A 56603-nucleotide genomic window follows, 5' to 3' on the forward strand; every position below is an offset into this window, starting at 1 on the left:
GCTCAGGATGGGAGATTGGACTGAAGACAAGTTTCAGTGCAATCTGTTGGTTTCCTTAGCTAGGAAACTGTTTTTGAATTGGCCCTATATGAATGAATTGGATTATTTTGAAAATAATTATGATTACAATGAACTGAATTCCAATTGGCTTGAATTGGACTTTATGATCTAAGTGCCTTGAGATGACATTTGGTGTATTTGGCGCCATATAAATAAAAATGAATTGAATTAAGGTGAGAATACTCACATAACCTCACATGAAAGGTGCCACCTCCGGTAGGGGTCCTTAGGCGAGACCCCCTTACGCTACCTGCCCACCTGGGATATGAGCGTAAGTTGCTTTGAATAAAAGTTTCTGATAAACACATAAACATAAATCAACAAAGGCAATATTTTTAAAAATAATTTTATTCCCTTTTTTTGAAAACATTGTCATCAAACACAAAAAAAAGACAAAAATACTATTACAAAATATTCCATCCAGGACATACAGTACACAGTGAACTACGGTAACCTGCAGTAACCTCTCAGGTGGTGTTAGTCGAGTATAAAAGATGTGTGATGCAGATGGTAAATGGAGATTAGAGGAAATGAAAGCTAACGTGAGAAGCATGACGACAAGGCTGAAGCTTCAGTTCCCAGAGTAACAAACCTCTCAGAGAATGCTTTAAAATGGAAGAGGAGCACTGATAATGAAGAGTTTCAGGTGTGGCCTAACACACACACGCACACGCGCACACACACACACACACACGCACACGCGCACGCGCACACACACACACGCACACACACACTCATGATTGGTTGAAAAGTAATGAGAGCCAGCTCAGGATTGGTTGACTGCTTAAGGTGTTGCGTTGATTGGTTGCTCAGTCAGCTGAGAGGTCAAGGGTCGACCTCCTCCGGGACGATGGTGAGGATGACGTCTTCGTTGCTTCGCCTCACCACCATCCGCAGCTTCTCGTCCCGCTTTATGGCGGCGCTGACGTCGCTGGCCGAGGTGATCCGCTCGCCGTTGATGCTGATGATGACATCACTCTCCTTCAGGCCGGCCCTGTTAGAAAGGATTCAGATGCTGTTGACTGGGAAAGTATATGGACCTGTGCTAAATTAATCTCAGTTTGTAACCGTGTCAAATCAATAGAGATTAAGATTTTGCATTGGATGCATAAATCCCCTAATCGCAGACATAAATTCAACCCTAGTTTGCCTCCAATGTGTCTTAAATGTAAAACAGAAATTGGCAATCCAACTCACTGTCTTTGGTCCTGCCCTAAACTGCAGAAATATTGGTCTGATGTCATAACCCATTGACGCCGGATGTTGCGAAGCGCAACATTGTTCATTTATCATTATTTTCAAGGCGCATGTAATGCACAATGATTGGTATTTGTTTGGAGAGGACGAGGACGAGGACGAGGAATTTTTTGGCTTTCAAGTAGACTGGCAGTCCGCTGGATTTCGCACCCGACGTCAACAAAAGTTTACTCGTACACCGGGGCTGAAGGTGCCAATATCTGAAGATGCGAGTCCTTTAGATGTGTTCTCGCATATTTTCACTGATGAAGTTTGGGATATGCCAACTCGAAGTGGAGCCCCGTGTCAAAGCAGGAGATGAAATCTTTCATCGGTCTCTGGCTAACTTTTGGAATAATCAAACTACCAACTCGCCGGGATTACTGGAGGCAGAGCAAGTGGCTGTATCAGACAAATGTCGCCCGAGTGATGGCACGAGATCGTTTCGACATGATCTGGAGGTAATTATTTATTCTTGCGCTTCATTCTGACAACTTCTCATTCTTATTTGAGTGGCGTTGGCCTTATGTAAAAAAAAAGAGAGCCCGGTGCGAATTACTGCAGTATAACTATGATGTTTTAGAAGTCGTGTCACTGAAGTTTACAGTATAACTGCACAATGCAAGATATATTGCAGTTTTTTTTTATCATTCATTATTATTGCTGATATTATTATTTTGCAATGACGTCTCTATCATGGCCAGCAATGTAGCTGAAGTGGTGCCTACTACTACTACTACTACTACTACTAATAATAATAATAATGATGATAATAATAGTAATGATGATTAGTTATAGTATAGTAATAGTAGTATAATAAATAGCAGCATTGGGTATTATCCTGAATCATGTGTGTGTCTGTGTGTGTGTTTGTGTGTGTATTGACTCATCTTTTTCATTTTTTTTTAATGAAAATGTGTTGGTGTTAATGCTGAATGAACATGACGGAATAAAAGCAGAGAATTTAACCTTTAAAATGCAACTTATTTCTTGTCTTTATGTGTTTCAGAGGCTGAGACTATTGAATTGTTCTTAGGTGTTTTCAATTAATTGTTTTTAGTTAAAAAAAACCTCAGGCATTGGGGACCTTTTCTAAAAACTGGCTTAGGCATTGAGCAGCCTTTTTTGCAGGTGCTTTAGGCGCCAATGGGTTACCAGAAATTGAAAAGATGCTGGGATTAAAGCTGGGGATGATGAACCCATTGTCTCTTATATCAGGCCTTCCTGCTGAAGGTGTGAGGTTAATAAATCAAAGACTGTTTTGTATTCTTACATTTGCAGCGAGGAAGAATATTTTATTGCAGTGGATTAGCAAAAAGGAACCAAATGTTAAGGGACGGCATAAAGTGCTGTTTGAGTTGCTGCCTCTGGAATACATTCAAACTCCAACCAATTTTGGAAACCTTATTTGAATTACTTGGACCCAAATGTATCTTCTGTTCTTTTACAGGGATTCTGTGGAAGGTCATAATAACGGGACACATTCTTATTTTCTTTTATTTACCCATTTATGTTCTTCTTTTTTACTGTCTTTATCGATATGGATACTGATTGTGTGTAACTGAGTGTTGTGTTGGAGTTTTGTGTTTGTTTATGTTGAAAAAGGAAAATTAATAAACACATTTAAATAAAAAAAAGAAAGGATTCAGACGAGCGTCGGTAACACAAACCCAAAAGGTATCTGTAAAAAGCTGCTGACGCCATTTCTGAGGGTGAGACGATGTTAATCAGAGATTAAATTCCTTCTTTCAACGTCTTTATCCTCCAACGATAGCGTCATGGAAAACTTTCAGGAACTGTGGGACAGAATTATCTCCTTGGCTGTGTTCGAAACCGCATACTTCTCCTACTACTCCTACTAACTTTAACTTTTTTAAGTTCCTGGATGCATACTAGATTCTCCTAAATGTTGGGTATGCATCATCAGGTTACTACTCATACTCAAACTACCCAAGATGCAATGTAACGTGACGTCGCCGATCGTCATTTCCTGTCAAAACGGCAGTTTCAAGCTAGATAAGTATGCCGTTTGCAAGTATGTAGTAGGCGGTTTCGAACACAGCCATACTCATCGATCAGACAGTATGCAGAGCGTTTACCCACAATGCATTTCTCTCCTGCCCGAGCCGAAATCAGCCGGCCTGAAGCTGATTTCTCTTAAGCTCTAAACTCTGTAAACTTTAGCAACATTTGAAACATTTTCAGGAGAGAAAGTAGTCGTTTAGATCCCCAACGTGTTAAAAACCTGACAAAATACCGGCTGTTTACCATTTTGTTCCCACGAATTCGGCGCTACTAAAGCTAGCCGCAGTGAGCAACGCACTTCCTGTTATTTTCACCAAAATAAAATACCCGTTGCCTTTTATCATAGGGAAAGCCATTACCATACAATTGGTGCTTTTGTTTTGAAAACAGGAAGTGAACCTACCCTCGTTGTAGCTAGCTTGAAACTGCCATTTTGACAGGAAATGACGATCGTCGACGTCACGTTACGTTGCATCTTGGGTAGTTTGAGTATGAGTAGTAACCTCATGATGCATACCCAACATTTCGGAGAATCTAGTATGCATCCGCGAAATTCTCGCTTACTCAAACTCGCATACTAACTCAAAAAGTTAGTAGGAGAAGTATGCGGTTTCGAACACAGCCATTTTCTTTTATAAAGGATAATCCGGTGCATTTTATTCTGAAGGAGATCTTAAAGGAAGCATCTGAACTCGACTTTTCTTAACTCTCGGCCCCCCTTTTCCCACTAAGCCCATCTCATCCATCTGCTGATCCACCCTAACTCCTCCACCCGTCCTGTTTTTAAGTCTACAACTCCAGCTGCACAGAAAGGTGTGGAATCTGTCAGTGTTTTGCTTTAAAACGAGCCGCCTGAAACACGACAGACTTGTGTCCTTAATGTCCTCACAGAGTTCACACTGAAGAATCAGTGGCTTTGGAAATTCATCGAATGGTTGGACTTCTAGCGGATATGTGCTCTCTGGGTGGTTCCCAGCTGTTCAGGGCTGCAGAGGCGACCCAAAGAAGTCTCTTTAAACTCTGAAATGAAGCCAAAGAGAAATCCAAATGTGCTCCTCTGTGGCTGAAACAGTTTTTCCTCCCTAAGGGGAGAAACATTTACCTTTCGAGACCTTTTCAAGAGCAAAACAGCAACTTTAAAGCCAGAGGTGAAACATTCTGATATGTTAGAATAAATGTCTTCATAAACCGACCAGGCAACAAGAAGACAAACTGTTTTCTCAGCTGGAACTGAGGCTTTCTTTCATCACGAACAGCAAATATCTGGAGTGAGCTCAGCCACTCGCTGACCAGGCGAATGGGCAGCATGTGGGCGGCCAACTCCCTGCAGATAATTAATGCAGAATAAATAATCTGACAGATTTTTGCCCTGCTGTGAAAACACAACCAGCAGACACACAGGGCACACGGAGGGATGAAAGGGACACTCACGCCTCAGCTGGAGTTCGGGTGATAACCTCGATAACGTACGCCCCTGAAGTGACATCCGGGAAGTCTGACTGCCTCTCCTTCAGCTCCTTCGCCAGCCTGAGGAGAGAAAAGAGGAGGAAAAAGCTCAAAAACATGAGCTGAGAACACAGCAGGCTGCTTTAAATGATGCGACGGATTCATTCTCAGAGCAGACATGTAAAAGCTTTGTTCCGATTGGCTGCGACACTCTGGTGAAATCTGTAAAGATCCAGCTTTAACCGGCTGATTCTGTTTAAACATCTTTCAGTCACTGAAATATTTCCTGAAGTATGCATCACTCCACGTTTAACAGACACTCAGTGGGGTCCCATGGCACTGAAAGGATCGGATTATTGTCTAAATTACAATAAGAATGAGCTGAGCAAGGGTAATTACTAGGGCTGGGCAACGATTAAAATGTTTAATCTGATTAATCTCATGATTTCCCTGATTAATCACGATTAATCGCATTTGTACGCAAAATCCAAAAATGAAAAGTAGCGTATAGCTTTTAGCATTTAGCTTTATTTTAAATGTGCTGCCATATGAATGAAAGTGCCATAACATTTGTTGTGCAAACACACTTTTAACATCAGCATCTTTCTGTAGTTTTTATGTAGAAGCCTCGCTCCACTGTCTGTTTCCTTGAATGACTTGCTGCTATCAGTTGTGTGTTTTGCCTTTAAGTGATATTTTAGACTGGAACTACTACGCTGAGAAGACAATTCAACTTGGCTGTAAATGCAGGAGTTTTTAAAAAAAAAAAGTATTTTGAAATACGTGCTTTTATGTTGAAACAAGTAAAACAGGAAGTAGCGCCGGTTAGCTCCGCGAGCTTCACACAGAGACCGAGGAGCACCTGTAGCGGTGATGTTACAGACAGCAACAGACTTTTAAAATGATAAAATAAATAATAAAACCTGCGTTAATGAGCAATAAAATATTTAAATAATTAAATAATTTACAAGTTAACGCGATAATAACAAGTTAACTCGCCCAGCACTAATAATTCTCCTTGGATATATGGCGGTGAATGAATGGGATCAGAGACACAAAGCGTGTCATACCCCGGTGTGATAGGTGGCGCTGTACCCATTCCAGCTGTTCCAGTTCTTAGTCAGATTAAGGTGTCTACATGCACTTAATTACTCATTCTGATTGTAATTTAGCCAATAATCCGATCCTCCGTAATTATGAGTAAAATGTCTGCTTTCAGAGCAGTTATCTGGGATTTTCCCTTCACCTCCACTGTGTGATATAAGGTGCTCAGTTTTATGCATATAAAAAGGTATAAAAGTTATAAAATCTGCTACAAGAAACAGCCTGAAAAAACACTTGGTTTCTGCTAACATAACGCTAATCAAACATAGATAGATAGATAGCAAGACATAATAAAGCAATAAAAATGTTTATACAATTATAAACACTTTAAAAACAATCTAAGAATTTAAAAAACAATTAAAAAATATAAAGTGACCGGTGAAGTAAGACGAAAGTGAAGTAATGTCGTAATTTATGAATTCCCCTCAAAAATCTGAGTGTCGGGGCGGTCTGTGGCGTAGTGGTTCAAGTCCCGCATCGGACGGCCCTGTGCTGCGTGTTGTTCCCCCTCTCTCTGCCCCCTGCTTCCTGTCTCTCTGAACTTTCCATTAAAGGCACAAAAGCCCAAAAAAATACTTTAAATAAAAGGCTAAAGTCCTCGCTGCAACTGGTTCGAGTTCTGCATCGGACGGCCCTTTGCTGCATGTTGTTCCCTCTCTCTCTGCTTCCTGTCTCTCTACACAATCCTATCTAATAAAGGCATAAAAAGCCCCCCCAAAAAAAATAAAAATCTGGGTGTCAGAAAGATAAAGAACATATCTCCCTTTTCTCAAGTTCTCGACAGTCTTTAAATTGTGAATGTTTTCAGAGTCCAGCCTGAAATCTCACGACCATGTGATCAAAAGTGATAAAAAAAAGAAAAGTGTAGAGCAGTAAACCAATTATGGCCAGTTTTAAAGAGAAATGTGACACCCAGGCAGTTAAATCTCAACACATTCCCTGGTACGTGTAAATTTAACGAGCTGTAATAAAGTCGGGCTTGTTCTGGTGTTTTTCTTGGCCCGGTGGCGGCGGCGTGGGGGGGGGGGGGGGGCGGGGCCTCTCAGGCGTTACTCTGATCCACGGGCTGCGGTCGTGTCCTGGGTTGACTCACATTCCAGCTCAGCCTGGTCACTTGGCAGCAGGTATTTACAGCTGAGGTCACACTTTGAATCTCACCACCACCCTTACGAGAGTCGAGGCTGAGAAACAGAAGCAGAGCTCGGTAGTCCTCGGGAACATTACTGAGGTCCAGAGAGGCGATAGAGGCTTCAGAGGAGGCATCAGAGGGCACGGCAGCATGGAGACAGGTGAGATTACAGTCAGGAGACCAGGGTTCCTCCTCCAGTTCATCTGAGGACTGTGGTTCTTTAACCAGTCATAACCAGGGGCGGTTTTAGGATCTGGTCTTTAGGGGGGCCCAGCCCCCCCCCCGGTGCTCACAGAGGCACATTATTTCTCACTAATTGAGGCGAACTAGTACATTTATAAATTTTGGAGCCGTATTAGTTTTGCTTTGAGTAGTGTTTTCCCCTACAACATTCAATTTTGACCTCTTCATTTCAAAAGACTGTGGCTTGACAGGGATAACAGAGAGCCTGAGACAAATATTGAAGATAACTCAACATTTATTTTGGGAAATGTAAATGTGTGGAACAGCTAGCTTACGACCAGAACAAAATGTCAAGCTGTAGACAACTCTAGCGGCAAGCAGTCGTGTGAATGTATCAACCAATCAGAAGAGATGTAGTTGATAAGTGGACTGGTCACAAGCCTCGTTTTGAAGCAGGGTTGCCAGACACACAAGGTTGCCAGATTGGCCAGTCGCACCAAAGTATTGCGCAGGGGCAGAGCAAGTTTTTTGCATAATATAATATTTTAAAAATGTGCTGAGCCTTGGCACCACTAAAAAAACACCCTAGCCTCGCCCCTGGTCATGACCAAGTACTGTTGTTGGTTGGGAAGAGGCAAAAACAAAAAGGGAAATCTCCCCACGATGGTTACCGGAAACAATCTGTCGTAAAGGGCGGGTCTGGTGAGTGATGTGAGGTAATGATTTTCCATCCAGGGCGGTGGCGCGGGGGGATCTCTCGAGGGGAAGAACCTTGAGATGACATTGACCCACCAGGGACTGAGCGATCAGGGATTTTTTACAACCAGAATCTACTAAAACACTGAGTTGAACAGAATCATTGGTGGCAGGAAGGAGTAAACGGGGATGGTTGGTACTAATGGGTTGGCCCGCCAGTCTCCCCGAACCTACGGGCGGGGAGCTCTTTCTTTATCCTCAGGACACTGATAAGACCGCATCCTTCTCTGTCTTTCCTCTGGGGTAAGACGGGTTCGACCCACCTGCATGGGTTCAGGTTCGCAACCTGTAGAAGGGGCAGTGGATAGGGATGGGAATCGAAAACCGGTTCCCTGTGTTACAATTCCTTGGAATCGTTTGGCCATTTTGCAAACGATTCCCTTATCGATTCCAGTGGGCGCGAATGACGTCACCACGCAGCGTTGCGTGGCGAGTCCGGCGCAGCCAGCAGCCAACAGTAAACATGGCGCCCAAGCGGTACAAATGCTCGAAAGTTTGGTTACACATCCCTAAAAAAGACGACAACAGGGCAACTTGCAAAGTGAATATTTCACCAAAGGGAGGAAATACTACCAACATGCAATAACTATGAATGAATGATTAACGTCGGTGAATCTGACCCCAGCAACGTTAGCAACGTTAGCATGTCCTCGGCTAACACTGCAGGTAACTAACTAACTAACAAACACTGCCTATCATGTTAGCAGCATTTGCCTCATTGTAAAAGCTGCTGTTAGTAACGGTTAAGGTTAAATGAATGCCTTCTCAGGCATTACATTTAGATGAAATCATGAGAGACAGAGCCTGACTGGCTCAGAGCCAGAGGCTGGTGGTACTACCCCCAGTTCACCTCTACCTCCAGCTTCTCCTTTCACCAGAGCAGGAAGAGTTCAATTACCCAGGCCAGGATAGACCAATGTGGACCTCACCGTTGTTGGGTTTGTGAGGTCATGACTCGTGTTACTTCTAAACTAAACAAAGTTGATGCTAATCGACCGGTTTGTTGTCCTTTTTCTCCAAATGAGAATCGATAAGGGAACCGACAAAGAACCGAATCGTTAAGCAGAATCGAAAATGGAATTGGAATCGTAAAAATCTGATCAATTCCCATCCCTAGGAGTGGATGACTGATTAGTCAGTAAGGGGTGAATTGAGGTGGGACGCCGGGAAAGTCTCTCTCTAGTCCTCTCCCTTAGGCGACTATCTGTTCGGATGAGTTCATCCAAAGTATTAGGTTCCTCAAGCAAAATTAGCTCATCCTTAACTGGGTTGCTTAGCGTATGAAAAAATGCACTCTTTAAAGCACCCGAGTCCCAGCCCAATGCGGCCACAGAATGTAGCCCCTGCCTAAGGTTCCATAGGCCACGAGAAAGAGAAACCGAATCCGAGTCTTGGCCAAAAATCATCTTAAATTCCCTGATAAAGTGTTGAAAAGTGAGTCCAAAATTTGGGTGATTTTGAAAGCGGGCCTCTGCCTATCTTAAGGCTCTTCCAGAAAGTAGCCCTATGACGTAGGCCAGTGGTTCTCAAATGGGGGTACGCGTACCCCTTGGGGTACTTGGAGGCACTCCAGGGGGTACTTGAGGTTTTGAAAAATATATTAGAAAATAGCATCAATTCAAAAGTCATTAGAAATATCAATTAATATAAGTTCATGTATGTTCAGGTATGTTTACAAACACAGCTGGCAGCGGGGCAGGTACCCAAATGGCGGCGTTCTACTGGCTACTAGAGCGCGCAACGTAACAGTGACGCGACTGATAACCCTGAATCGCGGCATTTGCCTTTTACATGATAGACGAAATAAATCACTGTCGCCTTGACAACACAAACAATGGAGTCCTGGTTAAAGCGCGGCAGCGGTGCTGCTGAGAACACAGAGGGACAGGTGACAAAGAGGGTAAAAACACAGGCTCCCCCAAAATTCCGACAGTATTCGGAAGAATACGCCCTAATGGGATTCACATCCACCAGCTCCAATCCTCCCATGGCATCTTTATTTATAACTAAGTTATTATTATTATTATTATTAAAGATCTTAAGCTATTTTTTATATATTTTCATTTGCAACAGTTGAGAAGAATGCAGTTTATTTGCAGTTGCAAAGTTGAATAAAACAGACAGTGTTGACACAGTTTTCGACGTTTTTTTTTTCAACAAAAAATGCTTTGCGCTGGTTAGGGGGTACTTGGCTGAAAAAATATTTTACAATTGGTACATCACTGAAAAAAGGTTGAGAATCCCTGACGTAGGCTATTCGGGCATTATCATGGGGAAAGGACTGGGGAGAACTATTAAAAATTAGTTTCAGAGGTTCTGGGAGCTCAGATCGCTGCCTCGGTCGTTATGTTATCGTTACGTTAACGGGAAACAGAACCATGGAAGCCAAAAGGAAGCCACACAGATACCTTCATCCATCGCCTCCTGCAGCATTTAAACAGAACATCTGGATGTGGAAACGTGTGAAGTCACCAAAAACAGGAACTTACGTGGAAGTGAGGCTCATCATTCTGACGCCGATGTATTTCTTCTTTGGGATCGTTGTACCTGAACAACATGAAGACAACACGCGCTGTTACACACATGTGCACGAACGATGGAAGGTTTTTGGTGATTTAACCTGGATTTAAGGGAACTGTGAACTTCTTTGTCTGTGATGTCATCAAACATGTGAGAAGTAGAACTGCTTCTGTTCACCAGCTGGTGGAACAACTCAAACGGCTGATGATATCCCTCTTTTTTTCAGTGACATTCCTCTAAAGATGCCAGAAATTTTTCCATTTGATGGATTCCTTCTTGGAGAACAATGCTAAGAATGAGCCCAATCTTTGTTCTGAGCTTCACATCAGCTTCATACTTCAAACCACCTGCCATGAAAAAGCTGCTGTAATCTATTTAAATCCCGCAGGAATCTTCCTTTAAGTAAAAGTAGAAACCAGTGCTAGCTGCAGCACATGGCTGGATGACGGTTCCACATCCTCGTCAGATGATCGGAGATTCAGATTAAGTTTTATTTGTGTCCCCGTAGGGCAATTAGTGCTGCAGCAAGTAAATTTCATTTCCTGTTTTATTTTGAAAAACTAACTCTCCTCTCATGTCCCAGTCTGATTGTCGCATGAATGATTCCACCTGTTCCCTGTTAACCCTGTGTGTATAAGAGTCTGCGGCTGTGTTCCAAACCGCATACTTCTCCTACTACTCCTACTACTCCTACTAACTTTATGAGTTAGTATGCGAGTTTGAGTAAGCGAGAAGTTCCCGGATGCATACTAGATTCTCCGAAATGTTGGGTATGCATCATGAGGTTACTACTCATACTCAAACTACCCAAGATGCAACGTAACGTGACGTCGCCGATCGTCATTTCCTGTCAAAACGGCAGTTTCAAGCTAGCTACAACGAGGGTAGGTTCACTTCCTGTTTTCAAAACAAAAGCACCAATTGTATGGTAATGGCTTTCCCTATGATAAAAGGCAACGGGTATTTTATTTTGTGAAAATAACCGGAAGTGCGTTGCTCACTGCGGCTAGCTTTAGTAGCGCCGAATTCGTGGGAACAAAATTGTAAACAGCCGGTATTTTGTCAGGTTTTCAACACGTTGGGGATCTAAACGACTACTTTCTCACCTGAAAATGTTTCAAATGTTGCTAAAGTTTACAGAGTTTAGAGCTTAAGAGAAATCAGCTTCAGGCCGGCTGATTTCGGCTCGGGCAGGAGCGAAATGCATTGTGGGTAAACGCTCTGCATACTGTCTGATCTATTAGTATGTAGTATGTAGTATGTAGTATGGAAGTATGTAGTATGTAGTATGCAGTATGTAGTATGTAGTATGTAGTATGTAGTATGTAGTATGGAAGTATGTAGTATGTAGTATGTAGTATGGAAGTATGTAGTATGTAGTATGTAGTATGCAGTATGTAGTATGCAGTATGTAGTATGCAGTATGCAGTATGTAGTATGTAGTATGCAGTATGTAGTATGTAGTATGCAGTATGTAGTATGTAGTATGTAGTATGCAGTATGCAGTATGCAGTATGTAGTATGCAGTATGCAGTATGTAGTATGTAGTATGCAGTATGCAGTATGTAGTATGTAGTATGCAGTATGTAGTATGTAGTATGTAGTATGTAGTATGCAGTATGTAGTATGTAGTATGCAGTATGCAGTATGTAGTATGCAGTATGTAGTATGCAGTATGCAGTATGTAGTATGTAGTATGCAGTATGTAGTATGTAGTATGCAGTATGTAGTATGTAGTATGTAGTATGCAGTATGTAGTATGCAGTATGTAGTATGTAGTATGTAGTATGTAGTATGCAGTATGTAGTATGTAGTATGCAGTATGTAGTATGTAGTATGTAGTATGCAGTATGTAGTATGCAGTATGCAGTATGTAGTATGTAGTATGCAGTATGCAGTATGTAGTATGCAGTATGTAGTATGCAGTATGCAGTATGTAGTATGCAGTATGCAGTATGTAGTATGCAGTATGTAGTATGTAGTATGTAGTATGTAGTATGCAGTATGTAGTATGCAGTATGCAGTATGTAGTATGTAGTATGCAGTATGTAGTATGTAGTATGCAGTATGTAGTATGTAGTATGTAGTATGCAGTATGTAGTATGCAGTATGCAGTATGTAGTATGTAGTATGCAGTATGCAGTATGTAGTATGCAGTATGTAGTATGCAGTATGCAGTATGTAGTATGCAGTATGCAGTATGTAGTATGCAGTATGTAGTATGTAGTATGTAGTATGTAGTATGCAGTATGTAGTATGCAGTATGCAGTATGTAGTATGTAGTATGCAGTATGTAGTATGTAGTATGTAGTATGCAGTATGCAGTATGAAGTATGCAGTATGCGGTTTCAAACACAGCCATAGTCTCCCCTTGTCTTGTGCCAGTGTGTCGTATCTGTTGGTCCTAACGTGCTTCATTCTCGCCTTTAGTCCAGGTACCAGGTCATCGTTTTGATCGAGTCCTCGCTAAGAGAGTTTTTTGTTCTTGATAACTTTAATAATATAGCCTAGTTTAAGTTTTATAGCGTTCTGGCTTTTTCCTCCAAGTGACGTGACCTTTTGTTTGGATAATATTTCATGCTGTAGTTCCTCCTATTTTTCAGGTGAGTGACTTTAAATTAAAACTAAAGTTTGATAATCCTTTTGTTTTCCCCCTTAGTGGAGTGATTCTTGTTTTGATTAATTTTCATAGATATGCTTCTATAATTTTGGGAGAAGTATATATAATCAGCCTTCCTAATGATCTGTCTGCTGAACAGAACCGTAAGTGTGCTCCGTTAAACTCCCAGAATCTTGTTGCTCGTCTTTATCTCTCTGCTCAGGACATTTTGGGACCTTGTGTTCAGGTTGCCAAACCAGCAGAGGAGAGAGAAGGTCAGCACAGATTCAGTATGTGATCTGTAGAATAAGATCAGCAGGGACTTGGAGAGTTTTCTCAGTTTTTCTTTTTTTGCAGGTTCTCTGAATAGCAGCTGAAATTTAAAGGGTTAACTTATTATCCAGAATAGTCCCAAGATATTTGTAATTGATATGAAGTACTTTAAAAAGAAAACAGGAAGCTCGAGCACAGAGCTGTGGCTTTTTGAATAAAACGTTGGTGTAAACGGCACAGAACCATGTCGGTCCGTCCTGGAACTACTTTAGTAATTTACAGCTTAATTACCTGCTTATTTCTGGGGAATTACGGGGAAACATTTCAGAAAATGATCTCGTAAAATAAAGCACCCTTCTAATAAGCTTTTATAAGTTGGACACATAAGTTGAGCGCATGCTTTGCTCTGTTATATCAGCTGTGGGACGGAGCTGCAGAAACGTGGCAAACCTTTGGCCTGCCTGCCGTGGGACTCCGCCAGGAACTGCCGGATCTTATCCGACGGGATGGCGAAGGAGATTCCTGCCGTGACCTTCAGAGTGTTGATGCCGATCACTTCTCCGTCCTGCACGACACACACCGACGCATCAGTTTTCCAATAAAAGTAAAAAAAACACCCAAATTGAGCTTGTTAAAAGGTCTCTGACGCCACATTTTTCTTTGTTTAGTACCACAGCTGGACGAAAGCAGGCTGGTAATCAGAGTCAGCTGTGCACTGACAACTCCGGCCAACAGTTACCTAAACTCTCTATTTACCTTTTTCTCTTTTTTTGGGGATTACGTATGTCTGTTTTGCAACTTATGGACGCGGTCCAAGGAATGTGGAGCCCATATTTGTGTTTCTTGGCTTTGAAAAGAACACAACACAAAAGTCAAACCTCAATGCAGGACAAAGAGAAACTGTGCCCTGCAGACACTAAAGTGCAGTTTGGTCCTTCTTCTTTTCAGAAACTGGCACGAGCCTTCTTCCATCATCTTAATTTATTGATCCGTGCACAACGGATTTCTTCTGAAGCAGCCTCCAAATGCTCTGCCTTCGCTGTAAATCTTGAGAAGGATTTAAGTCGTGTCAGGAAAAAAGGAGATTTATAAACTCTCACAACTTCAGGTTAAGTTCTTCTTATAAATCCTGGTTAGCATGAATCATGTTTAACCGTAAATGTTTGATGCAAAAACATCGTGATTCATGGAAAGGATTAATGTTAGCGAGGATTCATAACCTCCTGAACTGCAGCGTGACACATGAACACAGTTTGTTTTGTTAACTCTTTCGGTGCCAAAGATGTCGATAAACGTCAATTGCGTTTTTAACGGAGCGGGCTGGGGGACAATCTAGCGGAGTTTGTCACTAAATCTTAGGCTTGTAAACACTAAACAGAGAATATACTGGCAAAATTACCCGCTAGGTGGCAGCAGTGCCACTATGCACAAAAAAAAAAGAGCTCGTTTTCTCCATTTTTTGGGTCAAACAGCTGTTTTTGGTGAAACCAACCTATGTTCTACTGTCTATTACTAAAAGACTGAAAATGGTAGAAACAAACTTTTTTTTCCTGATCAAAGAAGAGAGTCTACTCTTTCTTTGGGTAATTTCGGTGTGTACATAGTCATAAGACACACTTTTCTGTGGGTCTTGGAAAATCAGTCAAAATACTGAAAAACACTTGGCAGTATGGGTGGCTCTGAACTGAAAATGGCCGGCAGCCAATGAGTTAAATGCTTTATGATCAGGAACCAGAGAGAAATGAAGTATGCTGAATGTCTGACGGCTTTCACCGGTTTAAATAGTCGTTACATTCAGGTGGTGCTGTTCATTGCAATGGTTTAACACTAAAAAGTATATAAAAACAGAAGCTTTACATGATAATAAATGCACCAAACTATTGGTACTGTTCTGAAGTAGTTTAATCGTATTCATTGCCCTGCAACTTTCAACAGCTGCAGGTGATTTATTTGTTCGGCCTGGAGTGTTATCACCTGACCTCCACGTGTTGGAAGGCTCTGCTGTGTTGATTTACTCTGATTTAATGTGCATGGATGAACAAACTAGGGCTGGGCAACGATTAAAATGTTTAATCTGATTAATCACATGATTTCCCTGATTAATCACGATTAATCACATTTGTACGCAGAATCCAAAAATGAATCCAAAAGTAGCGTATAGCTTTTAGCATTTAGCTTTATTTTAAATGTGCTGCCATATGAATGAAAGTGCCATAACATTTGTTGTGCAAACACACTTTTAACATCAGCATCTTTCTGTAGTTTTTATGTAGAAGCCTCGCTCCACTGTCTGTTTCCTTGAATGACTTGCTGCTATCAGTTGTGTGTTTTGCCTTTAAGTGATATTTTAGACTGGAACTACTACGCTGAGAAGACAATTCAACTTGGCAGTGTTTACAGATGACTTTGGTTCTGTCGACTCCGCCGTCTGGAAGAACTTTAACATGAAAATGGCCGAGTAAAAGTTCCGTACCCTTCTCCATGTTTGGTGGATCCGCCAATTACTTTCTTTTCCTGTTCCACAGCAGACAGCAGCAGACTTTTACAAAATAAAAGCCTGTGAGCAACAGACTTTTACAAAATAAAAGCCTGTGAGCAACAGACTTTTACAGAATAAAAGCCTGTGAGCAGCAGACTTTTACAAAATAAAAGCCTGTGAGCAACAGACTTTTACAGAATAAAAGCCTGTGAGCAGCAGACTTTTACAAAATAAAAGCCTGTGAGTAACAGACTTTTACAATAATAAAATAAATTACAAAACCTGCGTTAATGCACGATAAAATATTTATCGGCGTTAAATAATTAAAAGTTAACGTACCCAGCCTCAGAACTAAAACATGCAAACTTAAAAGGGGAAAATGGCTGGAAAGTGAATATTCGTCCCCTCTGTGGTGTGATCCTGATGATTCTCTGAGCACCGTAGAAGCAGAAAGTCCTGCATAAACACAAGATTTACGGCACATTTTAACATTTCACTTACCAGATTGACTAATGGTCCTCCTGAGTTGCCGTACTGCAAGAAAACACAAGCAAACACAGAATGTAAAAGCACTGTTTTCACCTTTTCTCCATGAATTCAACTTATTTTCAAATTATCTTCAAATCCAGGCTAAAAACCTGCTTATTTAGGATTGCTTTTAATACCCAGTAGCATGATGACACTTTTATCTTATTTTATCTTATTCGATTTTGTTGTATTTTATTGCTTTCACTGTTCTTTTATTGTTTTTACTTTTTCTTCTCTTTATTTAATACCTGCTGTAAAGCACTTTGGTACACCGTGAGGATTGTCTGTAAAGGGCTGTATAAATAAAATACATTTACATTTATTTGGACTAAAACCGAGAGTAATTTCACACATTTAGGTTTTCTCTCAGTTGATCTCAGGCCGGTGGAACCAACACTGAATGAACTCACTCACACCAAACCAAGCAGTTTGGTGAGTCTGGTGGTCTCATTGCTTCTGGGAAGCTTTTGGTTCGCGTCTCCTCACTCACGTTGATGATGGCGTCCGTCTGGATGTAATCCATGTCGGAGTTGCGGAGGCCCAGCTCCTTGCCCCCCCTCTGGGTGGTGCTGACGATGCCGGTGGTGACGGTGTTCTGCAGGGAGAACGGGCTGCCGATGGCCACCACGAACTCACCGGGACGCAGGTCTGCGGATCGGCCGAGCAGCAGCACCGGCAGCTTCATCTGAGGAAGGAGGGAAGAGGGGCGGTTAGGGAAAGGATGAAGAATAAGAAAAGATGGGACGGCTTTCAGTGTACAGAACAGGCCAAAACAACCCGATAATTCAGAGTTAGGGGCTGGATTAGGCAGAGGAAGCTAAATCAAAGTGATGAACACGATGAGCCACCATTGAAATAAATGGATCCTGGACACAAACAGAGGTTCATTCTGCATGAAATATGTGGGATGCTGAGTCAGCCGTCCCCCAGGATGAGGCTTCACTTTGTCCACAACTCAAACTCTAAATCAGCGGTCAGAGAGGACGGGAGGAGCTGGGGGCATCTTGTGAGGTCCCATCACATCATCTGAAGGCTCCTCAGAGACTTATGGGACATCTTGATAAATAAAGACTTCCAGCAGTCGGGCCAAGAAGTTTAAAGGGATAGTTCGCCTCTTCTGACATGAAGCTGTGTAACATCCCATATCAGCAACATCATTTCTGAACATCTTCTTACCCCCTGCTGCGTCCTGTGAGCAGAGTTCCAGCCTCGTTTTGGTGTTGATGAAGGTAGTCCGGCTAGTTGGCTGGGGTTTAAAAAATAAAGCGTTTTGCTTCTCAGAACAATATGCGTTCAACAGAGTAATACATTTGCATCACAAAATGGTTCTCCAGGAAAAAGTCAGACCTCACAATCTCTTGGCCCTATTTTCTCTCCCTTCGTATCACTGCCTGCTGTGCAGACCGAGCAGCAAACAGCGTAACAGGCGCGGCTGTCAGCAGGTGGCTTTCCTTTCCTTTCCTTTTGTTTCATTTCCTTTCCTTCTCTTTCTTCCCTTTCCTTTCCTTTTGTTTCCTTTCCTTTCCTCTTGTTTCCTTTCCTTTTGTTTCTTTTCCTTTCCTTCTCTTTCTTCCCTTTCCTTTCCTTTTGTTTCATTTCCTTTCCTCTTGCTTCCTTTCCTTTTGTTTCTTTTCCTTCCTTTCGTTTAATTTCCTTTCCTTCTCTTTCTTCCCTTTCCTTACCTTTTGTTTCTTTTATTTTCCTTTCCTTTTGTTTCATTTCCTTTCCTTTCCTCTTGTTTCCTTTCCTTTTGTTTCTTCCCTTTCCTTTGCTTTCCTGTCCGTGCTGTGCAGACTGTGCAGAGCGAGCAGTCCGCTGCTTCCGAGCAGCAAACAGCGTAACAGGTGCGGCTGTCGGCAGGCGGCAGCAGGCAGTGATACGAAGGGAGAGAAAATAGGGCCAAGAGATTGTGAGGTCTGACTTTTTCCTGGAGAACCATTTTGTGATGCAAATGTATTACTCTGTTGAACGCATATTGTTCTGAGAAGCAAAACGCTTTATTTTTTAAACCCCAGCCAACTAGCCGGACTACCTTCATCAGCACCAAAACGAGGCTGGAACTCTGCTCACAGGACGCAGCAGGGGGTAAGAAGATGTTCAGAAATGATGTTGCTGATATGGGATGTCATACAGCTTCATGTCAAAAGAGGCGAACTGTCCCTTTAAAAAATGCATGGGCTCGTTTTTTCAGCTACTCTTTTGGGACAGAACGCTCCTTATTTCAGAGAAACAGGCTCACTGGAGTCTGTCTGTCTGTCCTGACCTACAGCATCAGCAGCTTTTAACATGGGAACACCACATCCTGCTATCTGCTGCACCTCCGGCCATGTTGTCAGCTGCAAGTTCAACGATAAATACTTTCCTTCTATAATCAGAAGGGCTTTAACTGCACTGAATGTTTCATGTCAAACATGAGGAGGCTGTGGTTATAATAATGAAATAAAATAGCTAATGCGTGACATGTTGTGTTAGCATGAAAAGCAGATAAGGGAACGTTGTTGCATGACATTCCTCATCTGTCTCTTTCTGCCTTTTCCCATCTGAATCCCACCAAAAGCTCTTTAACAGATGCAGGATGTTGCCTATTTTCTCTTCCCTGATGTGGTTTCCTCAGATTTTTCTGTAATACCAGATAATTCACACCAACATGTTGGCAGATTTCTGCAGTTCGGTGCTGCCAGCGTGTCTGCATGTTCAGCCGCTTCGCTAATGAAATTCATCTCCAGACTGCTCACAGGTTAAAAACATTTCTCTTTCCGTGTGCTTATGGTTGAGTTCATATTTTTCTTTTTTCCCCTTTTCTTTGATTGCTTTTAACTGTGTTTCAATTTTAATTCATTTTTTTTTATTGTGAGAATGCTTTAAGGCATTCTCATTATTAAGTTCCTGTTTCTCTTTATTATTATTATTCCGCCAGTTTTCGGCACCCAACTACTTCTGCATACTTTCAGATATTTCTACAATTTTGGCATCAAAACGTTCAGCTCTTTCAGCAGATTCATTCTATCATTTGTGGTGTTTTTAACTACTTTTACACTTTTTAAGATATTCAACGTTTATTCAAATTTTCCCTTCATTCAAATGAATGGAAATTGCTTTCAGCTCTTCCAAATCATCTCCCACTTTCCAACCTAACTACTTCTGCATGCTTTCAGCTAGAGACACCATTCAAACTTTAAATGGGCCACAAGACATTCAGCTATTACCAGTTGTTTCAGCTTTTTCAAATCTTCAGCCAATTTTGAAATATGACAGTTTCAAAAACATGAACATTTTGCTCCTTCTTGATTTTTATGAATGAGCACACAGTTGAGTGCGTGCTGATAAGTTTAAAATTGTTCAGTTTTTTCAAACAAATTCCTCTAACTTTCATACAGTTTAACTTAGAGCAACAAATTATACCTTAAAATGTAGGAAAAGTTGTCCTCTTTCAGCCGATGTAACTACTAAAGAGCTCACATTTACAGAATTTCAGCTATGAGCCTTGAACCGAGATCAACCTCTCAAATTCTCTGACTAACTCCAATGTAGAACACCAAAATCACAAAATTCCTTCAACCTCAGCAACAGTTTTTACTGCTAAAATTGAACTTTTTTCAGCTTTTTTAGCACGGTCAGCTATCCCCATTCAGCTCATAAGCATTCTCATGCTGTTTCACAGGAACGGCTCTTTCTAGTTCTCTTTAAATTGTTTGTTTTTATGCTGCTTTATGCTGTTCTTTTAAATGCCTTGTCTTTATGTAAAGCACATTGAGTTGCCTGTGGTATGAAATGCGCTGTATAAATAAAGATGCCTTGCCTAAGATAGAAGCACAACATCTTACACAAGTGGCAGCATGAGTCTGCAGCTCTGGCAGTATTTCTTGCTAACTGTAGGCCTGTAAATATAAGGTTACCGTCCCTCAGCAGTTTTCAGGCCTGTCGTATTAAAGCTGAAAGCTTCTGATTGGGTTAATGTTGCCACCGAACACGAGCGGCCCAGCTGAGGCTTTTATTACTCGTAACACGTTTAAATAGACATGAATAAAATAGTTTTATTCATTCTGAGTCTCTTTTTTTCCAGCCTTTTATTTAAACCATTAAACTCTCAGACTATTGCTCTCTTTGCTGCTGCACACGTTTCACAACCACGCGTCCACACTCAAAGACCAAAGTGCCAAAATATGCTAAATATCACATTTTTATTGCGTTGGCACAGAGACGTTCCACCTCCAGTTACCCCTCACATCTTAAATCATTAACTGTCCAAACAAAAGGCAGAAACGGGACTATTTTTAACACAAAACTGTTGTGTTTTCATCTAGTTGTCCAAAGGTTACGGAGCTTGACGCATTAAAGGGATAGTTCGCCTCTTTTAACATGAAGCTGTGTAACATCCCATATCAGCAGCATCATTTCTGAACATCTTCTTACCCCCTGCTGCGTCCTGTGAGCAGAGTTCCAGCCTCGTTTTGGTGTTGATGAAGGTAGTCCGGCTAGTTGGCTGGGGTTTAAAAAATAAAGCCTTTTGCTTCTCAGAACAATATGCGTTCAACAGAGTAATACATTTGCATCACAAAATGGTTCTCCAGAAAAAAGTCAGAGCTCACAATCGCTTGGCCCTATTTTCTCTCCCTTCATATCACTGCCTGCTGCCGCCTGCCGACAGCCGCGCCTGTTACGCTGTTTGCTGCTCGTTCAGCACTTCGGTCTGCACAGCAGGCAGTGATACGAAGGGAGAGAAAATAGGGCCAAGAGATTGTGAGGTCTGACTTTTTCCTGGAGAACCATTTTGTGATGCAAATGTATTACTCTGTTGAACGCATATTGTTCTGAGAAGCAAAACGCTTTATTTTTTAAACCCCAGCCAACTAGCCGGACTACCTTCATCAACACCAAAACGAGGCTGGAACTCTGCTCACAGGACGCAGCAGGGGGTAAGAAGATGTTCAGAAATGATGCTGCTGATATGGGATGTCATACAGCTTCATGTCAAAAGAGGCAAACTGTCCCTTTAATGCGTCAAGCTCCGTAACCTTTGGACAACTAGATGAAAACACAACAGTTTTGTGTTAAAAATAGTTCCGTTTCTGCCTTTTGTTTCGACAGTTACTGGAGGTGGAACGTCTCTGTGCCAACACAATAAAAATGTGATATTTTATGTCAAAAGAGGCGAACTATTAGCCTGGGTGCCAGCCGAACTTAGCCCCGCCCATAAAAGTTTTGGTCGGGAAGTTCGGTCTGGCTCTGCTCAGTTGGGAAATCATTATGCCCGACCAAGAATTGGTCGGACCAATCAGATTGCCAGGGCGGGCTTTATACGATGATGGACAGATGATCAACAGGGACATTATCGACTACGTCACTACAGAGCGCTTGGTTTGACTTCGTTTGAAACAAACATGGCTGCCGCTGGAGAGCTAGGGTGTAGATTCTGCCATCGAGTCTGTTCTACAGGATCTCCACATTGCATTCATTTTGAAAGACGAACAGAGGAAAGGCTTTTATCGATAGAAAAGATGTTTTTGCCGTCCTTCCTACAACAAGTGTGTGTCGCTTAATCTACGTCACGTACTACGTTGCTCTGATTGGTTATAGGTCTATCCACTTGAGCGAAGAGGCATTTTTTCTCCTGGTTCGGTTGAAACACGCCCCATACTCAAATCTCTATTGAGCGGTATCAGACTCACATTCTGACTAGAATCGTGAGTATGACGTAGTCAGGCTAGCAAACTATCCCTTTAATATAAAATGTCACGGTAATTTGACATATTATCAGAAAACTGTGATTATATCGGGACTTTGACATCACTTGATAAACTGAGGCTCCCTCTGTCTGAATGAGACAGTGAGCAACGATAACGTGATCTTTCTGTTTTAACACATTCTGAAACCATTCATGTAAAACAGCTGAAACTGACAGCCAAGACGAAGCTTTAGTTCAGGCCGTCACGCCGTGCAGCCTCCGGCTTCTGGAAACACATCAGATCTGGAGGTCTTTTGATTCGAGGTGTGGTCCACAGCTGCAGAGTTTGGAGTTTGGCCGACCCTCTGCCGGTTATGTGCCGTCCTACTGACCTACTTCAGGCGGAGCGGAAAGATCGAGACCAACTTTCATCGACTCCACCGAGCATGACAAACGTCTGTTTGTCCGCGCGTTCATACATTTCAGTCCGCCGCTGCCAAAACACACACATGTAGCCCATTTCCTCTGTTGAATAACAGGCCTCCGGGAAAGTTACTTAACAGAAAACTCTGACCTACTTTTGGTGGGGTTTGGTAAGAAAGAGAACCACAGGAAAAACACAGAAGAAGCAACAAGGTGACCATCCTTTCCGTTTGATAAAAGTTGGCCTGGAAGCTCAGTCACAAGCAGGAAAACAAAGTGTAGTGAGAACAAGGCAGCAATGAGAGGAACAGATACGGGCTGATGGGACAGATGTGAACGTGTTTTTCATCTCAGACTGATGAAGATGTTTCCAGACAGACAAAGCAGAGCAAACTCTGCCTGAAGCTTTTATCTCTGCTGCTCAGTTTTACAGGAGAAGCATGTCTGAACCCACAGCTATTAGTGTGTGAGTGTTAGAGGGAAAGTGTGTCCTGTGGTCTGAGTGAGTCATCGTATGTGATGAAGCCAGAAGCAGAGAAGTTTGAGATTAAAGTGTTTGTTCATGGAAGACTCACTTGTGTAACCCGAATGTTTGGCCTTTAGATGATCAACACAGTGTGATGTGGAAAGGAAGCCCTCTTCCCAAAGGAATGCATTATTCCAGCGATACTCACTATTTCTTTCACAAGAGCCACGTTGGCCGAGCAAAATCAAGGGAAGAGCCACTTTTACCACAACATACTAAAGTCCCCTTTTTGCAAATATGCATTTCTACATATAAAAAAGAAACAACACAGCCAATACATTTTCATTTCAGACCACATTTACTTTAATACTGGGATGAGTGGAAGCTGGCGTGCATGTGCTCGACTTTCTTCATGTTGTATTTGTAGTTTGTTGTTGTAATCATAGTGAGACATTCAGGATGAGCATGGTTTCTGTGCTGGTTTCTGTGCTGGTTTCTGTGCTGGTTTCTGTGCTGGTTTCTGTCCTGGTTTCTGTGCTGGTTTCTGTGCTGGTTTCTGTGCTGGTTTTTGCCCTTTTTTAACTAAAAACTGATCCATTGTGCCTGCATCTCGCGCTGGCTAAAGGAGCTAGCGTGCTCTGTGGTTTAAGCGGGCTGCGTTGCCAGGTTTGACAGTGTGCCCCCTTTAGGAAACACCATTAAGCCTTAATTAATACTTAATAAAAATACTTACTACTACAAAAACGCAAACTTAATAAAAATACTTAATACTGTGCAGTATTCGCTGTGTGTTATTTGAAAAAATGTATTGTTATTGTTACCATATTGTTATAAGCTACTATGTGAGTGCGAGCCGCACAATGAGTATGTCTGATTTATTCTATCAACGTTTAAGCTTTCCTAACTTTTCTGGAAATGAGGTTCGTACTTTTCCTGAATTATCGTGAATGCAACTGTGTGCAGGAACAAAGGTGTTAGAGAATGTTGTTCATGCAATAACATAAGCATGAGAAACTGTACGTACGTCATGAGGTTTTACAGGGATAAAGATGGTGAAGTGTTATTAGACTGGATTATCAGTTGGAAAGTTGCAGGTTTGATCTCCACAAGTTGAAGCGTCTGTAGGAAACATACTGAACCCCAACTTGCCCACCGATAAGTCACTTAGGATGCATTAGTTATTCCAATCAGGTCAGTCCCAAACTACCTCCTTGTTAAGTTTCCGTGGAGTGCGCGGCGTAAGGACACGAATGCGGACTTAAAAAAAACAAGACTTGATTTATTAATCAAAAACAAGGTTAAAGCAAAATGCGGCTGAAACTAAAACTCTAGCTTAACTTAACTTAACTTAATTTAGCTTAACTTAACTTAACTTAATTTAGCTTAACTTAACTTAAAGGACCATTTCGGTCGTTTACAACATCCAGCTGTATTGCCCAATCTACCCATGATTTAGCAATAGCAAAGACGCAAAAAAATGTCATCCGACCCTGACAGTGTTGCTTGCACGGAGATTTCGGACTGACAACATAGCCATGGGGGCATCAATTTATATTGTGTTTTAAACGCTATTTTTATACCTCTTCTACAGCTCCAAACAACATAACACTTACGTGGCAGTGAGTAGAGGGTCCCTAAAGCCAAACCGAAGTGTCCCGAGGTCTTCATGTGGTCGGATAGAGAGTCCAGAATAAATTTAATCAAGCCAGTACCTGCTCTCAATCAGAGCTCTTCCGTCAACAGGACGCTATCTCGCGCGAGACATCACGTCACGTGAGTCCGTAGTTGATTGCCGAGTGTGGAGTAACTCGCTCTGGAAAGTCACAATTTCGTTGCCGATTTTTTTACAAACATAGTTCAGTATTTCTTTCGAAAGTGAAATGAAGTTGTATGCAACAGCAAAGCCTAGCTTACTAACAGGTTGGAATTTTGAAATGTCACGTGACGTGATGTCTCGCGTGAGATAGCCTCCTGTTGACGGAAGAGGCTCTGATTGAGAGCAGGTACTGGCTTGATTAAATTCATTCTGGACTCTCTATCCGACCACATGAAGACCTCGGGACACTTCGGTTTGGCTTTAGGGACCCTCTACTCACTACCACGTAAGTGTTATGTTGTTTGGAGCTGTAGAAGAGGTATAAAAATAGCGTTTAAAACACAATATAAATCCATGCCCCCATGGCTATGTTGTCAGTCCGACATCTCCGTGCAAGCAACACTGTCAGGGTCGGATGACATTTTTTTGCGTCTTTGCTATGGCTAAATCATGGGTAGATTGGGCAATACAGCTGGATGTTGTAAACGACCGAAATGGTCCTTTAAGTTAACTTAACTTAGCTTAGCTTAGCTTAGCTTAGCTTAGCTTAGCTTAGCTTAACTTAGCTTAACTTAAAATACTGTGGGGACTGATGAGTGAAGGAGTGCAGGTGATGTGAATGAACTAATGACCTGAACATGGTGACTGAGGAAAGAGAAACTGAGGGGAAAACAACGGCAAAACTAAAAGTAAACATGAGCCAGAAAACTAAAAACTAAACACCAAGGCATGAGAAACTAAAACCTGATAAAACACAAAACTAAGAACTAAAAACATGGCGCCAAACCCCACGTTGGTGACACTCCTGAATAACCAGCAGGTTCAACCAGAACAACGGCACGCGTCGCGGTTCTGAATGGATTCATCCGTCTGCTCTAATCACAGTTTTACTCCATCAGCTGAACATAAAGCTCCTCTGTTCGCCGGCGCTGAACCACAAACACAGCTCGAACCATCCGAAGCCTGAGCTCCGCCTACCGGGGAAACGAGTCTGCGGTCTGCAGGATAACAGCGTTCTGTGCAGGGTGAGGTCATAAAGCCAAGAGGCCGCGCTCAGTGATCGTTTAAGAGACGCAAACACGTGCAAGCAGACACAAAGAGCTCAGCCAGGAGCATTCCTCTCATCATCTCAGCCCTCCTTCTCATTACGGGTCGTTTATTGACCCTCCTGTTGTCCTGTTTAACCCTCCTGTTGTCCTGTTTAACCCTCCTGTTGTCTTGCGGGTCAAAAGTGAGCCACCACCATGTTTAGCTGTAGAAAAAATACCTTAAACTATATTTTTCCAACTTGAAATTTTATGACTTTTCCTAAAGACTTTTCCTAAAGTCTAATAACATTTGCACAAATATCATCATAGTGCAATATAATGTAAATTATCCATACACCCCATATTTTATACACTATATTTCTTATTGGTTCAGTCTGCTCAGTTAAATTTATTTTTACCTTTATTGTTAAATGTACAAATCTGTTTTCATTTAGTTTACTGATGTTCATTATTATTATTATTATTATTATTATTATTATTATTATTATTAACCCTATTATTTATTTGTATATAGCTAATGTTTATTCTCTATTTTTATTCTATTTATATTCTAATTCTATTCTATTTATTCTATTTGCTTGTTTTTCCTTTAATTGTTTACATTTCTTTTATACTGTACGCTGCTGCAACACAATAATTTCCCAAATTGGGATGAATAAAGTATCTATCTATCTATCTATCTATCTATCTATCTATCTATCTATCTATCTATCTATCTATCTATCTAAAGGGACCCCATCATTAGAAAAAGTCAGACTTTATTTTTGTTTATGTTTCCATGTGGGCTGTACACCACTAGGGTACAAAGATGGTCTTAGGGGTCATTTTTGACCCGTGAATTATAAAAACATTTAAACAGCAGAAAAAGGTTCACTGTTTTTTTCCCTTTCAATATAATTAATTCAGAAGTAATTACTTCACATTTATATAATAGCAATAATAAACCTTTATTATGTAAAAGAAAACTGAGAAAACAAGAAAACTGTTGGTCCAACTGACCAAAAAAAAAAAAAGTGTAATCCTGAAAACTGGTGATTGTCTTTTTGTATTGTGTAACAAAAAATACATGATAAAAAATGCATTGAATTGAGTTGAATAGATAAATAACAGGTGGTTTCATCATACTAAATAGATTTTGGATTTAAAATTCAATTAAGTCTGCACGGTATCTTTTAACTTATCTTGACTGTTATTCATTTAAATGATTTTATTTGTTTATCTTTATATTCTTTTATGTATTTTTAATTCTTCCACTCCCTGCTGCAATACTTTTATTTTATGTGAAGCACTTTGAATTGTTTGTACATGAAATGTGCTATATAAATAAATTTTATTTTATTTTGCTTTATTTTGGGGCTTTGGTAGGACGGCTCATTTTTTACCCGTAGGACAAAGGGGAGTAAACACAATGTTAAGACCGCACAAAGGTTAAAAACAAATCCATTAAAAGGTGTTTTGGAGGGTTTGTTAACTCACCACTGAACCCTTTCACTGGTTTTCAGGGTGAAAATGATTATTTTTGCATCATCTAAAGAAGTAAAACTTCTGTCATGCTTCTTTATAACTTGTATGTGTCCTCATCGTCTTCAATGGGACTGAAAAAAAAAAGCGTAAAGCATAAATAAATCATGTGACTCCATGGCAGCCCGGTCGCACTTCATGTATGGCTTCAATTTAAACCAAATTTAGTGAAAATCAAAAAAGGACCTTTTTCCATCTTCTGCTGGACATGAAAAGCTCAACCCAACTTAATCCAGACCTTTGCTGAAACTCAACAGCAACAACAATGACTCACAAACAGACGAGTCTCCGGGTAGAAAGTGCGTTCGAGTCGTGCCTCGACAGCTCCCGCCGCCTCTGACGCTACTTTATACCGCCTCATACGAGCAAACCCTCACAGTAAATGCACACGTGTTATTCTGGGAGTCAGAAAGACGCGTTTGTTGTGCTCCTTCCTCCACAGACAGAGTGTTCAGCATCTGAGAATCAGAGTTCACATCACCGGTCCAACAGATCTGATGCGTCTGTATCAGAGGAACCGAACTGTTCTCTTTCCTTCCTTTTCTTTCACTCTGTCTTCCACATGGAGCCCAGCAGGCTTCTGCCCCCTTTGGTTGAACAAACAGAGCGCACATCTGCCAACTCACTGAGGAACTCACTTCCAGGATGAAGCTTGGAAATTAAAAAAACAACACAAGGGAACTCAGGGATGGAGTCATCAACAACACCAAACTGCTTCCCTGGGAAAAATGCCCCTCCAAAAATAAGTAAAAAAAACAACAAATAAAAGACGTTTTTGCTTGAAATAAGCAAAAAAATCTGCCAATGGAACTAGTGAAAATCGAAGTCTTACCAAGTATATTTGTCTAATTTCTTGTCCAAATATCTCATTACACTTAATATCAGACACAACTGCCTAACAAGCACCATTTCAGCCAGATATAGGGACTTGTTTTAATACAATACATCTGGAATATCTTGTTATATGAAAAAGTCTTGAAAACAAATTGTTTTGAGTCACATATCATATGAAACAAGCTTTTTTTTTCATTTGAAGAGGTTTTTAAGCTAATTTCAAGATCACTTTTAACTCAAAAGTCCCAAATATCACATCTTATTTCAAGAAATCTTGACAAGCTGATTTTCACTAGTTCCATTGGCAGATTTTTTTTGCTTATTTCAAGCAAAAACCTCTTTTATTTGTTGTTTTTTTACTTATTTTTGGAGGGGCATTTTTTCCAGTGTGTTGAAGCCTGGATCAACTCAGAGAAGTTTCCACAACCTGATGGTGGACAAGTGCCACAGAACACAATCAGAGATGGATTGAGGTGGAACATTGCCACAAGGCTCTGATTCAAAACACACCCAGAAGCTCCTGTTTGCACATGCTCCAGGATGAATGCTTCAGCAGTCGCATGCAGAGACTCAAACGCACCCAAATACACAATTCAAATACATATTTCGGGCTTCGTCTGTTATGTCTCGTCAAATTTGTTAATCATGTTTATGTTATGTCATGTCTTGTTTTGTTTCATGTGTGGGTCCTGTATGTTTTAGTTTAGTCAAGTCACTCATGTCCACTCCTGTCATGCACTTCCTGTTTTATTTTGTACTCACATTTTCAGATCCTGACTTCCTCCCTTTGTGTGCTTTCCCTCATTGTGATTGTTAACAACGCCCCTGATTGGTTCCACCTGTGTCCCCTTACCTCATGTTCAAATGGAAGGCTGTGTTCGAAACTACATTCTACATACTCATCGATCAGACAGTATGCAGAGCGTTTACCCACAATGCACTTCGCTCCTGCCCGAGCCGAAATCAGCCGGCCTGAAGCTGATTTCCCTTAAGCTCTAAACTCTAAACTTTAGCAACATTTGAAACATTTCCAGGCGAGAAAGTAGTCGTTTAGATCCCCAACGTGTTGAAAACCTGACAAAATACCGGCTGTTTACAATTTTGTTCCCACGAACTCGGCGCTACTAAAGCTAGCCGCAGTGAGCAACGCACTTCCTGTTATTTTCACCAAAATAAAATACCCGTTGCCTTTTATCATAGGGAAAGCCATTACCATACAATTGGTGCTTTTGTTTTGAAAACAGGAAGTGAACCTACCCTCGTTGTAGCTAGCTTGAAACTGCCGTTTTGACAGGAAATGACGATCGGCGACGTCACGTTACGTTGCATCTTGGGTAGTTTGAGTATGAGTAGTGACCTCATGATGCATACCCAACATTTAGGAGAATCTAGTATGCATCCGGGAACTTCTGCTTACTCAAACTCGCATACTAACTCAGAAAGTTAGTATGAGTAGTAGGAGAAGTATGCAGTTTCGAACACAGCCTCTGTCTCCCTTTGTCTGGTTGTCAGTTCGTTTATGTCAAGTGTGAGTGCATTCTAGTTTGAATTATTATCGCCATCTTTTTGGAGAGCGTCTTTGGTTTTTTGGAAAATAAATACCTTTTTGGATTACCTCGCCTTCTGAGTCGTGCAGTTGGGTCCATCTAAACTATGGCTCAGGTCGCGACATTGTCTCCCTCGTGGAACTTCTTCTGCTGTTCTGCAGCTCTTTGGTTCAGGCCTGCAGAACCCAAACTGCTTTCAGCCACTTTCACTGATTAATGAGACCTTTGTTCAGGTGCAAGGTGAGTGGAGCAGTCTGGGAAACAACGTCCATCCAGTCCTGTTTGTGGATGCATCAAGAGTCTCGAAATGACATATAATGAGGTAGTTTAAACTCAGCGGACTGCGCTGGCCTGAAAAAGGCTTAACACACCACATGTTATCCAACTTGTCAAAGGCTCGTACTTAACATGAGCTCGAGTTCTACACTGGAAAAAATGCCCCTCCAAAAAGAAGTAAAAAAACAACAAATAAAAGACGTTTTGCTTGAAATAAGCAAAAACATCTGCCAATGGAACTAGTGAAAATCGGCTTGTCAAGATTTCTTGAAATAAAATGTGATATTTAGGACTTTTGAGATAAAAGTGATCTTGAAATTAGCTTAAAAACCTCTTCAAATGAAAAAGAAAGCTTGTTTCATATGAAATCCGACTCACTTTTTCATTTAACAAGATATTCCAGATGTATTGTATTAAAACAAGTCCCTATATCTGGCTGAAATGGTACTTGTTAGGCAGTTGTGTCTTATATTAAGTGTAATGAGATATTTTAACTAGAAATGAGACAAATATATTTGGTAAGACTTTGATTTTTTCCAGTGTATAATCTGAGGATCACAAGAGTTATGAGTAGATCACAATCTTTCATCCAAAGCAACAAAGAGGAGCTTCGACCCTGGAAAATACGCTGAAGATGAGGCAGCGTGCAGGACCCAAAACAAAAAGCCTCTGAGCTCATAAAAGCTCTGATAGCTACGCAGCAGAAGCTTGTTTGTCCTGAACGTGCAGCCACACGTCCGACTGCTTCGCCTGCAACCAACTCTTTACCTCTGCAAATTACACACAGACCTGCAATGTGCTCACACTTATCAGGGAGACCATTTCACAAGGATACGAGGATCAGAGAGATCTGGGCTACTTCTAAAGTGTAGAAGACTGTAATTAGCACTTTATCCCTCGTGTTGAACATATTGGAAAGATCTAAAAAAAGAATTTAAACACGAGTCTCACCCTGATTTACCAGAGTTTGCATCCTGTTTGGGGGTAAAAAGTGTTTGTGATAAGTTCTTTCTGCCTGGTTCTGTTCAACATATATTTACAATATGACAGTTATAACCAATAAACTGTCTTTGGATGTGATTGAAAGAGTGATTTTAAATAGATTACTCGAACAGGTAACTGTGATCAATGCCTCTTTGTCCTGTGCTGAAACAGTAGATAAGCTGTGTCTGTAGCGTTGGAAGCTACGAGCTCTGTTTATTTGTGACTTTTTTCTGCTGTAAAATAAACTTTCTGCGCCTGAAACTGTTCTGCAGAACTCGACTGTCCCATCGGAGCTGTTTGATTTGCCACCACAAGTTCAGTAAATCTGGCCCCACTACTGGCAGCAGCACCCTGCTTATATATGGTGTGTGTTTGTGTGTGTTTGTGTGCGTTCTGGGTGTGGAGGGCTGAAAATAATAAGTGCCTGTTAATGATAAACCACAGATCCTGAGCAGCTAATCTTCATACAAATGAATGCCCCGAAGCTCCAGCTCCACCCGGCGAGCCGCCCGAACATGCAGAGGAAAACATCAGCTCACATCCTGCCAGAGATGGGACCAAGTCACACGTGTGCAAGTCCCAAGTCTTAGCTTTCAAGTCTCAAGTAAGTCCCAAGTCTTAGCTTTCAGGTCTCAAGTAAGTCCCAAGTCTTAGCTTTCAAGTCTCAAGTCGAGTCGACTTGAGTCCAAAAGACTTGCACATGTGTGACTTGGTCCCATCTCTGACAAAAACTAATCTTTAGATCCAGAACTCTGCGCCACATTTAAAGCAGCAGTTACAGTCCAACAGCTTTGAGTTTCGGGGCTAATCTAGATTTTTTTAAGACGAGGAAATCTCTGGGGGAGAATCTGATGTGTAGAGTTTCCTTTCGAAGATGCTGGAGACTCAAACAAAAGGGATGCTTGTGTTGTTCTCTCAGATGTTACAGAGAAACATCCTCCGATAACCCTCAAAACTGACTTTAATGTCTTAAATATAAATTCTCCAAATCTCCCTAGATTTTAATTCATGTTCAAACATTATTTTATATCTTACTGTCTCCAGGACACAACCATGTATATATATTTATAAGTTAAGGCTTTTAAGAAAAGTCCACATTTGATCATTTTAAGTGACCATGAAAAACACTAAAAAAATCAGAGTTTCATGATGAACTCACAGCTTGAGTCCAATGGCTGTTTACCCTTCTGCAAAGGACTAAAAGTGGAGAAAGGGCTTAGATAAGGCTGAACTCAGTCAAATATTTAATATAAAACTCCACAAATCAGATTTGAAACTCTTAGAGGGTTGAAATATTTGGGAAATTTGTCCTGTCACCAATGAAAACATTCCCATTTTTGACCGTGGACAGGACATAACAGCGCCGACTATCCAGCGTCTGGACCAAAACGAGACGCACCCACTGACTTATTCTGAAAAATGTTTCCCTCCTACATAAGTGTTTTGGAAAGCTCACATCCTCGGCTGCACCCAGTCATCCCCGGACCGAGAAAAAAAACTGCGAGGAAATGAAAACCAAATTTAAACTCGCATGAAATGCTGACCTGCTGCACAGATACACACTTTCATGAGTCATGTCATTGTTTTTCTGAGGCTCCTCACCTCAAAAATCCCAATGAGCTGAAAATTCAAACCAGACTTCCCCGTCAGCAAGAAAAAAAAAGGGGGGAAATGACCTGAATTCAGCTGTGTAGCTGTATTCAGGAGCAACATGAAAGACAGAGAGTGAGAATCTGTCTGTGAGAAGAAGGATGTTACAGGTGGAAAAAGAGTTGCATCCAGCAGCCGAATCAGACCGTTTACAGACCAAAGAGAAGGAAATGGATAGGGCTGGGCTACGATTAACATGTTTAATCTAATTAATCACATGATTTCCCTGATTTATCATGATTAATCTCATTTGTACGCAGAATCCAAAAATGAATCCAAAAGTAGCGTATAGCCTTTAGCATTTAGCTTTATTTTAAATGTGCTGCCATATGAATGAAAGTGCCATAACATTTGTTGTGCAAACACACTTTTAACATCAGCATCTTTCTGTAGTTTTTATGTAGAAGCCTCGCTCCACTGTCTGTTTCCTTGAATGACTTGCTGCTATCAGTTGTGTGTTTTGCCTTTAAGTGATATTTTAGACTGGAACTACTACGCTGAGAAGACAATTCAACTTGGCAGAGTTTACAGATGACTTTGGTTCTGTCGACTCCGCCGTCTGGAAGAACTTTAAAATGAAAATGGCCGAGTAAAAGTTCCGTACCCTTCTCCATGTTTGGTGGATCCGCCGATTACTTTCTTTTCCTGTTCCACAGCAGACAGCAACAGACTTTTACAAAATAAAAGCCTGTGAGCAACAGACTTTTACAAAATAAAAGCCTGTGAGCAACAGACTTTTACAAAATAAAAGCCTGTGAGCAGCAGACTTTTACAAAATAAAAGCCTGTGAGCAACAGACTTTTACAAAATAAAAGCCTGTGAGCAACAGACTTTTACAAAATAAGAGCCTGTGAGCAACAGACTTTTACAATAATAAAATAAAAATTTTTTAAAAAATTTAAAAAATTAAAAATAAATAAATAAATAAAAATAAAAAAAGTACTGCGTTAACGCGCGATAAAATATTTATCGGCGTTAAATATTTAAAGAGTTAACGCGATAATAACGAGTTAACTCGCCCAGCCCTAGAAATGAATCAGATGCATCTTCCTAATGTACCGGCACAAGCTCCGCCTACATCGCACCTCACAGCTGGAGAGCATCTTGAAGGTGAAGATGAAGGAAACACAAAGAAGGAGAAGAAGAAGTTTCCGTAGAGACACTTTAAAAACAGGGAAACAATTACGGCTGTGAAAATGATAACTATTAGCATCTGTTAAGCTCTTAAACAGACGAAGGGAATCGAACGCTGGAGTTCTCAGAGTCAGAGATGATCTGTGAGAAGAATGTTACAGGTGGAACCCTCTCTGGAGACATTTTATCAGACACATCACATGACTTACTTTCCTTCTATTTAACATTCAGAGAAATCGTGAATTTTTGGATGTGTGTTTTCACCTCAACATGCCCCATGAGTAACCCAATCTAAAAAGATCTTCTCAAGAAAAATCTCCAGATGATGCCACGTTCCAGCAGTTTTGTGCTGAGCTCGGAGGTTTCAGATATTATAACAACCATCTCAAGTGAAGAAGAAGAGGAAGTGAACTAAAGACAACAGGAACTCTCTCATCCCTTCAACCCTCCCTCTGCTCACCGGCGTATCGATCTTGATCAGAGCGATGTCGGCCTTCTCGTCAATGTCTTTGATCTTAGCATCATATGTGGCTCCACTCTTCAGCTCCACCTGCGGGACGCAGAAAAACAAACCTCTTGATCTGTAACCGACACGCTGACACAGTACGAACTGTGTTAGCTGATGTGTTAGCAGCAAATACTGGAGCTACTTCCTGTTTCTTGTTTTGTGCACTTGTTCCAACCGAACGCTGTAATTACGGAGGGTTTTCTTACGCGATTACAGCACATTTTTACACAAGCTGGCATCGGCCCAGATGTGACATTCTTTATCTTTATGTAATAAATACAAAGATTTTAAAAAAAACTAAGAAATGAAGATGTCGTGTCCCTGTTTCCGGAACTTTTCTCACCTTCACTCGGTGCTTATTGGCCACCACGTGGGCGTTGGTAACGATGAGTCCGTCCTCGGACACGATAAAGCCGGAGCCGCTGGCGACCGCCACTTCCCGCTTAGAAAATATCATCCTGAGCAGAGAGAGAGAGAGAAACTGTAAAGCTAAAACAACAACAACATGGGGGCAGCATTCATCTACGTCACCAACTTTAAACTTTAAAGTTTTTGGGGATTCACTGAACAGCAGTTACATGGCCCTGAAAGGATCGGATTATTGGCTAAATCACAATCAGACTGAGTTATTAAGTGCATGTAGACACCTTAATCTGACTAAGAACTGGATCGGATGGGATTCAGACCCCGAGATAACTGGGTTAAAGTCACTCTAAACCTGCTTGTAGACGCTGAAGCACGTGGTGAATCAGACTTTGCGTTCTGCGCATGCTCCAGATGTTTTCCCGGGGTCGTGACCCGGAAGTCAAAGCAGACGATATTCCTGTTGTTGTCGCCGTCAGAAAGAAACAAACAACGCGATGGAGAATGCTCCGTTGGGCATCGAGTTTGTGCAACAAGCAGCTCATCACAGAGCAAATGTAGAGGGACGTAGCTTCATCTGGCTCTGCGTTCTCCATCTTTCTCTCTCTCTTTTTCGGGTTTATTTTATGGCGGTTGGCAAACAACTTATGGAACGCTGTTGAACGCATATTGTTCCGAGAAGCAAGACGCTTTATTTTTTCAACCCCAGCCAACTAGCCGGACTACCTTCATCAACACCAAAACGAGGCTGGAACTCTGCTCACAGGACGCAGCAGGGGGTAAGAAGATGTTCAGAAATGATGTTGCTGATATGGGATGTTATACTAGCCTGGCTGACGCGTCCACATCTGGATGAGATGGTGGTCTGGGAACTAGGTGTGCATTTTCTCGTATTTGAGGCGTGGTTTACGAATGCCTAGAGCCGTTTATTGGGCGCTACGAATGTCTATCAAATGGCGTCTGGTTCTTCCCATGATGCTTTGCACGCGATTCATAGCCAATTGTATCACTTATACCAGATGACGACAGAAATTTGACGAGGAAGAAGAAGTAAAAAACGTAAAATAAAAGTAAACTTGAGCTCTAAGCTAAAACACTTTCTAAGGCTGCATCGAACGGTAACGTTGTGTCCGCTGCCATGTTGGATTAACACTCTACAAGCTTCGGTGTAGCCATAGACGTCGTCATCATCTTGCTGCCCCCCCCCCCCCCCCCCCCCCCGTTCTGTGATTGGTTCCCTAACTCAGGCAAAAATAAGGGCGGTGGTTTCCAGGCTGCCTTTGCAGTGAGAATGAAATCGCACGCAAAGCAGCATGGGAATTCCCAGGCTAATGTCATACAGCTTCATGTCAAAAAAGGCGAACTATCCCTTTAACTTCTAGAATCCCGCTGCCGTTCCTTTTCTTTGGGAGGTGTGTGGGTAGCTTTTCTTACTTGCGGAACAGTTCAATGTGAACGACGGCGGGTGCAATCTTCTCCACCACATCAGCGATGAAGTTGTACTTGTAGCGAAGGCTGTCGGGGTTCTGTTGGCCTGAAGGGAGAAAAACATGGCGTCACACACAGAAAGCTGCCACTCATCTGCTGCTCAGGCTCAGATAATCGATGTTCGCAGACCGCAGTGGCGGGAGAAAGTCGGGAACAGTGGATTTTAAATGGCCGCGGTGCTGAACCAGGTCCAGATGTGGAGCCCAGTATATAAAGTATGTGCGAGCAGCTGCAGCCTGTCTGCGGCTCGCAGTGATGCTTATAAAACAGGAAATGACTCAGATCCTCAGACGATACAAAGAGACGTTTCTGAGAAAACTAAACAACCGTCGCTATCACCTCACATAACCCTCTTTGGATTTGACTCCAGAGGTGGCGATACATCTGCCACAGCTTTCTGTTTTCACCCAGCTCAGCTGGTTCTCCTGGGACCGGTTATCAGGCATCTCACACCATCTGTGCTCCCACAGAGGAGCTATTAATCAAAGCCACATTTACTCATTCAGGTGGGATCAAACCAAATAATTTAACATAATTTAATAAAGACTGTAGCTGCGAATGAATCCAATTAAATCTATTAAAAACGAGGCTTGTGCTGCACATTCGAGCTGCAGCTGACCTGAGATGCAACCCAATGAACGACCAGCTGTGTGTTTTCTGTACCTGCACAAACTTCCACTGAGTTTTATTTTGAAAAACGGAGCTGCTGTGTCACAGCTGGTGGATTTGAGTTGAATCTGTTGGATGCAGTGATATCAGAGAGCGTTTCTTATGAATGTTCCCTTAACGAGGCTTAAAGTGTCACCAACGTGGGGTTTGGCGCCATGTTTTTAGTTCTTAGTTTTGTGTTTTATCATGTTTTAGTTTCTCATGCTTTGGTGTTTAGTCTTTAGTTTTCCAGCTCATGTTTAGTTTGAGTTTTGCCGTTGTTTTCCCCTCAGTTTCTCTTTCCTCAGTCACCATGTTCAGGTCATTAGTTCATTCACTTCACCTGTAAGTTCAGTTCAGCTGCACTCATTCACTCATCAGTCCCCACTCCCCACAGTACTTAAGGCTCCCTGTTTTCTCAGTCAGGGTGAGATCCTTGCACCTTCACCATTCATCCGCCACGCCACGCCACGCCACGCCACGCCGCGCCACGCCACGCCGCGCCGCGCCGCGCCGCGCCACGCCACGCCACGCCACGCCGAGTGAAGTCTATGGCAGCCCCGTGAACGCTACGGTAAAAACCTTTCAGCACACGTATTCAGCACGGTGCCAAAGTAAACCTCAAGAATGTTCATGCCCCAACAGTGTACTCTCTAGCGCCACCAACACGTCAAAGTTCAAAGTGCATCCAGCTGCATTACTTTGGACTACTTGGTCCAAATTTCACAAATGAGGCATCGTTTGAATCCTTGGATCATGACGAGTCCTATGACGTCAATTTCCGTCTAATTAGATTTTTCGCCATTTTGAATTTGACCAAAAACCTTAAAAAAGCATTTGGGGTCACAGAGATTGTCCAATTTTTACGAGACTTGGCACATAGACTCTTCAGACCAAGCTGCATAAAAAGTATCGTGTGGATTTTTAATTAGGCTTCTGTTGTTCCATAAAAGCCAATCAAACTCAATGGCGACCAAACAGGAAGTGAGGCCATATCTTGGCAAACGTTTGATGTTATGACATCAAACTTCTAACGCAGACTCTTGTCTACATCTTTTAAAGGCCCAAGAAGTTTGGTGACGTTCGGCCTATAGGTGGCGCTATATGTAGCAAAAATGCATTTTTGCTCATATCTTTGGACCCCTTGATCCAAATTTCACAAACGAGGTACCGTTGGAATCAATGGATGCAGACGAGGCCAACACAACTCATGACGTCATTTGGGCCATATTGGATTTTCCGCCATTTTGAATTTTATCAAAAACCTTCAAAAAGCATTTCAGGCCACAGAGATTGTCCGATATCCACGGGATTTGGCACATTGAATTTTCAGACCAAGCTGCACAAAAGTTATCATGTGGATTTTTTCATTTTGCTTCCGTTTGCCCGTGGCAGCCAATCAAACTCTGCGCCGACACCGAAGAGTTTCAGACTGAGCAGCTTGCTCAGTCTGCAGGCCGGGTGTCTGCAGGCCGGGTGTCTGCAGGCCGGGTGTCTGCAGGCCGGGTGTCTGCAGGCCGGGTGTCTGCCTGCCGGGTGTCTGCCTGCCGGGTGTCTGCCTGCTGGGTGTCTGCAGGCCGGGTGTCTGCCTGCCGGGTGTCTGCCTGCTGGGTGTCTGCCGGCCGGGTGTCTGCCGGCCGGGTGTCTGCCTGCTGGGTGTCTGCCTGCTGGGTGTCTGCAGGCCGGGTGTCTGCCTGCTGGGTGTCTGCAGGCCGGGTGTCTGCAGGCCGGGTGTCTGCCTGCTGGGTGTCTGCCTGCTGGGTGTCTGCAGGCCGGGTATCTGCAAGCCGGGTGTCTGCCTGCTGGGTGTCTACCGGCCGGGTGTCTGCCTGCTGGGTGTCTGCAAGCCGGGTGTCTGCCTGCTGGGTGTCTGCCTGCTGGGTGTCTGCAGGCCGGGTATCTGCAAGCCGGGTGTCTGCCTGCTGGGTGTCTACCGGCCGGGTGTCTGCCTGCTGGGTGTCTGCAGGCCGGGTGTCTGCCTGCTGGGTGTCTGCAGGCCGGGTGTCTGCCTGCTGGGTGTCTGCAGGCCGGGTGTCTGCCTGCCGGGTGTCTGCCTGCCGGGTGTCTGCCTGCCGGGTGTCTGCAGGCCGGGTGTCTGCAGGCCGGGTGTCTGCCTGCCGGGTGTCTGCAGGCCGGGTGTCTGCAGGCCGGGTGTCTGCCTGCCGGGTGTCTGCAGGCCGGGTGTCTGCCTGCCGGGTGTCTGCCGGCCGGGCGTCTGCCGGCCGGGCGTCTGCCTGCCGGGTGTCTGCAGGCCGGGTGTCTGCAGGCCGGGTGTCTGCCGGCAGGGTGTCTGCCTGCCGGGCGTCTGCAGGCCGGGCGTCTGCAGGCCGGGCGTCTGCCTGCCGGGCGTCTGCAGGCCGGGCGTCTGCAGGCCGGGTGTCTGCCTGCCGGGTGTCTGCAGGCCGGGTGTCTGCCTGCTGCGTGTCTGCAGGCCGGGTGTCTGCCTGCTGCGTGTCTGCAGGCCGGGTGTCTGCCTGCCGGGTGTCTGCCTGCTGCGTGTCTGCAGGCCGGGTGTCTGCCTGCTGCGTGTCTGCAGGCCGGGTGTCTGCAGGCCGGGTGTCTGCAGGCCGGGTGTCTGCCTGCCGGGTGTCTGCCTGCTGGGTGTCTGCAGGCCGGGTGTCTGCAGGCCGGGTGTCTGCAGGCCGGGTGTCTTCCTGCTGGGTGTCTGCCTGCCGGGTGTCTGCCTGCCGGGTGTCTGCCTGCCGGGTGTCTGCAGGCTGGGTGTCTGCCTGCCGGGTGTCTGCAGGCCGGGTGTCTGCCTGCTGGGTGTCTGCAGCTTTGAAGTGAACTGAAAGGACTCAGTCAGACGCACAAAAACAACCCGGCTGCCCCGTGTCGGTTACAGCATGAAGGTCGAGTAAAGTCACTGCAGCACTGAGGCGGTGGATAAAAAGTGCACGTAAAACAGGTAGGCTTTAATTCTCACAGCTCAGGTGTCGCTGACTTTTAAAAGCAGCTTCTGCTGACAGGCGTCCGCCATGATAACACAGTTCAGGGACAAAAAAAAGTCCTCCAGCTCCTGAAAGAGCTGAGTCACTGTGCAACACTGGACCCAGGCCTGTCAACCTGACAGAGAGCCAGCGAGTCTGCACAGGAAGCAGCAAAATATAAGACAGAATGAATCATTTCGATCTTCAGATCTGGGTTAAATAAGTCTGCGACCTACATCTGCGTCTGTTCAGGAGTTATACAAAAGATCAATCAGTTCCAAGAGATGAATCACCACACTGTCCTCTGATTTCTGCCCTCAACCTGAAAGAAGTTGTTTAGATTAGGGTGATAAAGGAGTCAAAGGGATATAAGAGAAAATAAAGAAAGGAGCAGAAGAAGAAGAGGAATTACTCTGAGATCAAAGATGGGAGGGGCGAAGGAAAAGGATGCTTTGGATCCTCAAAAGGAGGAGATAGTGGAAAACGGCTCTGACCTCAGTCAACTCTGAATCCAGCCGCCTCAGCAGTTTGGTGTTTACAGCTGAGGCCGTGCTGGATGAGTCTTAATATTCTGCCATGAATCCGCCTCTCTCAGTTTCACAGGGCAGCTCTGTATGTCTGCAGCACAGAGCCGGCACTCAGGACCACCTGGCCTAACGTCAGCACACGATAACTCTGTTGAGATAATTTAACGTGTGTGAGAGAGTCTGGAGGTGGAAAACAACCCGTTCAGAGGTCGCTGCAGTGAGAGGAGCCGCTCAGAAGATGGAGAGATGCCAGAGACGGAGAGAGGAGGAGCAGAAATAACGTGGCACACGTCCGATATTCACCCAAAGTTACCAAATATGAAAACATCTTTCCACAAACAAGCTACAAATTCTCTTTATTTACTTTAAAAGTTGCCAGAAATGTGAAAAAAACACAGCTGAGTCATGAGGTCAGCCTCGGGTTTTTAAAGAAGAGCAGTGATGTTACCAACTCTTTAGATTTTCATTTAAATAAACATCTGTCGCTGTAAGCGGCAGTATTAACTGTTACTTACTAATTGCTGCTTCCTGTTCTATTCAGAAACAATCTGTCTTCAGTATACTCCCTTCCTTGCTTTCTTCCACGCCGCCGTTCTATTCGTTCCTTGCTTTTGATTTTCTCGTTCATCACTCTTTATCTTCCTAGTTTTGTTTCTTTTATATGTTTTTGTTGCTTCTCTCTAGATTCTCTGGCTTCCTCCCACCCATCACAGACATGTTGGGTTAACTGGTGATTCTACACCGGCCCGGTGTTGTTTGTCTCTGTGTGGCCCCGTCATCGACTGGCAACACATCCAGGGTGTAACCCGCCTCTCCTGTATTCCACCCCATTCAGCTGCACTGTGTAACACTGGTTATATTGTTTAACACAAAGTTTCAATTAGAATCTAATCGCTTCGCTACAGGACATTTTATGCTTCTTAGTGTGAGATTATTACCACCATGAAAGGCACGAAGAAGAAGAGTTCTGCTCAGAGAGTGACAAAGACGAAGGAGAACGATGAGGAATCAGTTTTTGTAGATCGTAACACAAGAACAGGCAAAGATTAAACAACAGGAGACGGTAATTAAGAATAAACAGAATTTAAGCTGCAAGCAGCCTTGAGCGGGACTGAGATGTGTGCACATTGGGGCATGCGCTGGATGCCGTAGTCGCGCAGCTCTGCCCACACACACGATACCCTCTGCGTATGTATGAGCACATAATAACCCCAATGAGGAGGGGTTTTTGAAAATTTCTAGGGGGCGCCACTGAGCCATTTTGCTCCGATACCCTTTACATACGTACGAGGTCGTCAGGGTGGACGTGTGTGCCAAGTTTCATGACTTTATGATGATGATAAGGCTTTCAAATCACCAACGCCATCACATGATTTTCCCCGCCTGGCCACGCCCACACCGTTCAGAGTTTGGAAAAGTTTCTCAATTTCTTTTTCCCCCCGTGTCTTAAGAGTAACCTGGCCAAGTTTGGAGCTGTTTGCATTAAATCTGTAGGAGGAGTTTGATCAAATGCGAGGTGTGGAAAAAAAAAGACGTTTCCAATCACCAGCAGGTGGCGCTATGGGTGGATGTCACTATGATAATATGTGCGCGTTCAGGCTGGGTCCAGCATTCACCGTATGAAGTTTGGGACAGATTGGATAATGTATGTGGAAGTTATAAGCGACTTCATTTTTTTTGCCGAGTGATGGCGAGTCATCGAACTTTGAGGCGTCGCCACGGCCACGCCCTTTAAGTTTTGAAAAAGTTTCCCCATGATTTCCCCCCCCCCCCCCCATGTCTTAAGAGTAACCTGGCCAAGTTTAAAGTCTGTAGCATTAAATCTGTTGGACAAGTTCGATCTTATGCAAGGCGTGGAATCGGTCAAAAACTGCACCAAAACGCACTTTCCATCCAAAATGGCCGCCTTCCTGTGTACGTGGGACCATGGCGGCAAGAGACTTTTTTGTGCGTCTGGGCATGATGAATGAGTGTACCGAATTTTGTCGTCCCACACAAAACTAAGCCCAACGCGGGCACCATTTTGAAGCATCGTAGGGGGCGCTACAGAGTCAATGAGCGACTCCCAAAAATATAAAGTTTAGATTCTTTCATGTCGTCGACTGGCAGGTGGCGCTCGCAGAATTTCATGAGTTTTCGAGCAGCTTTTGTAAAGAATAAGAAGAAGAAAGAACTCCTTCAGATAAAATAGGGTCCTTGCAGTTTCACTGCTCGGTCCCTGATAAACAGAGGTGCAGATTTACCCAAATGGAAATCACAGAGGAAAGTTGCTTCCTTTCTCCTTGAGCAGGAATTCAGCCCACAGATAGAGATACAGTCTGTTGTTGGATGGTGGGTGAGCGCCATTTGAGATGGTCGCCATCTCCAACTTGACCACAAGATGTCAGTAATTCTTACATACTGTTAAGTTACGACAGTGAATCCTATTGATGCATATTAAAGAAATGATGCAACATTTGGGCAATCTGCTTATTTTACTTCGTTAAATGAGAAGTTAACAGGCGAGTAACTGAGCGGTAAGTTTTCATTTAGAAGTTTTGACATCTACAGGAACAAACCTAATTTGTCTGCGGATGAAGGTCCGAGTTCATCCTTTTGAATTTTGCACATCCCAGACACTCAAATAAAAATCCCGACTGAACCTGTATGATAAGCAATAATGGAGAGATTTTAGGCTAAAACATGCTAACATGGTTAGCAAGTAAAACGGGAACTTTGATTCTTAGAAAATACTCGTCAGCTTTGTTCCCATCGTGCGGTTTGTGGTGAATAAACTCGTGCTTTGCAGAGTGGCCAGCAGGGGGCGGTACAGGCTGGATCTGTAGTAAACAGAGCTGAGGAGGTTTCTCTGATCCAGTATTAAAAATGTGCACCACATCAGACTGGTGGTATTTGATGTCCTCTGTCAAACAGTTTTTCCCATTTACCTCAAAGTAAGCAGTTTTCTTGGAGTGACATCTGGTGGTATTTAAGAGAAATGCAGCTCCAGCTTCATCTGATGACATGTTAGAGTAAAATGACTGATGATTAGTTAATCAAAATGTAATTAATAATCAGTTTATTACTTATAGTTATAGCATCTTCTGATTGGTCAAATTCCTCAAAGTTTGCTGGGGGGGGGGGGGGGGGTGATGGAGACTCCTGAACATGCGCTGCCACAGTTGCAGCTCGGAAGCTACGACAACAAATAAACATGCAAGCGCCTGGAGAAACGCTCGATGCTTTCAAGAATGACAACATGAGGACCAGTTGTACACGTTGGAGCCAGAACCGGATCCAGAACATCAAAGAGAAACGCACGACTAAGTGAGTAACTCTGTGTTTCTGAGCGTTCAGATGTCTTCTGTATAAATTAGGCCTGGGCAACGATTAAAATGTTTAATCTCATTTGTACGCAGAATCCAAAAGTAGCGTATAGCTTTTAGCATTTAGTTTTATTTTAAATGTGCTGCCATATGAATGAAAGTGCCATAACATTTGTTGTGCAAACACACTTTTAACATCAGCATCTTTCTGTAGTTTTTATGTAGAAGCCTCGCTCCACTGTCTGTTTCCTTGAATGACTTGCTGCTATCAGTTGTGTGTTTTGCCTTTAAGTGATATTTTAGACTGGAACTACTACGCTGAGAAGACAATTCAACTTGGCAGAGTTTACAGATGACTTTGGTTCTGTCCACTCCGCCGTCTGGAAGAACTTTAAAATGAAAATGGCCGAGTAAAAGTTCCGTACCCTTCTCCATGTTTGGTGGATCCGCCGATTACTTTCTTTTCCTGTTCCACAGCAGACAGCAGCAGACTTTTACAAAATAAAAGCCTGTGAGCAACAGACTTTTTACAGAATAAAAGCCTGTGAGCAACAGACTTTTACAATAATAAAATAAATAATAAAACCTTTATTTTTTTAATCGGCGTTAAATAATTAACAAATTAACGCGATAATAACGAGTTAACTCACCCAGCCCTGGTGTAAATGTATTAATGCAAAGTGCCGTTAGCCTCGTTAGCGCGTTAGTTGATGTTGGAACTAAAATCCATTCATATGTGTCATGCCAACACAACACAGAGATTTGAAACTGTTTCGCTCACAGTTTGGTGTTCGGACTCGTGCCCTTTTAGTGTTGGAACGGCCTCGACTTTCAGCTTCTTGTTCACAACACTGTCGTCTGTGAAGTGCAGCAAACAAACCCAAACCTTTTCCAAACTGTGTTGCTGGCAGGAAAAACAAACCACATCCTCTGACCCAAGACTTCTGGGTCTTTGGGGAAGCTGAAAAGGCTCAACTTGCCCTCATGACCAACGGCACATTTTCTTGAAGACGCCTCCGAAGCGAAAACAAATGACTGCGCTCTCAGAACTATACGCGGGTCGCTCACAATAACTTCCGCCTTTAAATGGTCACAGTTAAATGAGTTCCTTCTGCATAGACAAACTAAAACATGCCCTAATACCCTCTTTTTATAACTTTGACTGATGTTTGGTGTGATAATACACTTCAACACTGCAGATAAGCCAGAAAACATGCCAAAGCACGCCAGGGCACCTCTAATAAGAGGGAAAATTCGATACAATGACATCATTAGTTGCCTTCCTGGCATATCTTCTACCACCATATCTATGGAAACTCAGAGGGGACAAACCAAACACTGGATTAAGAACAGCCCGTCCCTGTCTAAGAAGCCACTGTAGTTTGGGTTTATGTCGTGTGTTTTAATTTGTTTGCAATTTGTACTTTCAACCACCAGATGTAACTCTGACTTACAGAGCAGTGTGCCTGAGGTGACGCTTCCCACACATGAGACACAACTTTAAGGCACACTTAATATTTTTTTACCTAAAATAGGGAAAAAATTCAGGCCAGTGTGTCTTTCCTCACACATAAAAGACTAAAATGTGCACGTAACAGTTTAAAACATTACACTTTTCCCCGTTTCAGATCATTTTTAAATGCTTTTTAAACGCTTTACCGCACATTTAAGATTTTAAAGTTTTAAACTGTTATCAAACTGAACAATTTGAATACTTTTCACATGAAAAGTGTTGAAAGTGCTTAGTTCACTGAAGCTGAAGAAGTGTTTGATTAAAAGAAACACATCATGAACGGGATCTGTGGTTTAATTCAGCATCTATAAAGTCCAGTGAGTGTGCTGCAGAGGTCATTCAAGTTCAGATCCTGGCAGACACACAAACACACCCATTACTGAAATATTTCCCTCTTATCTGTCCTCAGGCCGCCGGTGTGGGGCTGAACTTCCAGACTTAGAGTTAAAAATCTCTCCGTTTTTCCTCACACACGCGCACACGCACGCACGCAGCTCTCACCCTTTCCGCAGGACCCTCTCTGGATGAAGATGGCTGGCGGCTGCTGCAGCTTCATTGCGCGGCTGCTGACGCGCTTCAGCTCGCAGATGTTCCGGTAGGAAACGCCGTCGCTGCCGCAGACCGGCTCGGAGCTGGTGCACACGCATGAGCCGGCCTTGCCTCTTCGCCTGACGGTGGCGGAAACCTCCACGCCGTCGGTCACCACGCACTCCATCCCCTCGGCGCATTCCTGGTCTCCGGGGCCGCCGCACTGCTCGCCCTCCCCGGACGCGCACACCGGGCAGCAGCTGCAGTGGTCCAGCACGTCGCCGGCCAGGCAGTCGGCCGGGATCGGCGCGCACTGCGACTTGTCGCACTTCTCTGGGCAGTCAATGGCCAGACGTTTGACTATCCGCGTCTCCGTCTCCAGGAATGAGGAGGCGAGCAGGACCGTTACGCACAGGACGAACTGGAGACGCATGGCGGGACCAGAGGAGAACGAGCTGGACTCTGAGTTTGGAAGTGCGGCAGTCCAAAGGTTGCGGAGCCTTAATTGTCTGGACAAACAGATGGAGTGAGAAACTTCTCAGGCTGCTCTGGTTTATACGAGCTGCAGGATAAACACAGGGGGCGATTGGTGGAGGGGTGTGACGTTTGTCACGGGGAGGGAGGGAATGGTGGGAGGGTGGAGGTGGGTGAGATTAGAGCGGAATGTAGCTGCAAGTATTCCACACTTTGAGTCCATGTGTCTTTGTGGAACAATAACTCTGCACAATCACTTTCACAGTGACTCATTTCAGAGCTGAACACAAACCAATTGATTAATAAAAACCTTATAAAATACCTGCAGATCAGCCGGTCACGCTTAAAGGGATAGTTCGCCTCTTCTGACATGAAGCTGTGTGACATCCCATATCAGCAGCATCATTTCTGAACATCTTCTTCCCCCCTGCTGCGTCCTGTGAGCAGAGTTCCAGCCTCGTTTTGGTGTTGATGAAGGTAGTCCGGCTAGTTGGCTGGGGTTTAAAAAATAAAGCGTTTTGCTTCTCAGAACAATATGCGTTCAACAGAGTAATACATTTGCAACACAAAATGGTTCTCCAGGAAAAAGTCAGAGCTCACAATCTCTTGGCCCTATTTTCTCTCCCTTCGTATCACTGCCTGCTGCCGCCGCGCCTGTTACGGTGTTTGCTGCTCTGTCTGCACTTCGGTCTGCACAGCAGGCAGTGATACGAACGGAGAGAAAATAGGGCCAAGAGATTGTGATGTCTGACTTTTTCCTGGAGAACCATTTTGTGATGCAAATGTATTACTCTGTTGAACGCATATTGTTCTGAGAAGCAAAACGCTTTATTTTTTAAACCCCAGCCAACTAGCCGGACTACCTTCATCAACACCAAAACGAGGCTGGACCTCTGCTCACAGGACGCAGCAGGGGGTAAGAAGATGTTCAGAAATGATGTTGCTGATATGGGATGTTACACAGCTTCATGTCAGAAGAGGCGAACTGTCCCTTTAAGGCTTCCTTCACACTGTCGTCTGCATTAATAACCTACGAACAAACACACTTGAGTTCAATTTGGAGAACAATTCTTTGTTGTTTTCACTTCACTGTCCATTTTTAAAACCTGTCTTAAAACCCATTTTTATTCCCTGGCTTTTAACCCAGCATGAGACTCTGTTTCTGTTATTGTTTTAATATTGTTATAGTTTATTATTGTTTTTACATTGTTCTTATGTTTTATGCCTTATATTTCGTGTTCTCACTCATGTACAGCACTTTGTTTCAGCCACGGCTGTGTTAAAGGGCATTATAAATAAAGTTGAGTTGAGTTTTAAGGGCGTATTCAGACCAGGAAAGTCCGATAGTTCACTTGCTTTGGTCCGAACCTTTTTTTTCATTTTGGTGCGGTTCGCTTTCAGACTGTACATTTCAGTAAACGGACCAAAATATGTCATCAAAGCCACGCGCCCTGAAGTCATTCGGCCATTGGTCAGAATCGACACGCGCACAAAGTGCTAAGTTCAAAAGTGAATGTAGTCATGGACGCTTTCCGTGCCGTTATTGCTTATATTCAAAACTATATGTTTTTTCAACGTTTTGCTATTTTCACAACTGTGTAATTACTATGCTGCTGTACAAGTCATTTATCAACAACGACGACAAAGGGCAAGGCGGCTACGCTCCAAATATATGATATGTGGGCATCTGCCCAAACGTCCACAAGAGCACGGGTCTCCTCTTCGGCCCACGTTTGTCCCCTACTCATTTTCAGTCTAGAAATATTATTTTCGGTCTTTCGTTAGCTTTACCACAGCCGGTCTAGTAATTAGACCGGCTGTGGTAAAGCTTTCTCACCTCCAAATGATCCGCACCAGGGTTCGTTTGATCCCTTTCACACCTCCAAAAGATCCGCACCAGGGTTCGTTTGATCCGGACTGAGTCCGACCTTTCAGCTTGGTCTCGGTCCGCTTGTTTGGTCCGGACCAGAGTTCGGTGGTTTGTATTCAGACCATCCCAAAAGGTCCGAACCAACGAAAATCTGGTCCGTTTGGTCGTTTGGTCCGGACCAAACGAGGTAGGTGTGAATACGCCCTAAGTCTTAAACATTAAAAATTTGGAGTCCATCTAACACAAAGCACCCGGCTGCATTCACGGTGAATTTCCTGAATGCTGCAGGTGTCGGCAGACACAGCACATCAAAGCCACGTTTCCTCATGGTTCTGCTCAGACTGACAGCGTTACGACTCGGCCGCAACATAAAATAGAGACAAAACAAAGAGGTAAGAAAGTACTTTTGTTTATTCGTAAAACCCAGCCAGCATCAGCTCGACAATAAACTACAAGAGTCCCGACTCCCCCTTCAGGCCCAATTAAGAACAATTAAGCCCATGCACCACCCAAAGAGTCCTGCTCTGCCACTGAAAGGGCAGGTGAGGGTGCAGAGGGGTGGAGCACCAGGGGTTCCTCCAGGAACCTGCAACAGGGAAACAAACATGGAATCCAGCAGCCAAAGGTCAACAGGTCACCAACACGGGCCACTTCAATAAGGAACAATTCAACGTGGCTTCAGCCACCACACTAAACTCCTCCATGACGACTGAAAGTCGTTTAGAGCCAAACGACAGCTCATGTTTTTCTGCTACAAAGAAGAAAAAGAAGTGATGTGCCGGCCAAAAAGAACAGAAAGACTGGAGACCACTCAGCCTAATCCACAAAGCGCTGCAGGATCTGGCGTCCTCCCTCCAACCCAAAAACATAAAAACTAAACTCAACTAAAACTGGACTGCTGGTTCCATCACTAAAACAAAAGCACGAGAATCTGAACGCTACAAACCAGACAGCAGAAGGGAAAGAGCCTCACATACATGCAGCAGCAATGGAACTGAATATCACATTACGGTCATTCTGCAGACGCTTTTATCCAAAGCGACTTACAATAAGTGTGTTCCACATCGGTAGGCAAAAGAACTTCAGGTCACAAGAAATTATAAGTGCATTTCCTTCCCAAACCAAACAGCTAAGAGCAAAACTAGTGCTAGAGTAAGAGCGGTAAGTTAGGTAGCTATATTCTCACCAAATCATTCAAGAGGACTTTCCCAAACCCAGGAACACACTTTACAACGAGGATCTCAACACTAAACTGCTGCACTGGACAGACAATAATGACCAAAACCACACACAGAGTGGTCCCACATCCCAGCTAGTTAGCAGGTTTAAAGACTCAGAGAAGCTAACACACAAACCACCAACCACAAATGGAAACACCATTGTCACCAGCTCATAATATCCATCAGAAGTGTGAGCCCACTGCCCCACACTGAAGCCCACCCCTCACAGAAAGACAACACACTCATCTGAGTGTCACACAGGCATCCTGATATACATGCAAACAGGGAGAATATCCACACGCACTCAATGGCAAACACTAAGGCTATGTTCGAAACCGCATACTTCTCCTACTACTCCCACGTCTCATACTAACTTTAACTTTTTTAAGTTCCCGGATGCATCCTAGATTCTCTGAAATGTTGGGTATGCATCATGAGGTTACTACTCATACTCAAACTACCCAAGATGCAACGTAACGTGACGTCGCCGATCGTCATTTCCTGTCAAAACGGCAGTTTCAAGCTAGCTACAACGAGGGTAGGTTCACTTCCTGTTTTCAAAACAAAAGCACCAATTGTATGGTAATGGCTTTCCCTATGATAAAAGGCAACGGGTATTTTATTTTGTGAAAATAACAGGAAGTGCGTTAGCTCACTGCGGCTAGCTTTAGTAGCGCAGAATTCGTGGGAACAAAATTGTAAACAGCCGGTATTTTGTCAGGTTTTCAACACGTTGGGGATCTAAACGACTACTTTCTCACCTGAAAATGTTTCAAATGTTGCTAAAGTTTACAGAGTTTAGAGCTTAAGAGAAATCAGCTTCAGGCCGGCTGATTTCGGCTCGGGCAGGAGAGAAATGCATTGTGGGTAAACGCTCTGCATACTGTCTGATCGATCAGTATGTAGTATGTAGTATGTAGTATGTAGTATGCAGTATGTAGTATGCAGTATGTAGTATGCGGTATGTAGTATGTAGTATGCAGTATGTAGTATGCAGTATGTAGTATGCAGTATGTAGTATGCGGTATGCGGTATGCAGTATGTAGTATGCGGTATGTAGTATGTAGTATGTAGTATGCAGTATGTAGTATGCAGTATGTAGTATGTAGTATACGGTATGCGGTATGCGGCATGTAGTATGCAGTATGCAGTATGTAGTATGTAGTATGCAGTATGTAGTATGTAGTATACAGTATGTAGTATACAGTATGTAGTATGCAGTATGTAGTATGCAGTATGCAGTATGTAGTATGCAGTATGTAGTATGCAGTATGTAGTATGTAGTATACAGTATGTAGTATGCAGTATGTAGTATGCAGTATGTAGTATGCAGTATGTAGTATGCAGTATGTGGTATGCGGTATGCGGTATGTAGTATGCAGTATGTAGTATGTAGTATGTAGTATGTAGTATGTAGTATGTAGTATGCAGTATGTAATATACAGTATGTAGTATACAGTATGTAGTATGCAGTATGTAGTATGTAGTATGCAGTATGTAGTATGCAGTATACAGTATGTAGTATGCAGTATGTAGTATGCAGTATGTAGTATGCAGTATGTGGTATGTAGTATGTAGTATACAGTATGTAATATGCAGTATGTAGTATGTAGTATGCAGTATGTAGTATGCAGTATACAGTATGTAGTATGCAGTATGTAGTATGCAGTATGCAGTATGTAGTATGCAGTATGTAGTATGCAGTATGTAGTATGCAGTATGTAGTATGCAGTATATAGTATGCAGTATGTAGTATGCAGTATGTAGTATGCAGTATATAGTATGCAGTATGTAGTATGCAGTATATAGTATACAGTATGTAGTATACAGTATGTAGTATACAGTATGTAGTATGCAGTATGTAGTATGCAGTATATAGTATGCAGTATGTAGTATGCAGTATACAGTATGTAGTATGCAGTATATAGTATGCAGTATGTGGTATGCGGTATGTAGTATGCAGTATGTAGTATGTAGTATGTAGTATGCAGTATGTAATATACAGTATGTAGTATACAGTATGTAGTATACAGTATGTAGTATGCAGTATGTAGTATGCAGTATGCAGTATGTAGTATGCAGTATGCAGTATGTAGTATGTAGTATGTAGTATGCAGTATGCAGTATGTAGTATGCAGTATGTGGTATGCAGTATGCAGTATGCAGTATGCAGTATGTAGTATGCAGTATGCAGTATGCAGTATGCAGTATGTAGTATGTAGTATGTAGTATGCAGTATGCAGTATGTAGTATGCAGTATGTGGTATGCAGTATGTGGTATGCAGTATGCAGTATGCAGTATGCAGTATGTAGTATGCAGTATGCAGTATGTAGTATGCGGTTTCAAACAGTCTCTACAAAGAGATCTGAACACATCACAGCAGCTTTAAAATCTTTACTCTGGCTTCCAGTCAGTCACAGGATAGATTTTAAAAGCCTGCTGATGGTTTACAATCTGTGATATGTTCAGAGAATATAAAGCCAGCAGAGCTCTGAGATCCAAGGACTCAGGTCAGCTGGTCCAGTCCAGAGTCCAGACTAAACATGGAGAAGCAGCATTTAGCTGTTATGCTGCAAACAAGTGGAACAAACTGCCAGTGGAGATTAAACTTTCACCAAATGGAGACATTTTTAAATCCAGGTTAAAAACATTTCTGTTCTCATGTGTCTATGCATGAAATCTGCACGATATCTTTGAACTTATCTGTCTTGTTGCCTGTTTTTAAATTAATTTAAATGATTTTATTTGTTTCTCTTTATATTCTTTTATGTATTTTAATGCTTCTTGCACTCCCTGCTGCAATGCTTTTATTTTATGTATAGCACTTTGAATTGTTTTGGACATGAAATGTGCTACAAATAAATTTGATTTGATTTACACACTGTAAAGAATTTCCCTGTAAAATAACTTATTTTACGCTTATTTTACAGTGCAACTACTGTTATTTATCAAACAGTATAATACTGTTTTTTTGGATTACAGTACATGGCGGTAGGATAACTGCGTTTTAGTAATTTTACAGCGTATCTACCGTGACTTATTTAACAGTATAATAACATATTTTGGATTTGGACAGCAATTCATTACAAATACTGTTTTATGCTGTTAAATTACAGTTATCTACTGGTATTGTTAAATGACTGATTTAACTGTTAATTTACATGTGAGGGATGAATATTCAACAGTATTTTACAATTACTGTAAAATACAGTTGAATACTGTTGTAAATCCACCGTAAATATACAGCAATTCGTTACAGTGCAGTTATTATTTATGTTTATTATATTATATTAAATTAAATTATTATCTGTCAGAGACTCCGGAGAACTTCAAGCTTGTGCTGCACAACAGAGGCCGACCGAGAAGTCCCACACAAGCTGCTGAAAATGCAAAATAAAGACCACCTTCACGAAGCCGAAAGAAAATACCTGAAGTTCAGTCTCCACCACAAGTTCAAGGATCCGAGACGAGCAACCGATTTTATATTACACTTCACCTGGTCATAAATCTGGGTTAACAAGGGAGTTTATTCAGTGATTTAAACCCAGCCAGCATTAAGCAAGCAGCCAACTAACAGCATCTCCTCATGGACGCCATCGTATGTCAACCAAAGAGCATCTGTCTGCACAAACAAACGCCACCTGCTCACGAACTGCGGAGGACGGTCCCTCAAAGGAGCTCGTTTCATTATTTTAAAGAACATTTTCAAAATCAGGCCATTTCTAAACAATCTTAAAGACTAAATCAGCTCTTTAAAGTTGTGCTGCAGGAGTGCTTCCAGGGACCACCAGGAGAGCACATCCCACAGCTAACCTTTCAGACTCTGATCCCTGTGTGAGGCTTTCAGAAAGAACATCTAAACCTCCAGTCGTTTTCTCACAGCTGTTCCAGGAAGCAGACCAGAAACTGCCATGATGCTTCTTTCTGTCATTTAGCTCCAAACCACTGGAACGGTTTTCCAGAGGAGCGGAAAAACCTTCCCAACCAAAGCGTTTATTCAGTCTGGCTGTTATATAATTATAATTTTATGTTTTCATTTTTTTTAACCGTCTGGTAATTTATTGTCACTTATTTAAACACTGTGTCGGTCATTTTTAACTAACATTACATAATCATTTATTCCTCTTTTGTTTGTACTTTATTTAATAATTTTATTTAACCTCAATTTAAACAGAAAATAGTAACTCTTGAGATTTCAAATCTCATTTTCAAGAATATCCTCCAGTTAAGTTCAGAGGGAATAAGGTGCACACACACAATTTAAAACATGAAAAGTATTATAAATGCTTTATAAAAAATATAAAGTAATACTTTATATTTCATATAAAGCATTTATAAAGTATTTATAATTCTTCATATTTGATAATATAAAGTATTATAAATACTTTATATAAAATATAAAGTATTGTAAATATTGTTTTTTTTTAACTTTTGCGCTTTGTGTTGCTGCCTAGGCATCATTAAATGTTCTATTTTCTTCAGATATTTTTCTTTTCTTACATTTCTCCACACTTGGCCTCACTGGGGTTGAAAGTCTCCATAAATGCGCAGCGTTTTGGCGGGAATATGCCGGCTTTCGGCGAGTGTGACGCAAATTTTGAGCAATGAAAAATAATAAAAATAATAAAATATTATTTTATTTTAATATTTCAAGATCACAATAATTGTCCAATTTAGAACTACAAATAAAAAACACAAATGAAATACACTTCAGTTGGATACTTTTTCATTTATTTTCCAAAGCCATGCGGAGCCGCAGGATGAGGATGAAAGATGGTTTAAGGTCTTCAATAAATAAAATTAAATGTATTTATTATTTTGAACCTGGAATTCCCTTTTAAAAGGTTCCAAAGTTTGAGCAAATATGGGTTGTATGATCACAGCATGGACCGTGGACCTGCAGAATATGCTAATTCGCTCTAACCTTGTGGCTGCCTCTGCTCTTAATCTGCATATACAGTAGTTTTGTGATGGCTTAATGGTTTCTCTGACCACCATCTACATCCTTTTGTCTAAACGTGTTGTAACTGTATTGCACTCTGCTGCCTCATTGATCTGCTCTCAGTTGGTGCAGAAGAACAACAATTGATTTTTCCAGTGAGAGAAAGGTCAACGCAGCGGCTGAAAACTTCTGCTGTTGTTTCTGTTTTTAAGGGGAACTCTCTGAGACCGATGCTGTTTTACAAAAAGGTACATCTCAGAGAAATTCAAACTAAGACTGTATTGTTTATTCTTGCTCTGTATTTTCTGTGTGTGGGGAGTACAGTAAAGTTACTCAAAGCTATCACATTCAGTTTGTTCAAAATGCAGTTAAAATGGTGCCATAGTAATCCAGCATAGATGTAATAACTGTAAGGACCAGTTTTTCTGTTTCTGTTTCGAATCAGCCGGCCTGAAGCTGATTTCCCTTAAGCTCTAAACTCTGTAAACTTTAGCAACATTTGAAACATTTTCAGGTGAGAAAGTAGTCGTTTAGATCCCCAACGTGTTGAAAACCTGACAAAATACCGGCTGTTTACAATTTTGTTCCCACGAATTCGGCGCTACTAAAGCTAGCCGCAGTGAGCAACGCACTTCCTGTTATTTTCACAAAATAAAATACCCGTTGCCTTTTATCATAGGGAAAGCCATTAGGATACAATCGGTGCTTTTGTTTTGAAAACAGGAAGTGAACCTACCCTCGTTGTAGCTAGCTTGAAACTGCCGTTTTGACAGGAAATGACGATCGGCGACGTCACGTTACGTTGCATCTTGGGTAGTTTGAGTATGAGTAGTAACCTCATGATGCATACCCAACATTTCGGAGAATCTAGTATGCATCCGGGAACTTCTGCTTACTCAAACTCGCATACTAACTCAGAAAGTTAGAATGAGTAGTAGTAGAAGTATGCGGTTTCAAACACAGCCAGATTGTCTCATTTTCTTTGTGGTAATTAGGCCGACTCGAGTGTTTCTTGCCTCCCTCGTCCACTCTTTCCATTGTCCTGGTCTCCTCGGGCTTGCTTCACCAGCCATGTTGGACTTCCTCTTCAGCCTGAGTCACCTACCTGCCTGCTCGGATCCAAAGCCAACACAGCCAGCGCCCTCCCCTCCTATCTATAAGCAAGCACGAGACAACCTTTTTGGATTATCCCACATGTTTCTGATTTTGGTAATATAACGCAGATGAAATAAGGCTGCTGTGGACAAATGTTTTATATTTGAATACAAGACAAATCCAGGTCAAAAATGGCTCCAACTTTCCTGACAGCAGCACAAGGAATGATGGGAGTGCCATCACAATAACTTGTGAGATTACTTCTATTTAGTCAGAATTCCAAAAGAGAAACTTACCTTTATGTCTCTAAGACAAGAAGTAACTGATCGGTTTCCTAGATAAATAGAGCCGGGTGTCATCGGCATACTACTGGACATGTTTATTTCCTCGATATTGCCGAAATGAAGCACATGTAGAGGGAACAGAATTCGGTCCTGTTAACCATCATAATTCTGATATGTCTAGAGGACGTATAATTTATATATCCATCCATCCATTTTCTATACCCGCTTAATCCGTCGGTCGGGCTGGAGCCTATCCCAGCGGTCATCGGGCGAGAGGCGGGGTGCACCCTGGACAGGTCAACAATAAGGCCTGAGTCAGCAGATCTGTTGTGTGGAGTCCCTCAAGGTTCTGTCTTGGGTCCTGTATTATTTTTGCTGTATTTTATCCCTTTGGGAAAAATCCTCCAGAGATTTTCTGATGTTTCGTGCCACATATTTTGCTGATGATACCAGCTTTACGTCTCTTTCAAGCCAACTGAGCTCCAGAGGCTAAAGTCCTCAGTTCATTGTTTGGTGGAGATAAAACGATGGCTAAATGATAACACCTTGCAGCTAAATGTGGACAAAACAGAAACACTGGTTATGACTCCACTCCAGGGATTAACCAGTGCTTGGGTGACTTGTGCCGGTCTGTTAAACCGAGCCTCAGAAACCCGGGTGTTGTGTTTGACAAAGACACGTCAAACAGCCGACCAAAAACTGCTTTTTTTCAACTGAGGAAAATCTCCAAACTCAGGAAAATGGTGTCACAAAATGATCTGGAGCGGTTTTAACATTTGTGTCTTCGCGTTTGGACTATTGTAATAGTTTGTTTTCATGTCTGAACAAGAAGGAGCCGTCTCACCTGCAGTTAGAGCAAAACTAACTGACCCGCTCTAATAGGAGGACTCACTGAACCCTGTTCTTAAAGCTCTTCATTGGCTGCCAGTTTCCTCTCGGATCAATTTTAAAATGTTGGTTTTAACTCTCAGAGCATTGCATGGTTCAGGCTCCACCTTACATCAGAGATCTGATCCAGCCTTACACCCAGCTCGGGGTCTGAGGTCTGTGGATCAGAACCTACTGATGGTGCCGGACCAGAGGAGACGCCTTTAAAAGACAACTTAAGACCTATTTATTGGTTCAGGTTTTTGCTTACTTGTCTTGGGGCTGCTATGATTGTCACTGAGTTGCCTTTTAAACTTCCTAACTTTGTGTTTCTGTT

General features: G+C 42.6%; 1 protein-coding gene across 1 annotated transcript; it reads right to left on the minus strand.

Moving 5' to 3' along the window:
- Nucleotides 1-390: 390 nt before the first annotated feature.
- Nucleotides 391-46065, minus strand: htra1b (HtrA serine peptidase 1b). Its single transcript, XM_075457536.1, has 10 exons — nt 45487-46065; nt 36009-36108; nt 34555-34669; nt 34164-34253; nt 16829-17023; nt 16312-16344; nt 13782-13896; nt 10429-10486; nt 4753-4848; nt 391-1054 (listed from the first exon to the last, which is right to left on the minus strand). The coding sequence occupies exons 1-10, from the start codon at nt 45944-45946 to the stop codon at nt 886-888; spliced, it is 1431 nt and encodes a 476-aa protein (XP_075313651.1). The 5' UTR covers nt 45947-46065; the 3' UTR covers nt 391-885.
- Nucleotides 46066-56603: the final 10538 nt, after the last annotated feature.

This window comes from Odontesthes bonariensis, chromosome 23 (assembly GCF_027942865.1).
Source record: "Odontesthes bonariensis isolate fOdoBon6 chromosome 23, fOdoBon6.hap1, whole genome shotgun sequence".
Lineage (NCBI taxonomy): Eukaryota > Metazoa > Chordata > Actinopteri > Atheriniformes > Atherinopsidae > Odontesthes > Odontesthes bonariensis.

Excerpts from the sequence above, each read along its gene's own strand:
- htra1b (XM_075457536.1), bottom strand. The coding sequence starts at position 45,946 with ATGCGTCTCCAGTTCGTCCTGTGCGTAACGGTCCTGCTCGCCTCCTCA. Across the intron at positions 13,897-16,311 it reads GAGGACCATTAGTCAATCTG|GACGGAGAAGTGATCGGCAT; the intron begins GTAAGTGAAATG and ends TGTGTCGTGCAG. Across the intron at positions 4,849-10,428 it reads ATGATGAGCCTCACTTCCAC|GCTGGCGAAGGAGCTGAAGG; the intron begins GTAAGTTCCTGT and ends TTCTCTCCTCAG.